Consider the following 72,089-nt stretch of genomic DNA (forward strand, 5'->3'; position numbering starts at 1 on the left):
TTTCAGTATTCCCGGGAATTTTAGTTGATCTTTTATTTCCCCTTTACATCCTAACCTGTGAGGTAAGTCATGTACCATGCTAGAGAGTGACCATGCAGATGTCAGTGTAATAAAACACTTAAGTATCGTCACTTACAATCTTCTAATTTGCTCTCTGAACTTCATGTTTCCAGAAGTGTTTGTAGAAAATAATGTAAGCACTGTACAGCTTTTTTTATGTTTTCCTTTGAATTTTTAACATTTTCTTTAATTCACATCACCTGGACCTTTCAAAAGAGTTGGAAATTCTCAGATAATATAACTTGGATTCACTGAGAGATAATAGCCTTCTATTATGTTTTTGTAAAGAACAGACCTGGGAGAATATACCTCCAATACTTCATCAACAGTACAAAATACCAGACATTTTTGCAGAACTTCTGTTTCTAGTACAAAAATGGCAAAAAAATAATTTGGTTGTAAAGTTGAGTGGGGATTATCTTGAAACTCAAAGTTCAGCACTCTCTATTCCAGCCTTGATTGATTTCTGGGCATCGTAATATCTTGTTAAGTATACATGTAAACAAATAGGAGCCTTTTCAGTTCGGATCCCCTGGAGCTGGAATACATACTAAACAAATATGGACTATTTTTCTAGTGAATTTATGGCCTGTAAAATTTTTGTGTTAGAGCTGGGTTTGGAGAAGGTGTTTGACTTAGATATAGCTTGAGTATCTGCAGGTCATAAAAATAGCCACCCTAGTGACCAGGACTGATTGGTTGGATCCAGGGTACTTAAGCTCTGGAATCTTCCAGCCTGGTCACTGAGCCATGGGCATGCTAACACTGGACCTGCTGCACTGTCCTTATGGAATCTAGTAGGACTGTGAGGACAAACAGAAGGTCCCAAGGGAAGTAAGAACTGGATTCCCTGCCTTCCCACACTCTTTGACCCCTGGGTGAACTTCAAATACATCCTGAAAAGTATTGGACACAGGTGTCCTGTCTTAAATAGGTGCCTTAAACACAAGGTTTACAGACTGATCTCCGAGATCTCCCAGGGAATGGAGCCTAGATTTTGGGAAGGTTATTTAACTCGGAAATGTCCAGTGTAGTTACTTTGTTTGCAACTTGTCATGGTTACGTGTTCTTTAAGACACTGAAGTACATTGTACCCTTACATGTAAATGCCTATATATCTCGTTTAATGATGTTTTAAAGTAAACAAATCAAGGTGGGAATCTGAAAGAGACTCAGGAGATCATGGACCTGTTTACAGCACAAAGTACAGCACCCTTTTCCCTTTCAACTCAGGAGTACAGGAAGGGCTTTCCCACTCAGCAGGAGACTTCAGCATTAAGACTTCTCATGGAAATCCATCCATCAAAAACAGTGAGTAAAGCAGGAAGGAGGTTTTCCCCACGGGGCAGGAGTTTTATGGGGGAGTAGATGTACTTTCAGTGAAGCAAGTTGCTGCCTTTTAGAATGATGGTTCAGGTCCTTGGTGGTTGATTTCTTTTCTGATAAAATGTTCTAGAGAAAACTAGCCATACTAAGATAAACAGATAAAAAGATAGACAACTAAGGATGAACAGAGAATGCCAAAACATACAAATACAAAGAGGACAAAAAGAAAAATTACCTGCTACAGAACCCAGGTACACATGTCTCATCTGAACCACCATAGTCCTTGGATTTCTACTGCCCTTCTAAGTCAGGCATCTCTGATCTGTCAAACCCCAAGGGCTGCTATTGTACAGGGGATTAGCCAGACCTCACACCCTACCTAACAACTTCCCTAGGCTGTTTCACTCCCGGAGTGGGACAACATGATTGGCTGTCTCAGTTGCTGCTTTACATTGTGTCCAATTCCATTACTGATGTCTTCAGCTCAGGGAACCTTTCCTCTAAAGTCTGTTAGCATTAGGGCTTTATTTCCTTGTTCTGGGAGTTGCTAATTATCTTCTCCTCTCAGCACACAGACACCACCCCACACCCTTGCAAGAGCTCAGATTATCAAAGACCCTGACCACCTGAAATTCTTGTCAGTGAAACTCTGTACCCAACACGTAAAGAATCCTTCCCTTTTGAAACAGGGTCTCACTATGTAGTCCATGCTGTCCTGGAATTTACTATGTAGGACAGACAGACCTTGAACCCAGAAATCTGCCTGACTCTAAGGTGCTGGGATTAAAGGTGTATACAAGCATTCCGGGCTCTGGGAATCCACATTTTTAATTATAAGCCTCAGATAAACCCTAGAGACCTTTTGCTGTACTTTGGACCCCATTCATGAACCCCATTTGTTGGGTCTGGCAGTCAAACTCACACAGTAACATCAGAAAAGGGCTAGGCTTAAAGTGAAGTAATTTGTTCTTGCCTGGACCTGATATTCTGTCATCTCTGGGTGGCCAATTCAGAAGATGTAAAATCAGATTGTCCCTTTCTTGTCACTATAACCTGAAGATCACTTACAACCACCAACTCATGTACCCACACTTCCACTCTGTCCTCTTCTGGAAAACCATACTTAAGAAATCCTAGTGAGTGGACCACTCTTTTGTCCCTACCAAGCCTGTTAGTGTCCATATCCCACGCTCAATGAAACCCTGCCCACAGCAAAAATCTTCTGATTAGTGACCACTTTCTACTCCAGATTCGAATCCTGACTTTGCCCCTGAAATACAATTACACAGGTGGTGGGGAGGAAAGATTTTAATTATGTACAGTTTCCATCAGAATGTAATGATTCTACATGGATTTAAGAAAATATCCATAACACATCAACTGAACAGTCAAGAGGACAAAATAAAGAGACTTCAAAGCTCCAGGGCATATAGGGCACAGTCTTTAAGCCCTCAGAGGCAGCATGAAGCTCTTGGTCCATGTTTTTCTGGAGCCTCCCAAATATATTGAAGGATCTCAAGGCGTATGCTGTCCACAATGCTTGGGTGTCTTTCCTTTCCTGATTCCTCTCTCATGCCAGTCTCAGTTTTGAGTCGTTTCTGGGAGCCCCCTTGGCTCCAGGATTCATGTGGGGCAAGCATCTCTCCACTGCTGTGGGTGTAGTCACCTTTCAGCTGGTCCAAAGTCCATTGAACCTTTCTCCTGGAAGTGGCTCCTACATCTTGATGACCCCAAAGTCGCTCTGCAGTTTCATCCATTGGCTCCTCAGCATGTGGCTCTCTGCAGCGTTTCTGTCCCCTCTCACCCCCAAATGCAGCTTCATCCATCAGTGAGGCTGTGCTGGGTTTCCCAGGTCCACAGCACCAGGGGTGCTGGCAGGAGTGATGGCTCAGGGCCTCAAAATTATCCATTACCCAGTCCCAGGCCAGTTCTAGGTTCAAGTCTGGCACCTTGTGGGGCTCTGGGTGGTGCTTCCTTCCATGCAGCCTATGCATTGAAAGCCATGGCTTCAGTTCCCAACCAAGTAGCAGAGTTAAGCACCTGATGCTCTCCAGACCAGAAGCTGCTTTTATAGAGTGTTCTGCTGGAGTTTAGGGCAGGTTCCAAAGTCCAAAGAATAACACTTCTTATAGCAAATGTGTTTGGAGCCTAATCCTGTCAAAGTGAAAGTGGAATACTGTGTAAAGGATTGGTAAATCCCTGATTTCTTGGAATAGAGAAATGAGCAGCAAACACAGAGAACAATAGTTAGGTTGGTTGTCCTGCTCAGAGGGACAGTGGTGATGCAGACATTTAATACCACTATTCAGGAGGCAGAGGCAGGCCGATCTCTGTGAGTTTGAGGACAGCCTGGCAAACAGAGCAAGTTCTGGTACAACCAGGGCAACACAGAGATATCACATCTAAAACAAAGAAAAACAAACACCAACCAACAAAATAAAACAAAAACAGTCGTATGCCCACTTAGAACTTTAGTAGTTGGAACCTAGTTCTAGATACCCTGAACCAAATGAACATTCAAATTTGGTACAATATTTATATTTAAAAACTAAATGAATTAGCCATAACCCATGTAGTCTCTGTATGACCTAGACCCCAACTTTTTTCCTGAGACAGTGTTTCTGTTTGTAGCCCTGGCTTTGGAGGGAAGAAAGGAAAGAGTAAAATGATGTAAGTATATTAATCTGAAAAAATTAAAAATATAATTAATATATATTCATCTGTTATTTTATATCATGCAATATTTCTCCTTATGTATTTGATATATTTACATCAGAAGTGGTGCTGGATTTAACTTATATATTAATTATATCAACAGATGCAGCTGCTAAATCTGTGGAGATCAATTTATCAAACACTTTCAATTGATATTTCTTTTAGGATAGCTGCTTTCTGTATTTTGCCTGAATTCAATGACAGAATGCCATGGTAGTGACTGTGGATGTAGCTCAATGGCAAACACAGAGAAATAAACCTTCTTCTCAGCACCTCAGGGATCCTTCTCCAAAATTGAGAGTATAGTTGATCCCAAAGTGAGTCTCAACAGATACAAGAGAATTGAAATAACTCCTTGTATCCTGTCAGACCACCATGGATTTAAATCTGGGCTTCCACAAGAAGAGAAACAGAAATCCTACACATTCTTGGAATCAGAACAACTCTCTACTCAGTGGTCTCTGGGGGAAAATAGTTGTAGTAGACAGATGGAGAAGAGAACTAGGGTGGAGGGAGGATGGGTAGCAGAATGGGGGATCCAGGATCAGATGGAGGGCAGGACATGAGAGATGGCTTGGTGGCCATGCAAATGAATGGAAATCTCCAGCTTCTAGGGGTGAGGAGGCAGGGGGGTATCTGGCCTGAGACAAGGGAGGTTCCCCAAGAATCAATGGGATGACCTTAGCTGTGACTCACTCCATTGTGAATATGAAACCAGACAGGAACCCCAGCAGAGCAATAGACACATAACACACCCACAAAACTTTCAACCCATAATTTATCCTGCTACACCTGACGAAGGTATGGAGGAGGGAACAGACACTGAGAGAATGGCCAACCCATAACCAGCCCAACTATAGACCAATCCCATGGGCAAGCACCAATCCCGAATACTATTATTGATACTATGTTATACTTGCAGAACATGTTGTCCTCTGAGAGGTTCCACCCAGGCGCTTACTCAGGCAGCCAGGGCCAAATAGTGAATGGACTTGGGAATTTTTATGGAAGAATCTAAAGAAGGATTGTAGGTTCCTCAGGAGATAGGAACTCCACAGGAAGACCAACCTAACCTGAACTCAGAGTCTGAACCAGTAATCAAGAACACACACAAGCTTGACCTAGGCCTCCCTGCTCATAGGTAGCAGATGTGCAGCTTAGCCTTCATGTGGGTCCTCAACTTGATCTGAGTGTGAGGGATGGGGCTATCACAAAAGTTGTTGCCTGTAAGTAGGATATGTTCTACTGGCTGCCTTGTTTGGCCTCAGAGGGAGAGGAAGGATCTATACTGTCAGAAATCTGAAGTGCCATGGTGTTAGTTGGGGGATAGCCAGGGTTTCTGCACCTGCCCAGAGGAGAAGGGGAGGGGAGAAGGATGTGGGAGGAGGTGACTAGGAGTCAGTGGATGTGAGCAGAGTGAATAAGTAAAAAAGAATAATAAAATTAAATTTAAACTGAGTTGCCATGGTCATCGTGTCTCTTCCTTCACAGCAGTAAAACCCTAAGATAGTACTCTTTAGCATGTCAATATGAAATGCCTTCTATATGTAAAACTTACATGTATACCCCTGATAGTCTTAACCTATGCTCCCTCTGCGATTAACTGCCAACTTAAGAGAAATAGTGTGAAGGCTGAAGAGAGAAGAATGGAATTGAGATGACTGTATTTGTTTCTGTCCCATGGTGGAGACACCTAAGTCCTCACATGTCATTTCTGATGGAGTTTGCCTACATCTCTCTCCATGAGCAGAATGTGGACTGCAGGGCAGGCGTACCATTACCAGCTTCTTGACAAATGTTTGGTACATTAATGGAATGCAGCCTTTGTGAAAGAACAGAGCAGTTGTCACAATGACAAAGTCATCATTTGTCATCATCCAAAGTCCAGTTAAGTGGGGCTTGGAGAGGTCACAGTTTATGAGTCACTGTGTTCTCTTCCACTGTCTCTCCAGCCATGGCCTTTGTGCCTATGTAAACTCCTCTCCTCCCTTTCCTGACTCAGCTCTCAGGCTACAGCCAACCCTCCTGTGGTGATCCTGAGTTTATGCCTCCAGCCTTAAGGTCCTAATTTCTATTTTAGTCCTTTTTCTACTTTGCTCACTGTAGCTCTCACATCCTGTTTCTGGTCAAACATACTGGCTTTTGTAATAGAAAGAGCTGGGGTTTTCCTGCTAACTGCAACAGGAGTATTTTGTGAGAAGAGGTCCTGCCACGCGTGCCCTTATGGGTGGCTATCACCACGTTTGTTGTAACCTTGTTTGTTACACTAACAGCAGTTTAAGTCATTACTTAAATATCACAGTGTCTCCGTCACAGGAAACTCCATGTGCTTTAGAGGGAAGAGAGTTCTTAAGAGCTGGCAGAGCCCTGGTGAGGTTGTATAATTCCTGTGTTCAGGCAATAAGAAATGATTGCAATATCACTTCTGTATCTCCTCATAACAAGGACAGGTCCTGCCCACTTGGAAGCTACAGGCCCCTTAGCCAAAGATGCCATAAAACTCCAGAGACTGTGAGAAGAAGGCAAGAGATTAGAGAAGGCAAGATAGTCGGCATCACAGGGCTCTCTATTCTGGTGGATTTTTCCAAATGGAAACAACTTGGGCATGCTAACATTTCCTTTCTCCCTCACTGTTCTATCACAAGCCAAATAGTTTAATCTTCTTCTCATAGTTTTATACAATAAAATTTCAATCTAAGCTCATGTTTTGTACTCCAAGAAGAATCCTTTTTTTTCTCTTTTTGCTATTTTGTCATCTCTTGCCTTGACATTACAAGAGTGATTTTGATTAATTTTCATGTCTTGGGCACTGAATCATAAAGGTTATTATACTATACACTGACCTTGTTTTAGGATATTTTTAAAAACTGTGTGTGCATGTCCGTGTGTGTGTGTGTGTGTGTGTGTGTGTGTGTGTGTGTGTGTGTGTTTTGGTCATAGGACAATGATGCAATCTGCAGCAGTTGGCTTTCTCCTTCCATCATGTAGGTCCCAGGGATCAAACTCAGATAATCTGGACTGGTGGTGAACGCCTTCACTCACTAAGTTGTCTTGCAAATGTCCTCCTCTGTTGTACTCCAAAGAGTAACTTGTTCCTTTGACACACCTCTGACCACTCTCAATTCCAGACTAAACTGAAATGTGTTCACTTCTTCAGGGGAGCAATTCAGTAGGCGTGTCTGGCCCATTCCTTCTGAGGTGCTAAGTTTCCCTACTAATGATAATCTTAGGCAAAGCCAGAGTGAAAATAGATGGCAAAGAAGAGAGGTGTGGTGAAAAATTGTTTTTTGAGCAAACCCTGTAGTTAAGCAGTAAGACTACTGAGAGACATTTTCAAACCAGCTGACCTACATGTAAGAGGCTCAACCCACTTGAGCTATCAAAGATACCCTCCAACCTGTCAAGATGCTCTGGAGGCTGTGCAGAGAGCACCATGTTTCCAGCTTCTGTAAGCCATCACTTATGCTAGGGTAGATTTGGGTCATTTCTGTCCCTGTCAGTAAGTCCTTTCACCCATATTCCTGTCAGCAACCTCTGCTCACCAATTTCCTGTAACTCCAGTAAAACAAGTTGGACTTTGATGTTATTCTTACTTTGACCTATTATGGGTTCCCCACTGGGGTGAGTAGGTGCTTTCCCCAAGGGATGAAGGCACACAACAGTAGGAGAGGAGAGAAGGAATTAGAAGTCACTGAGGAGATCCCCAGATGGATCTCCATCCAGTCTTGATGGCTCATTCTTTTCCCTTCTCTGGTGGGTCTCAGGTTCATCCAGAAAACGATGGAGTTGAATGGAATGTGGTTTTCAAGGGAGCAGGAGATGAAGAAAACAAAGGAAATTCTCATGGTACAGTCTGGAGTCAGCTGCAAGGGAGGTTAATTTCCACAGAGCAGTTTCTATGGAAGCAAAATTGTTGTGGTACAACATTTTGCAACTGAGACATCCCATGTACATACATTTGCCAAGCAAAGCATACTGAAGGCTTGTTCTTACTGAAGTTCTCCACTGCCCTACGGGGTCCAGAGTTTTAGCTGTGAAAAGAATTTCTTTTCTGTCTTCTGGATGGAAGCCTTTAGATCCCTCTATATAGAAGACCTGATAATAGATTGTGGTGGGTGATGGCTAAGCCAAGACCAGGAAGGATGGGTAAGGGCAGGGCCAGTTGTCCATGCATTAAATAAGTCAGCTCTTTAAATACAGGGTGTGTGGTCTTTTTAAAATGCATCATTGTTTATGGAAAGCAAACCTGTGAATAAAAGTCCATCTTATAAATTAAATATTATTTCCTGGAAATTCCACTTTTAAGATAAACCATCCTTTTAATCAAACATATATTTTCACAGAAGTTGGTCCATTCTGTGAATTTAGTGTCCATTGAGTGAAGAGAGGCAGTTTCTAAGCACCTTGTATACTAGACACTGAACTTCTGGCAAATTCTAGAATCAGTTATGTTTGACAAACATAAAGGTCCCAGGGAAATACTCTTGAACGCATTGGTACAGGAGACAAGTTCTTAAACAGCACAGCAATGACTCAGACTCCAAGATCAACAACTGATAAATGGGATTTCATGAAACTAAGAAGCTTTTGTAAGGCAAAGAATATGCTGTCAATTGGTCAACTCAGCAGCCCACAGATTGGGAAAGGATCTTCGCCAACCCTCCATCTGATAGAGGGCTAATGTCAAAAATTTACAAAGAAGTCAAGAAGTTAGACACCAACAAGCCAACCCCAACTCCCTCCAGTGGGATCCAGAACTAAACAGAGAATTCTCAACAGAGGAATCTCCAATGGCCAGAAGCTCTTAAAGAAATGCTCAAATCCCTCAGTCATCAGGGAGATACAAATCAAAATACTCTGAGATGCCATCATATAATCATCAAAATGGCTAAGGTAATAAACTCAGGTGACAGCACATGCTGGCTGGGATGTGGAGCAAGGGGAACACTTTTCCATTGCTGGTGGGAGTCCAAATCTCTACAAGCAATTTGGAAATCAATTTGGCATTTCTCTCAGAAAACTAGGCATCGTTCTACCTCAAGACCCAGCTATATTACTCCTGGAAAAATACCCAAAAGATGCCCCAACATCTCACAAAGTTCATAGCAACTTTCTTTGTAATAGCAAGAAACTGGAAGCAACTTAGATGTCGATCGCCTGAAGAATAGATAAAGAGATGTGGTACATCTACACAGTGGAATACTATTGAGGTATTAAAAACCAAGACATCATGAATTTTGCAGGCAAATGAATGGAAGGAAGTTGAAGATATCATCCTGAGTGAGGTAACCCAGTCCCCAAGGACATGCATGGTACTCACTCACTTATAAGTGGATGTTAGCCATAAAATACAGGTACCATGTTACATTGCACAGACCTAAAGAGCTAAACAAGAAGGAAGGCCGAAGCAAAGAAGCTTGAATCTCACTTAGGAGAGGGAATAAAAAAGAATGACGGAGGAAGAGAACTGGGAGGGAGGGAGAGGAGGAGGAGAATGGGGGATTCATGATCGGGTATGGGGAAGAACAGGAGAAATACCTAGACGGCCATGAAAATGGAGATTTGCAGCTGGTAGGGGTGAGGTGATGGGGGGTATATGCATGATGATGTATGGTCTGGGATAAGGGAGGTGTCCAAATGTCAATGAGTCACCTTAGCTGTGACTTACTACATTGGAGATATGGAACCTGAAGAGGCCACTTCCTGTATCCAGACAGGAACCCCAGTGAAGCAATAGAGACACCAACCCACCCATGTTTCCTTAGAGTTTTTGGTCCCCACTTCCCCCACACCATCTTTTTTTGTGGCCTAGGCAAACCTGCAGTTGTCAATAGCCACCGTGGTTCAGCCCTCTGTTCCTGGATAGAGAATACAAAAAGCAGAGCTGTCTGTCTGCCAGGCTGTGCCTCAGGACACACGCTGCTGAGCAAGCTCTGCTTTCCTAACCTGTGTAGTCGGGAAAACTGAAACAGAAAAACCTCTTCAGGGGCCACAAACAAGGCTCTCCCTGGTGTCCGTACAGTTTATACCGAAGAACGGAGTTTGTGGTCTGTGAGAGTGAAAGGGGCTTTGAATGCCTCAGGTAAATTAGTGACAAAGACCCCAACTTCTGGGATGGTAACCTAAAAACAGAAAACAAGAAACAAGGAACAGAAAAAACAAAGATATAAAACAGAAAACAAAAACCAAAAAGAACCCCCAAAATCAACAACAAATGGCCTCTATCTTGATTCCTGGCCTCAGGAGAGTTCCCCTCAGTGTGCTTCTTTGGGGGAAGCTCTCCCCAGGCTGGTGGTGGGCTAGCTCTGGGAAATTGATTTTGGCAGAGCACAGAGTGAGCTCAGTGCCTGCCTTCTTTCCTGGAAGCCAGAACCTAAAGGCTGTGTTCGCAGGGGAGAACCCCGTGGTAGCCCTGGCAGACTTGTGCTACAGCAATCCTCCCTCCCAAAACAGGGTCCCCACGCCAGGTGCCTCAATGCCTCAAGCAGTACTCCAAGGACTCTTAGTGGAAGTGCCCTGGTTAGTGTGGGTGGCTCTCTCCTGCAAGCCGTGGAGAAGATGCACGCTTTTGTCAGGCCTCCGGTTTCAGTGCTTTCCTGCCAACTGACTGCTGCTCTTCAGGGCTTGGCACCAGAGAGCCTTAGAGAATAGCAGGCACTTTTGTGCTACTGCTCAATGCAAGCCTGTTTCCTTGCCGAACACCTTCCTTTCCAATAAAAAAATCATTGACAACTGCCTCTGGCGTCCTGGCCAAGGTTTTGTTTATCTTATGTTTTAAAATGTTCTATACAGAGCAGTACTGGGTGTGCAGGTGTGGACCTGTAACCCTAGCACTCTGCCTGCAGGGGAAGGAGGAGGGTGGCTGCAAAGTTCAGGCCAGTCACTTCAGCACAGCCACTGTCAGGCATACTCAGCCACCCAGGCAGACTTGGTGGTAATTTTCTTAAACATTGCAATTGGAATTGCATTCACGTGGAATCACAATGTATAGAGCACAGCAAAACGTTCCTAAAAGAAACAGTGCAAGATGTGCCTTTCTGGGAGAACTAGTAGAAACATACTTACTAAAAGAAACGGCTCTCAGTGTGCTGAAAACCAGGTGCTCGGATACATGAATCAAACCTGAGCTTCCGTAACAAATCCCATGCCAGAAGCAACAACTGATTTTTTTTTTTTTAAACTGAGGTGCCAAAAAATATTCTTTTGGGAAAGGTCAGTACCTTTGACACACAGTCCTTGAAAAGCTGAGTGGCAACAAGTATAACACACCTAGATTTCTCTCTGTCACCCTATAAAGGACAGCAATTGAGAAGTACCCAAGACCTTCCTGTGATTCCCGAAGGAACTCATAAGGCTGGCAGAAAAAAGGGGCCAAAACACTTCAGGATACCCACACTTGTAAAATAGGACTCTGGTCTCTAAGGAAACAGTGCCACCAACTGGCAAGTGGAACAGTATGTAACTGAAAACTTTAGACCCAGCAAAGGGAATGTTCAAATGTTGCAGTGGGAGAAACTTGCTGATAGCGTCTCATCTGGAAGAGGATTCCGTTCTAGAAGACACTAAGAAGCCAGGGCTTTAAAGAAGAAAGCACCAAACCACTACACCAACAACATGCCTGACAAGTGCACAGCCTGTCCTCAGAGGCTGAAGGACAAATGCCAATCCACACCGGGGAGGGGCTTGTTCATCCTGACTGGCCTGCTGAGGAGGTACTAACCCTACTCTGAGATTCCTTCTCATTCCCGTCAGAATGTCAGTCTTCAAGAAAGCGAAGGACAGCCAGTGCTGGAGAAGCTGTGAGGCCATGACCATTGGGATACATGGAAAGTCTTGGAGGCAGGAAAAAGGAGCAAAAACAATGTAACTACATTTCAATTAAAACATGTCAAGATTTAAAAACTCAATCTAATAGATTGAAAGAAAATTGGTGTGTGTGTGTGTGTGTGTGTGTGTGTGTGTGTGTGTGTGCGCGCGCGCGCGCCCCCGTGCGTCTTGAGTTTCTGTCTTTCAGTTTTCTTCTTTCCTTTCCCCCCTCCTTCCACCTCTGCCCCTTCCCACCCTCTGACCAATCTGGCCTTGAATCACAATGATCAGCCTGCCTCTGCATCCTAAGTGCTGGCATAAAAGGCTTGCTTCCTCGCACCTGGCGCAGTGTGAATCTTTAAGTAAAGCCAGTTCTTTAAATAAATGCTCAGCGGTCTCCTTAGATGGGAGCATTGTTACAAAGTCAACCCTTTTGAGTGAAAGTCCATCTCTTAAATAAGATGCGATCAATTCCCCCAAATCTTCATCTTTTAATTATACATATCCTTTTAATAAACCATCGAATTTTATCCAACGTTTGCCTTTTCAAGGTAGTGTCCATGTTTTGAAGAGCTTTAAGAACCTCATACTAGGCTTTTAATCCTTGACAAAATCATTTGTCTGGCAAGCATAAATGTCTCCTGGAATCTGATCATCTTTTCACTGCTTCCCGTTTAGCTTTCTGTCCTTTCACTGGAATTGCTACCCTAGTCAAAAGGCAATGTTTCTATTTGCTGTAAAGTTGCAGGAATTAAACCGTGCCAGCGACTTTTTCTTGTCCTAGCGGGCGTCCTTCCCCTTACAGAAGGGTCTGCCTGGGCCCTGCGCAGCAAGGAGGCAGCCAGTTCTGGTTTTTGGATGTCTCTGGGTGTTTATTCCCTGGCCATGGTCAAGAGTTTGCAGAGGAATTTGGTTGCTAAATCCGGATTAGCCTTGGGCCAGCATGAGGCCCGCTTTGCCAGACAGCGGGCTCAGTCCTTTTGGCCATCCACCAGAGCCTCCCTCCCTTAGTGTGCACCCTTCAAGGTGCTTTTGGGTCTGCCCAGCACAGCCTTGCCTTCCTCTCCGTGGCCGGCAGGCTCACTGTTTCCTGTTTCGTGGCCAAGTTTGGTTTTGGTAGTTTCTAGTTTTCAGCAACGAAATAAATTATACCGTTTTCTCTGCGCTCTTTGCGAGTTTTTGTGTTTTTTCCTGTTGGCTGACTGGCTTCCTGTTTCCTCTTTCGCGGCCAACTTTGTTTTCGGGTTTTTAGCAACGATATAAATTATACCGTTTTCTCTGTGCACTTTGCGAGTTTTTGTGTTTTCTTCCTCTTGGCTGACTGGCTTCCTATTTCCTCATTCGCGACGAAGTTTGTTTTTAGGTTTTTAGCAACGATATAAATTATACCTTTTTCTTTGTGCTCTTTGCGAGTTTGGGGGTTTTCTTTTTCTGGCTGACAGGTTCCCTGTTTCCTCTTTCCCAGCCAAGTTTCTTTTCTGGTTTTTCCATAACGTTATAAATTATACCGTTTTCTCTGTGCTCTTTGCGAATTTTTGTTTTCTTCTTCTTAGCTGATGGGCTCTCCGTTTCCTTTTTCGGGGCCAAATTTGTTTTCGGTAATGATATAAAAGTTATATCTTTTTTTCTGCAAGTTTCTGTTTTATTTTGGGGGGGGGTGAGGGGGTAAGACTTGGTAAATTCCCAGAAGAGTTCTGCTCTCCAACCTCTGTATAGACTATAAAAAAGGCAGAACAGACTGGTAGTGCAGACTGAGTGAGCCTCATTACACCCCAGCTGTTAAACAAGCACAACTGTCCTAAACCTTGTAACACAGAAAAACCGAAGCAGAGAAACCGCAGCAGACTGCGATATAAAACGCCGTGGCTCTTTATTAGTCCTTTTGTGCGTGCGTGCCTGCGTGCCTGCGTGCCTGCGTGTGTGCGTGTGAATGCTGTTTGTGCCATGGAGTCGAATTTCTGGTTTGTGTTCATGGAAAACACTTGGAATACCTCAGGAGGAAGAGGCAGAACCCCAGCCTGATGGCATCTTCGCCTGGGAAAAACCCTCAGTCTTGCTTCCTGTCAATAAGAGAGTTACCATCTAATGAAGGCAGAGCTGTGCAGGAGGAATTGCTTCCATGGCAGGCGGCGGGCTTGCCAAGCCCGCGGTGGGAAATGGATTTTAAGGTAACACAGTGCAAAAGCACAGTTAAGGCGACTGCACTCTGTCCAGGAAGGCAGAAACCAGAGGCGTTGGTGGGAGAGCAGGAAGCACAGTGCAGGCCAACGCTCCAGGAGCCCTTCTGCAAGAAGGTGCCTGAACCCGGTGCTGCACCACTGGGGAGCCAGAGCTCTGACCTGGGTGCCAAGGACAGTGTGGCTGGCCTGAGGGCCCTCAGTTGGTGGAAAAGACTCTGCTTGCTTTTCTCAGGCTTCCTGTGCAGGTTTTTTCACACGTGGCTGCTGCCCTTTGAGTCTGAAGCACCAGGGAGCCTTACATAAGAGCAAGTGCCTTTAGCTCTTGCTTCCTAAGCACCTGCTTCCTTACCAAATGCATTCTCCTAGTATAAAAATCAAAAGACAACGACAACCGCCTCTTTCGTCAATCTTTCCTTTAGTTTGTGTTTTGAAAATGTTATGTAAAGAACAGAACAGGGTATGGTGGCACAGATCTGAAATCCCAGGATTCTACCTGCAGAGGCTAGGGGGAGGGTGGTTATAAATTCTGGGCCAGCCTCAGCTGTGCTAGCAACTCTGCGGGACAATTTACTTTTCTTAACTTTTCTTTCTTTTCTCTTCTCTTTTGAGATTTTCTTAAATTATTGGACATTTTTTAATTTACATTTCAAATGTTATTCCCTTTCCCAGTTTCTCGGTCATGAGCCCCCATCCCATCCCCCTCCCCTTCTTCTATAAGGCTCTTCTGCCCCCCGCCAGCGGGGACCCAGTTATTCAGGGTCCCGAAGAGGCCTTCTACCTGTGTATCAATGGAGGTGAAGAGAAGAAGGAGACCAAGCAAAAGTTCTGTTGTCAAGGTCTCATTTATTGGGGTGAACATTACAGCTTTTAAGGCTTTCAGGTAGGGGGAGTGTCCTTTGTGAAACACAAAGGATGGAGGGAGGAGGGCATAGCAGCGAGAGCAGAAGGTGAAGAGGTCATGGATGGAGACGCCGGAGACGTCTGGTGTTTGTTCAGGCTGAAACATCCTGTGAAAGTTATCTTTCTGTGCCATAAATTCATGGGAGAGGCTTTTGTCCAACACTCTCAAGACTTATGGCAGTCATTTCAAGGTTGAACATCTGTGGCCATGCAGCCAAGAGTCACGTAGCCACTTTGAGCCATACAGTCACAGAGCAGCCAGGCTCAAATCCAATACGGCTCCCTACATATCCCCCGTTTTTCTTTTATAAAAGACCATTAGGTGGAAGTAGTGGTCTGAGAGAGATCAGACATGCTTCACAGAGTGCCCAGGTCGGCCATGGCAAGCCACTCTTGCAGTTAGGACTGCACCCCAATGGCTAGGAATGAACTTATGCTATAACACACCGTTCTGGGCTATACGTGTGTGTTTTGGGGGGGAGAAACTGGGCAGAGGAGCATTTGACCGGCCCGTATGTTTAAACGGGGTGCAGCCACCTCTGTCTTAGGATCGACCTCTCGAACCCTAGCCTTATCCGTCATAGGATTACCTTGTCACCCTCAAGGCTCCGTGTCTTAGATTGGTCAAGGGTCAGAGGAAGTTGCCCGTCACTGAGGATGGCTACATTGGGTCATCTTTTTTATAAATCCTCTTACTCAAGCCCAGAGGCGAAAGAGTAGGGGCCAGATGGCATTAATTTAAGAGATTGTGGAAATTGAGCCTCTCCCGATATGTAGTGGGCACCTCATCTTGTTCGTTGTCTCTCTGGTTCTCCTCAGCTGTTCCCGTCTCCAAGCGATGATAATGTACTGAAACAGAATTTCTAGGCAAAGCAGAATCTATTTGTGATTTAATAAAGCGTGTAAGTTGCTGAAAGGCCCAAGGACCGAAGGAAATCAACAAAAATAGGCCCACAAGGGGTCCCAAAATTGAAGGCAGCAGGGTAGAGGGCCATGGGGATGTGGAGAACCAGTTTTTATACCAGGACTCCTGTTGCTCTCTCTCCCTTTTTTGTTTTTCCAGGCTATCTCTCACTTTTCTTAGACTGTTTCTACAAGTCCAGTCTTATCTACATAAACACAGCATTCTCTTTTAAGGCTGCACAAAGTCCTCCTTGTTGTAGGAAGAGCAAATCAAGCTCTCTTCTATTTTGCAGTACTACTTCTGAAAGGGAGGCAACAGAATCTTTTAAATTGGCTAAGCCCTCTCTCAGCTCAGCTAGGTCCTGGTCAATTGCAGCGCTGAGTAAATGATAGCGTTGTTGATTTTGTTGGGAAGTCACAAGAGAAGCGATGCCTTTTCCTGTCCCTGCTGTCCCTAACCCCAAGAGGACTGCGAGAGTGATGGCCGATATAGGCTCTCTCTTCTCTCGATGGGCTGCACCAGGGTTTCTATCCCAAAAATCCAAGATATCTTGTGGCTCATGAATGCTGAGTCTGGGGAGTAATTGTACTAATACGTAATAATCGCGCTGCTGTAAGAAATCAGATATTATTACATAGGTATTCAGCCCTGATGAACATGCCAGATAGGTATGGTTTGGGGCGAGCAGGTACTCATGATGTTTGTTAACAACCAAGGTATGGTTGCATATTTCTAACAGCTGGTGAGGAGGGAGCATATGTTCTCCCAAAATACAACTTCCCACCCCGGATACCTCAGTGAGGGTAAATCCTAAAGAGCCTCCATATAGGACATTGGATTCATTGGAATAAATAAATTCTCCAAAAAGTGCAATGCCTTCATAAAATGGAGGGGAGGCAGAAAAGCACATCCAACATTCCACATATTTGGAGGAATTGTTCATCTGCTCTTGGAGAAGTAAAGCTGAGGCAGATGCATTAAGGATGGAAAGTATGACTCTGGAGGATGGCATAGGGCCTGGAGGAATGGTTGGCTGAGAGACAGTACCCACGAGGGAATCTTGTGGGGCCTGTGTGGCCACCGGGTTTTTGGGCTCTGAGCCTTTTTTAGGCAGAGAGGGAACAAAATTATGAAGAACAGGGTTTGGTCCAATAGAAGCCCTGTATGTGCTAGGGACAGCTTTGAGTAACTTTATGGTAAAATAGAGTCCCTGGTCATAGCCACTCAGATAGAGGCAAAGGCCCCAGGAGAGGCCTCGTGGCTCCTTTGTCCAATCTTTTGCATTTCCTTGGGGAGTGAAATTAATCATCAAGGGGTTGCACCAACTGGTGCAGTGGTGAGGTTTATTTTGTGTATCCACATCCACGGTGATATAATCCCATGTGGATGAGGGATTCCAGTCAGTAAGTATCTCCTGTGGTTTCACACCCCCAGGAGGCACAATTGAATTGATCCCTGTATCCACACTTATAGTTTAGGGAGCGATCTCTGTGGGATTCAGGGCAGATGTAAAAGTCAGTTTCCCTAATGTTGGTGCGTCAATGGACAGTGTCACAACTGACATATCTTTCGTTAAAACTAGACCCATGAGGGACTTTATCTAGGGGTAAGTATTTGTCTGCAAGACCCCAGTAAGAATTTCCTCCTGCAGGTAGTTTACATAAATCTGGACTTAATTGTGGCCAGGTGGGGTTAGGGCCAGTGTGGGAGGTGGTAAAGGCTGTATCTCGGGCCTCATTTATAATTACCCAGGTGTAATTCCACCTGATAGGGGCTTGACGTTCCGGATGTCAGCACAGTTAGAAAGAGAAGTTTCAGTAGAATCCAGTAGAGCTTCATTGCCCTGAAAAAGAAAACATGCATTTTTCTCAGGCGCCACCCTGGAATTTGTTATAAGGCTTTATCAATCTTGGAATTTGTTTGGAATTTATTGTAAAGCTTTATTAATCTTTCAGGGAGCCAGACTCCCTCTTTAGAATTATAAATACAGGCAGACCCTTTTCCCCAAACTATCATGGGGTCAGGACCTTGCCATTGTCCAGTTAGGGGGTCCTTCCAAAGAACGTGAGCGTGATCCATCTTGGTTGAGGGGTGCCATAAGCGATCGGCGGCTGAACCCCCTTGATTATCCAAGGTTAAGAAATTTAAAACAAAAAGGGCATGGGACAATAAGAATTTAGCGCTGCCTTTAAGAGAATAAAGAGTTTCTTGGGCAGTAAGCTTTTTTTTTTTTTTGGTTCTTTTTTTCAGAGCTGGGGACCGAACCCAGGGCCTTGCGCTTCCTAGGTAAGCGCTCTACCACTGAGCTAAATCCCCAGCCCCGGGCAGTAAGCTTTAACAGTGTATTTTTAAGGGTTTGATGGGCTTATTCCACAATTCCTTGTCCCTGAGGGTTATAAGGTATGCCTGTAATATGTTTTATTTGAAATTGGGAGCAAAATTGTTTAAATTTGTGACTAACATAGCCGGGCCCATTATCTGTTTTTAGCATTTTGGGCTGTCCCATAACTGAAAATGTGTAGAGCATATGCGCAATAACATCTTTTGTGGCCTCGCCTGTGTGTGCAGAGGCACAAATAAATCCACTAAAGGTATCAATGGTATCGTGTACAAATTATAATTTAGCAAAGGAGGGAAGATGGGTGACATCTATTTGCCAGAGCTCTCCAGGAACCAGCTCACAGGGGTTGACCCCTAGGTGGGGGTCAGGCAGTGGGATCACGCAGCCTTTGCAATTACAGACTATTTGGCCAGCCTGTTCACGGGTGATCTTATATTTAATCCTAAGGGTTTGTGCATTAAGGTGCTGTAAGTCATGTGCTTTTTGGGCACGTTTAAGGGGCATAGAGAAGGCCCCTTGGGCCAAGGCCACGAGCCGGGTGAGGCGATCAATGGCATCATTACCATTGGCCAAGAGGCCTGGCAATCCAGTATGTGCTCAGATGTATCCCACAAAGATGGGGCAAGAATGCCTCTGAATATACTTTTGTAAGGTGGCAAACAGGGGGGCAGCATTGGTGGTAGGCTGAATATAGGGCACTGTTTCTAACAGGGGGATAGAAAAGGCAAGATATGAGCTATCTGTATATAGGTTAAAGGGTGCATCTGGCAGTGCACAAAATACTGCAAGGATAGCTTGAAGCTCTACCAGCTGAGCAGAATCTAAAGGAATAGAGAACTGTTGTATTTGATCATCTATGGAAAATGCGGCTTGTCCATTAGAGGAGCCGTCTGTAAAGACAAGGTGGACTCCAGACATAGGGTGATCATGTGTGACCTTTGGAAAGACCACTGGGACTGTAATTTTTTGTTATCAACTTATCTGAGGAGTAATGATTATCTATCTTACCCTGAAAGGCAATGCAGCTAATTGTCCATTCCTCTACAAGTTGACTGAGCCAAGAGACCTGGGAGGGGCTATAGGGTAAGATTAAAGCATCAGGGTCCCTTCCAAAGAGCTTATGGGACTGTTCTCTTCCAAGACATATGCCACCAGCAAGGGATAGGTGGGAAGGACCCTAGTTGAGGAGGCCGGTAAATGTATCCAGTAAAGAGGATATTGCTAAAAAAAAAAAAAAAAAAAAAACCAAAAAACAAAAAAAACAAAAAAAAAAAAAACTGCTGTTGGGGAAGAGGGGATAGGAAGGACATCATTGGAAAATGTCAAGAATACCAGTGAAAAATCACAAGCTTCCTGTTTCTCAAGATTGTTTAACTTTATGGTCCTCTAGTTCCGGGGAGGAAGTTGTCAAACCCGCCGATGTAATTACCCATTCTATGGTCCTAGGAGAAGCTTCCTGGAACTTACAATTCCAGGGCCTAACCATTTTTTTTTTTTTAACTCTGAACCTTTGTCTGGGGGTTGGGGGGCAACCTTAAAACTTCTACCTATCATTCCCCACTTCTGCTCGTGGCTAGTTCTATTCATAGAACTAAATTAAAACATGATATTGCTGACATAACATCAAAATCTGAATAGCACTTACTCTTTCTCTAATGAAGGTAACTAGCATATTTAACACACATGGACTTATAATCACAAACAGAAGCAAAATTAAGAAGGGTCCCATAAGGGAAGATTTCAGAGTAGTCATCCAAGGAGATCTACTAAACTAGCTCTCGAACCATCCCTGATGTGCTTCTCTGTCTCTCTGTCTTTTGTCTAACCTTTTTCTAAGTTTATGCACGGAGTCTTTAATTACTCCTGAATGGTCTACATAGAAGCAACATTTTTCTTTTAGTGTAGCACACAGACCTCCTTCTTTAAAGAATATCAGGTCTAATTAATCTTCTTTCATTCTGAAGGATTATCTCTGAGAGGGGGGTTAGGAATTCTTAGAGGTCAGCTAAAAAAAGTCTTTTTTACTCTTTCTATATCTGAGTCAATGGCAATTCTGAATTCTCCATAAGCCTTGTGTTGCAGGGCAACAGCAGATGTCTTTGTAGCTGCCCTTGCAGCACCTAGACTCTGCCTTAAGATAGCCCTAAGTAATTCTCAACTCTCTTTTGTGTCTTACTAAGTCTTTAGCATCAGGATTCCAATCTGGACACTATCTGAACCTACACACAAAGGTCATGACTGCCTTTTAGAACTTTAAACTTATACAGGTATGATCCCTGAGGCACAGTCCAAAGAAGTGTTAGGAGTACTAACATATGCACTGTTACATCATTTGCAGTGGAAATCAAGCCTATCCCCACACTTATCCCAATGGAAGCAAGAGCAAACCTGAAATTCTTGTTTCTAAAGCACATTCCTCAAGTAAGCATTATAGATTTTCTGTAACAGTCACTAACAAGCATCCCAAGTGGGATGGTGAGAAAACAAGAAGAGAGTCCAGAAAATAGAGGTCCTCCAAAGAGAGCAAATAGCATTCAGTCACACAGGAAGACAATCAAAAGATTAACAGACAAAAAGACAAAAGTGCGCACAAAAACAAAGAACAAGCGGCCACCGCAAGATTGCCACAAAAACTGAACTGATTCAGATGGGAGCTTCCATGAGCTCACCAAAGAGAGATGAAGGGGAGCAGATTACACATCACTCCTCCTTCCCAACCAGAATCTTCCCATTGTCAAAGTCACAAGTAACACAAAACAAAGACCTAAGACACACAGACAAAGACCACTCTGGAAATACAGACAGCCGGAAAGGCAGGTCTTTTCTCCAATCCATGAGAATCACTGAATCCTCACTGGCACCCAGACGGGAATCTCCCAGGTGTCCCTGGGGTCCCTTCTCACCTCCTGGGACGTCTGCCAGAGCAGGGCAATCAGTGAGCCCCTGGCACATCTACCGCTCACATTCCCGTCTCTCCTGAGACATGATCCTCCCTCTCAGCCTGAGATGGGAGCAGCTGCAAAACCAGAACTCCAGAACCTGAGAGCAAATACAGACCCAGAGTAGCAAATACAGACCCAGAGTTTAGCCGGCACAAAACACAAAGACACAAAGACACATACGATACCTCCTGAATCGGAACCACCTAGGATCCTTTTTCTTAGGATAAGACATTTAAACACTTTCCAACCTTATTCCAACTATAGGAATTAATTTCTGGTCCTTCAATAATAAACCAAGGACAAGTTTCTGACACAAAGACAAAAAAATTCATTTAAAATTAACCAGGGACACTTTTCACCAATAAAACAAAAGAACTTGGTTAAATTCGTTTTCTTAACTCTTAATCCTCTCTCCCTGAGTGAGCACTTGATTTCTCCTATGAAACAAGCTTCCTTATACAATGCCTTCCCCATGACAATCGGACGACAATTATTCGACCAGTCCTTACCTCCCTCTCCAGCGACGCACGAGCAATACGGCCTGAAGAGTCCTCAATTCCCACTGCAGCTCTCTTGTCTCCATCGTCCTGTAGTTGGCCGTGCTTCGGGGTCCCTGTTCAGGCGCCACTTGCCCCCGCCAGCGGGGACCCAGTTATTCAGGGTCCCGAAGAGGCCTTCTACCTGTGTATCAATGGGGGTGAAGAGAAGAAGGAGACCAAGCAAAATTTCAGTTGTCAAGGTCTCGTTTATTGAGAGAAATGTACAGCATTTAAAGCTCTGAGGCAGGAATAGAAGCAGGAACTGAAGCTTAGGGTGGGGGAGTATTGGGAAGTGCCCAAGGATATAGGGTGAATCACTAAACTGCAAGATATCCTCCTTAAACAAAGAGGCAACAGTCTTCCGGGGACATGGTCTTTGAAAAGGTCGAACCCTTCTCAGGAATCTGCTCAGGGACATCCGGTGTTTTGCTCAGGCTGAAACATCCTGTGATTGCTCCCAGGGTCTTCCTGGGAGAGGCTTTTGTCCAACAATTTCATAATCTTACAGCAACCACCTAGGGGTAAGCTTCTGTGGCCATGCAGCCCAAAGTCACGTAGCCACCTTGAGCTATACAGTCACAAAGCGGTAGTATAATGTCCAATTTTCTGAGGAACCTCCAGACTGATTTCTAGAGTGGTTGTACCAACTTGCAATCCCCCCAACAATGGAGGACTGTTCCTCTTTCTCCACATCCTTGCCATCACCTGCTGTCCCCTGAGTTTTTGATCTTAGTCATTGTGACTGGTGTGAGGTGGAATCTTAGGGTTCTTTTGATTGGCATTTCCCTGATGACGAACGATGTTGAACATTTCTTTAGGCACTTCTCAGCCATTATAGTTTCCTCAGCTGAGAGACAATTTTCTTAAATATTGCAATTTATGTGGAATTGCAAAGAAGCCAAACCATCCCAAGAAAAAACAATGAAGGGGCGCTGAGTCTTTAAATACAAAATTATATAACTTCTCAACTATGTAAAAATATAAGGATGCGATATGAATTGTATAAGAAGTTTCACGGATCTAAAGAAACAGAGCCAGCTATTCTATGAGCCAACTCGTCAGAAAGTTACAAATGCAGGCAAATTCAAGGTCAAGGTCAGCCTGGGACAGAGCTAATTTGGGTCCAGTAGTGTTCAGAATGCTAATCTCAGGATAAGATCCCACCCAAATTGACAAAGGCAGGCAGATCTCTGAATTCTTTCACAATGTTAAAAAAGAAAAAAAAAGTTATTTGTTGTTCTTTTTGTAAGAATCAAGTGACTGGGGTTACAGCATGCTGATTCACAGGATAATCAAAAAGGAACCTGGGATAAATAACTGAATTGATAAATATATAAGTATATGGATATATAAATTGATATATAGATTTTTTTCTGGCTTTCTGATTTTGATTGGAAAACCCAAGAATTGCTTTTAGTGTTAGGGTCCATGATTCACCAAAGAACGATACCCCAGACTGAAACAGTATGCAGAATCAGAAGAGCGTTTTATTGTGCAGAGGTCCAGCACCGTGGGATCTACTATTTACCAAGATGGAGACACCCAAGTGAATTCACAGGTCCAATTTAAAACAAATTAAGGGAACTCCTGGGAGGGGTAGGTGACCTTTATCTTGACTGGTTGGCTTCATTTCTAGGGTATGGGGGTCTTTGGGATTGTCTAGGGCTCTTGGGAACATTCCAGAACCATTGCTGGGGTAGGGGCTGGAAATTGTTACTGGGGAAGCCTGGCAACTGTTGCTGAGAAGCCTGGAAACTGTTGTTGACTCACTGTTTTTGCTTCAGACCAGGAGGCGGGGCAAACTCTGATTATCTGACCTTTGGCCTACAGTTTTCACAGTAACTGACTTGCCTAGACTTGCCCAGTTCTGAGAAACAGAATTGTCGACCTAGTTTGCTGAACTGCCAGCATGAAGCTGAAAGACCTCCGGGGTGGGGAAGACCCCCCCCCACTCAAATCTTGAGACGACACACCCCACCTCCTCACCCCCCACCCCCACTTAGATCTCACAAGGAACCGGTCTTGATGTAATGAACAAGAGGTGTATTTGAGGAACCAGAGCTCTGGGGACGACACGTATCTCACACAGGAGACAGAGGAGTCGACCCTGAGCCCAATTAGGGGAAGGGATTTATAGTGAAAATTACATAGGCAGTTGGCAACTGTCACACAAAGCAATTTCATTGGTTTGTTTACATCGGCACACATGATTTAACTTGGGCTCAGTTCAACTCTAGGCCACCCTGCTTCTGGGGCAAGCTGACCCTAGTTCTTGTTTTTCTCAGGACTGTTGAGTCAGGCCTTATCAAGGCCAGATGGTTTGTGATGGCTATGGCCAGGCTACCTCCCAAAAACATTTTATGTTTTTCTTTGTTGCAAGGTGCACTTGTCCTTGTGACCTCACAGCAGGGTCACTAGGGACTAGTTTAAAATCTTTATTTTTTCAAAGCCTGTCATGGAGTCAGCCTGACTCAGTCCTCTTATTCCCTCCTTGAATAATGGACCATCTCCAATCCCTGAGATGTTTCTATGGGTTGATGCTATTATTTGAGAATCATCTATTGAATGGTGGAAATCTGTTCCTTAGCAAACCCAACTAGAGCATTGATTATGCAGGGACTGCAAGTCAAGACCAGCAACAGTAGGATAGGATCATGGCAGAGAGAAGAGTGGTCAGCAAAGGAAACCAGTTGATGTGAGACTCATACCAACCCTGAGACTGTTCTCTTTCTAGTCTTCTGTCTTGCAGTATCTTCCTAACTCAGGCCATGGATTTTTTTTTGACCACCCCTGAGTGATCAACACAGAAACAAGGTTCCTCATCTAAGGGTGTGAAAGAATTAAAAAATGCAGCCAAGAAGTCAGAAGTTTAGAAATGCTCTCTCACCCCCTAAGAAGCTCTAGGTCTCGGGCTGAGAGGGAGGATCATGTCTCAGGAGAGACACAAATGTGAGCGGTAGATGTGCCAGGGGCTCACCGATTGCCCTGCCCTGGGAGACATCCCAGGAGGTGAGAAGGGACCCCAGGGATGCCTGGGAGATTCCCGTCTGGGTGCCAGTGATTCTCATGGATTGGAGAAAAGACCCGCCTTTCCGGCTGTCTGTATTTCCAGAGTGGTCTTTGTCTGTGTGTCTTAGGTCTTTGTTTTGTGTTACTTGTGACTTTGACAATGGGAAGATTCTGGTTGGGAAGGAGGAGTGATGTGTAATCTGCTCCCCTTCATCTCTCTTTGGTGAGCTCATGGAAGCTCCCATCTGAATCAGTTCAGTTTTTGTGGCAATCTTGCGGTGGCCGCTTGTTCTTTGTTTTTGTGCGCACTTTTGTCTTTTTGTCTGTTAATCTTTTGATTGTCTTCCTGTGTGACTGAATGCTATTTGCTCTCTTTGGAGGACCTCTATTTTCTGGACTCTCTTCTTGTTTTCTCACCATCCCACTTGGGATGCTTGTTAGTGACTGTTACAGAAAATCTATAATGCTTACTTGAGGAATGTGCTTTAGAAACAAGAATTTCAGGTTTGCTCTTGCTTCCATTGGGATAAGTGTGGGGATAGGCTTGATTTCCACTGCAAATGATGTAACAGTGCATATGTTAGTACTCCTAACACTTCTTTGGACTGTGCCTCAGGGATCATACCTGTATAAGTTTAAAGTTCTAAAAGGCAGTCATGACCTTTGTGTGTAGGTTCAGATAGTGTCCAGATTGGAATCCTGATGCTAAAGACTTAGTAAGACACAAAAGAGAGTTGAGAATTACTTAGGGCTATCTTAAGGCAGAGTCTAGGTGCTGCAAGGGCAGCTACAAAGACATCTGCTGTTGCCCTGCAACACAAGGCTTATGGAGAATTCAGAATTGCCATTGACTCAGATATAGAAAGAGTAAAAAAGACTTTTTAGCTGACCTCTAAGAATTCCTAACCCCCCTCTCAGAGATAATCCTTCAGAATGAAAGAAGATTAATTAGACCTGATATTCTTTAAAGAAGGAGGTCTGTGTGCTACACTAAAAGAAGAATGCTGCTTCTATGTAGACCATTCAGGAGTAATTAAAGACTCCATGAGTAAACTTAGAAAAAGGTTAGATAAAAGACAGAGAGACAGAGACCATCAGGGATGGTTCGAGAGCTAGTTTAGTAGATCTCCTTGGATGACTACTCTGATATCTTCCCTTATGGGACCCTTCTTAATTTTGCTTCTGTTTGTGATTATAAGTCCATGTGTGTTAAATAAGCTAGTTTTAATTTAGTTTTATGATTAAAACTAGCCACTAGAAGAAGTGGGGAATGGAAGGTAAAAGTATTAAACTTGCCCTAGACACAAAGTTTAGAGAAAAAAAAAAAAACCATAAAGTTAGATTAAAACCTTAGAGAACAATCTTGAGAAGCAGGAAACTTCTCCCAGGAACTAGCAGACCATAAAGGTAAACAATTTTGAGAAACAGGAAGCTCCTCCTTGTGATTTTTCACTGGTATTCTTGACATTTTCCAATGATGTCCTTCCTACCCCATTTTTCCCAACAGCAGTTTTTTGGCAGCAATATCCTCTTTACTGGTTACATTTACCCACCTCCTCAGCTAGGGTCCTTCCCGCCCATCCCTTGCTGATGGCATATGTCTTGGAAGAGAACAGTCCCATAAGCTCTTTGGAAGGGACCCTGATGCTTTAATCTTACCCTATAGCCCCTCCCAGGTCTCTTGGCTCAGTCAACTTGTAGAGGAATGGACAATTAGCTGCATTGCCTTTCAGGGTAAGATAGATAATCATTACCCCTTAGATAAGTTGATACAGTTTTTTCACAAAATTACAGTCCCAGTGGTCTTTCCAAAGGTCACACATGATCACCCTATGTCTGGAGTCCACCTTGTCTTTGCAGACGGCTCCTCTAATGGACAAGCCGCATTTTCCATTGATGGTCAAATATAACAGTCCTTTATTCCTTTAGATTCTGCTCAGCTGGTAGAGCTTCAAGCCATCTTTGCAGTATTTCGTGTGCTGCCTGATGCACCTTTTAACCTATATACAGATAGCTCATATCTTGCCTTTTCTATCCCCCTGTTAGAAACAGTGCCCTATATTCGGCCTACCACCAATGCTGCCCCCCTGTTTGCTACCTTACAAAAGTATATTCAGAGGCATTCTTGCCCCATCTTTGTGGGATACATCTGAGCACATACTGGATTGCCAGGCCTCTTGGCCGATGGTAATGATGCCATTGATCGCCTCACCCGGCTCGTGGCCTTGGCCCAAGAGGCCTTCTCTATGCCCCTTAAACTTGCCCAAAAAGCACATGACTTATAACACCTTAATGCACAAACCCTTAGGATTAAATATAAGATCACCCGTGAACAGGCTGGCCAAATAGTCTGTAATTGCAAAGGCTGTGTGATCCCACTGCCTGACCCCCACCTAGGGGTCAACCCCTGTGAGCTGGTTCCTGGAGAGCTCTGGCAAATAGATGTCACCCATCTTCCCTCCTTTGCTAAATTAAAATTTGTACATGATACCATTGATACCTTTAGTGGATTTATTTGTGCCTCTGCACACACAGGCGATGTTATAACACACAAAAGATGTTATTGCTCGTATGCTCTACACATTTTCGGTTATGGGACAGCCCAAAATGCTAAAAACAGATAATGGGCCCGGCTATGTTAGTCACAAATTTAAACAATTTTGCTCCCAATTTCAAATAAAACATATTACAGGCATACCTTATAACCCTCAGGGACAGGGTATAGTTGAAAGAGCTCACCAAACCCTTAAAAATATGATCCATAAATTACAGTCAAATGGGAGAATATTTTCCCCCTTCCTGGTAATCACAAAAATTTAATAAATCATGCACTCTTTGTCCTTAACTACCTTGTCATGGACAAGGATGGAAAAACTGCAGCAGACTGCCTGTGGCACCCCCATAATTCTTATGATTATGCACCAGTCCTATGGAAGGACCCATTAACATCCCAATGATATGGCCCTGATCCGGTCCTCATTTGGGGACATGGATCAGCCTGCATTTATGATTCAAAGACTGGGGGCGCCCGTTGGCTACCCGAGCGCCTTGTTAAGGCCTTTAACCCACCCAGGGGACAACCCTGAGGAAAAGTCTAACTATGCTTAATTACAGATCATGCTGACCATGTTCCCCTTCATCTGGATCCCTGGAAGCATCATCACGTCTGCTCTTGCTACACTGCCTTACCAGATCTTCAACTATACCTGGGTGATTCTTAATGGTGCTGGAGATGTGATGTCTGCCAACTCTACCACCGCTGTACAAGTTCCCTGGCCCAATCTTGAGTTCCTGCAGTTCTGGGAAAGAGGCACCTCCACGAGTACAAAGAGAGAACCCAACACTGCCGTGACTCTTGCAGTACTCCTAGGCCTGTCAGCTGTGGGGACAGGAACTGGGGTTGCCTCCCTGATCACCTCCCAACAGAGTTATCATCAGCTCAGTGCCGCCATAGCAGGGACATCAGTGAGCTTCAACAAGGAATAACCTATCTTAAAGATTCAGTCACTTCCTTGGCTGAGGTTGTTCTACAAAATAGAAGGGGATTAGATCTTCTCTTTCTCCAACAGGGAGGGCTCTGTGCAGCCCTCAAGGAGGACTGTTGCTTTTATGCTGATAAGACAGGATTAGTAGAAAACAGCCTAAAAAAGTAAGAGAAAGTCTACAAAAGAGACAAAGAGAAAGAGAAAAGAGTGAAGCCTGGTATAAAAACTGGTTTTCTGCCTCTCCCCTGCTCACCACTCTTCTACCCAGTATCCTGGGTCCCTTTATAGGACTCCTGCTACTTGTCTCCTTTGGTCCATGAGTGCTTAGAAAGTTAACTGATTTTATCAAGGCCCAGGTGGATTTAGCTACCAAGCAGGTCTCAGTCCATTACCACCGCCTCCATTGTGAGGAGGCTGAGACAACCGGGGAGTGAGATACTCCCCTTGGGTGGCCCACAGCTGGCCTCGACTTCTCCACCCTAAATACAGCCTATAACTCAGGTTGGAAAATCAGTCGCTGGTGGAAGCGTCAATGACAGGAATATTATGGTGCCACATACCAGGCGCACACCTCACCACTGTGAAGTGACCCTATGACAGGATTAGCACGGGTCCATGATCTGGGTTGCCCACTCTTACAAACATACACGTATAGCCCAGAACGGTGTGTTAAAACATAAGATCGTCCTTAGCCATTGGGGTGCAGTCCTAACTGGAAGAGTGGCTCACCATGGCCGAGCTGGGCACTCTGTGAAGCATGTCTGACCAATCTCAGACCACTACTTCCACCCTGGCGGAAGTAATGAAACCTAAGTGAGAGTGCCAGACCTGGGGGCAACCTGTGTAGACTAAGACACGGGGCTTCACCGACCAGGTGCTGGTTGTGGATGCACACCATATAGACAGACCTTCCTCCCACTGATAGTTAAGGAAAGGTGGAGATGTCGGGGACCGGATGTCCAAACTAAGCAAAGCTAAAGCCCTGCCCTGAGCAGATTCCTGAGAAGGGTTTGACCTTTTCAAAGAAAGAACATGTCCCCAGAAGACTGTTGCCTCAGTGTCTAAGAACATCTTGCAGTTTAATGATTCACTTTATGTCCTTGGGCACTTCCCAGTACTCCCCCTGCCCTAAGCTTCAATTCCTGCTTCAGAGCTTTAAATGCTGTACATTCCTCTCAATAAACAGACCTTGACAAGGACACTGCTTGGTCTCGCTCCTCTTTCTCACCCGTTCTCCCGCAGGTATGGGTCCCCCTCGACCCCCACAAATAACTGGGTCCCCGCTGGTGGGGGCAGGGGTCACATCATCCTGAGACTTGAGTGAGGGTCTCCCCACTCCAGGGGTCTTTCAGCTGCACAGAGTCTTTCCTGCTGAAGGAACAGCAAGTCTAGGCCTCTTCTGTCCTGTAAGACTACTTCTGCCAGGGAGGATAGCGAATCCTGTAAGGCCATGATGGACTTTTCCATCTCTTGTGTATCTGCATCCATAGTCATAGTCACTCATTTACATACTGGAACACTGTTACTTGGGGGTGGGCTCATCAGTACTCACCCAAGACGATAATGCAGTGCCTCGTCTAAGATGGCGGGTGAGTTCTTGAATTCTTGCGGCAGACATATACAAGTCCGTTGTCTGTTGAAGCTTCTCCCCAAATGTTGCCATTCGAAGGCAATTTGAGGCTGTCTTTTGGGTGCCAGAGGCAGGTGGAAGAAGGGATCTTTCAGGTAGAGCACAGGGTACACAGTGTGCTTGAGGGGGAGGCTGCTCAGCAGGATGTATGCATTTGGAACTGTGGGATAGATGTCTGCCACTCAGTATTTACCTCCCTTAAATCCTGCACATGCCAACAGTCATTGGAATAGGCCTTCTTGACCAGAAAGGTGTGTGTGTGTGTGTGTGTGTGTGTGTGTGTGTGTGTGTGTGTGTGTTGGGAGGTGTACCATGCTCATTTGCAAGGAATCACAATCTGTGCTTCCCAGAGCCAGTTCACATGAGGCTGATCCCTGTACTGGCTTCTCTCGGCATTGGATATAGCCTGATTCTGACTGATGTGACCCCAGCCTTGATTTGGACTAGAAACAAGGCTTGGTGAAAGGTGAGTCCCATTGGATACTTTTCTGTCCAGACTTTGGGCACTTCTGCCAGAAACCCCTGGAGTAACAGACTTGGAGATGGGACTGGTTGAGGAAGCAATTTGTATTCTTCTTCTAGGGCCAAGGTCAAAACATGGAAGGGACAGTATTATGTAGCACTTCTACTTCCTTGGTGCCAAAATAGATTTGGGCTCCCTTTTTGGTGAAGTAGTCTCTTCCCAGTAGGGGGTGTAGGCACCCAGGGATGACCATAAATGGAGGGGTTACCCATCCCACTCCCATGCCCACCTTTCTTCATGTAGTCCATGGATAGGGCTTGGTGCTATTTGCCTCTTACACCCATGTTTTTGGATTTGACAATGTTGTACCCAGTGTCCTCCAGAAAGTCTATGAGCTTCCCCTCCACCTTTAGGGTTACCCAGGTGGGCTGAGCCTGACACCCTCAGCCATGTATCTCTAATTTCAGAAACTTTGGCTCTCTCTTTGATTCTCTTAGGACACTCATGCTTCCAATGGCCTTTATCCTCGCAAAAAGCACATTGGTCCGTCTCAAATGGAGGACGGGTTTTTCTTTCAGTGGGAGCTGACTTGTCTTTGCCCCTTCCACAAGCTAGTTTTTTCAGCTCTCTCTCTCATCAGGATGGCCTTCCCACCTTCAGTTTTCACTGCAGAACCTGGTTTCTACACGGGTTTGAAGTTGTTTAATGTTTTAACTCAAAAAACACAGTAGCCACGTTCTACGCACATTTGACGCCTTGCATGCAGTAACTTGTGTAATATTATAGCCGGTTTGAATGTGGTTAACCTGTTTTTAGTACTTACATACTAGCTTACATATGACTTACTCTCTAGCTGGTTAGTTTCTTGTTTATAGATTTTAAAATTTATTCATTTATTATGTATTCACTTTATATCCTGCTCATTGACCCCTCCCGACTACCCCCTTCAACAATCCTACCCCCTTTCAGCTCCCCTTCTCACTTGAGCAGGTAGGGGCCTCCATGGGTATTCCCCAACCCTGGCACTTCAAAACTCTGCATGGTTAGGTGTTTCCTCTTCCACTGAGGCCAGACAAAGCAGCCCAGCTACAAGAACATATCCCACGTGTAGGCAACAGCTTTTGGGACAGCCTCTGCTCCAGTTGTTTGGGACCCACATAAAGACCAGGCTGCACACTGGGGATATGGAACCTGAAGAGGCCACCTCCTGTAGTCAGGCAGGAACCCCAGTGGAGCATTAGGGTCACCAACCCTTCCATGAAACTTTCAATCCAAACACTGTATGTTGCAAGGCACTGTAGGTGTCTTCTGCTGCACTTAGAGCTTTTAGTGTGAAATGCTCGAGTAACCCAGAGTGAGCCTCAAAATGCTTCTTGGGGTTTTAATGACACAACTCGAACCACATTGCAGCCAGTTTTTATTGGAGTTGTTTGGGTTTTGACCCTGTTACTCCCATACTACTGTAGGTGGTTTCTTTTCCATGTGTTCTTTGTTATTGTTGTTTGGTTTGGTTTTGTGCATTTCTTTTTAAAGTGTTACTCTGACAGTGAAGCCTGTCTCTACACCTTCTCATGGGTTTTAACCCTCTACCTCGGCAGCTGAAGGAGGTGGCCATTTTCTATGCACGACTACAGTTTTTAGTGCTGTAACTTGCGTAAGTCTCTAGCTGGTTTCTGTTTGTGGTATTTAACACTGTCACTCACATATCACTAAGTGGTTTCCATTTATGCCTATACTTTTCAAAGCAAGAGCTCCCATAACTCAGAGCAGATTTCCATTTGTTTTAATGTCTTTTCAACATAACTATTTTTATGATTCTTTAGGAGTTTCAATACACACCCCAATCACGCTCACTTCTCAGTCCCTCCATGTCTCCCCTTCTCCCCTGCCCTTGTGACCACCACAACTAAACAAACAAATCAAAAACTCAAAAAAAGGGGTTGGGGATTTAGCTCAGTGGTAGAGCGCTTGCCTAGGAAGCGCAAGGCCCTGGGTTCTGTCCCCAGCTCCGGGGGGAAAAAAAAAACTCAAAAAAAAAAAATCTGAAAGAAAAGAAAAAAAAAGAAACAGCCAAATAAAGTTCAACTTGTGTTATCTATATATTCCCTGGAGTTCGGTCAGACTCTCATTGAACTGCCCCTTAAATAGAACTGCACCCACTTTGCAAGCCATGAATGTGGAGAGCTACACTATAGCATCTGTATCACACGTTTTTAAGAGTTCTCTTGGATATCTTCCTGTTTAGGCTGTTACATTCTTTGACTAGAGGGCTAGGCTGGGGGTAGGGGTCGTAGCAGAAAACATCTATGTAACTGTGCATCTGAAGTCATCGACATCATTGCCAAAGTAGCGCCTTTACTCTTTTCTGTCAGAGGGAAGAAGGATGATAGGCTTTCACTTGGTTTTTGGGGAAAGCACAGCCTAGGGACATGGCCCCTGTTGCTCACCTTAATGTGGTCCCAACAGTAGTATGGCAAGGTGGCCTGCAGGCATTAACATGGCCTCAAGCTGAAGCACCGACCACAGCCATTAACAGCCATCACAGACATCATCAGCACGAACGCGAAGGAGCTGTTCCCGATGGCAGCACAGTTTCAAGCTGGACAAAAAGTAGAACATTTTCATAAAACATCAGTTCTTCATAAAGAGACATTCCTTTAGGTGCAAGTGAAATTTTCAAATAAAAAAGATATCATTTTCATATTAGTCAATACTTTTTACAAAGAGTCAATTCTTTCAATGAAAGTCCAACCTGTAAATACAGAGTTGAGCTTTTATAAAATAAGTTTTAGAAAGGTCCAAACTTTCTACATTGCTTACACCATACTTTTCTTTCCAGTTTGAGTTTGTCCATGTATTTTATAACAAACATACATTAAAGTGAAATTTATCAATGAGGTGACAGAAAACACATGCATTTAAAGCTTTACCACATTGATTATATTTATTGGGTGTTAGCAATGAGGCACATCTATGGACAGCTTGAAGTGACTCATGACAATCAGGCATCTTTACAGCCAGCTCTCAAAGGACCCAGCGAGGAGACAGGAGACTTGTCATCTCCCGCATCCCCAGGAGGTGGCAGTATTTGCTCCTGTGTCTGCCCCTGTGTATCTGTGCTATGGCCCCTGTCCTTTGTGCATGTGACACAGGTCCAATAAACGCCTGGTTTTACCTGCCCCCCCTCTTTTCTCTCCTTCCTCTCCCAGAAGCAGCCTGTCCACCTCCCCCGAACCCCAGCCCAATAAACCTTCCACATGAGACCTACTGCAAGGCGTGATTTGTTTAGGACTCACCATACACTTCTTTTTTTTTTTTTTTTTTTTTTTTTTTTGGTTCTTTTTTTCCGGAGCTAGGGACCGAACCCAGGGCCTTGCGCTTCCTAGGTAAGCGCTCACCATACACTTCTAACATAGGGTTTCCCTCCAGTATGACTTCGTTCCTGCATTCATCCTCATCTTCTAGAACTTTGACAGTGTTCTTCAAAATGCAGTCTTCCCCTTTGTAGCCCTCAACAGTGAGGTTTCTGTAGGTCTCCAGCATCACATTTTTGAACACACTTTTCTGGGAAGGATCCAGGAAGCCCAGTCTTGCCCATTGAAGTTCACGTGCACATCATCATAGGTCACGGCATTCCTGGCTTGCTCCACTCAGAGCTCCCTGCAGAGGCTCGCACAGCACAGCACACAAAACCACTCACCTAAAAGAGTTTTAAAATGATATGGAGTGATGAAAAGATTAAGATGTGGTGCAATGACTTAAAAAAAGGTACAAGTGATTTGAAGAAATATAAAATTATGAAATGGACACAGCACTTGAAATGGAGTGGAATGACATGTAAAGTCTTGAAATCAAATACATGTAATGAGATTTTCCAAATGGAGTTTAATAGCAAGAGGTTGTTCATGTGATTTAATGAAGAGCAAATGAAATAACTCAGGATAGTGCAACAGTGTGAAACCAGTATATACAATAGTATATACAATATACAATCATAGTATGTACAATAATAAAAATGAAAATGCAATAGGACAAAGTGAAGGATACCCACACTCTAATGGAGAACATGATAATGAAATGATACAGTGATATGACATAAAAAAGCTGGACAATGTGAAGGTCAAGTGAAATGCTTAAATAATAGGATTTAAAATAAACCTATTCTGTAGATAATGAAAGGAAATTAAATACTGCAATGACCATTGAATTAATGTAATTTCATATATATTTTATGTTTATATTCGTGTGCTCATTATTATATTTGGGTAATTTATACATATTTATTAGTATTTTCTTTGACACGTGAATTAATGGATTAATTAAAATTAATGAAATTAAGTTTAAAATGCAGAGAACAAGTAAAATGATGAATGAAATAATGAAAAGGAGCTCAATAAAATGCTGGTCCAATGATCTAGTGCACTGAAGTTAAAAAAAAATCAAATAGCAGTTTTCTGAAGGAACAGAAGGAAAAGAGACATTGAAGTGAAACTTAGAGAGTTACGCTAATGAAAGTAACAGATTAAGTTATAATAATGAAATGAAATAAAATGCTGATGTGAAATACAATAGGAAGTAGAAATAAAATTGAATAAGTGCACTTGAATGTTCTGTGATGAGAAAAGGCTAAAAATTATTAATTTTTGCTCAAATAGAAAAAAGCTAATCACGGGACAATGTTATGAAACGACGTTAAAAAATGAAAGCAAAAAAATTTAAGAAATACATATAGAAAAACAGCATGAAGGAAATTAAAACAATCAATGAGTAAAATCAAAATATATAAAAGATTAAATGAACAAAAGTGAAAGAATAAATAATAATTAAGAACGAAAATGAAAAATAAACAAACAATTTTTAAAAAGTAACTATTGTGAATGAAAATAAAAGGAAATGTAAAAGATGGTATTGAATTAAATGGAAATATGAAGTAAAATTGGATAGACAGAATTAATTTTCAAGTGATGAAATCCTTACATGAAATCCATTAAAGGAATGAGATGAAGATAAACAAGTTGGTGAAATGAGAATCGACCAGGACGTGGAATTAAAATAGGGGAAGGAATCCCAATGAAATATAACGTCCTGTAATCTAACACGATGTACTGTGATTAAGTGAAATGAAAGACAAACTAAAAGGAGGGGACAATATGAAGTCCGATTTAGGAAAATGAACTGAGAGGACAGGACATGATAAATGCTTGAAGAGATGAAAGGATGGGATGAGGGGCTTCAGAGGAAATGAAATATCGTAATGAAAACACGAAGTAGCAACATAAAGTGCAACGGTGTGGACAAAGTATTAGGAAATCTCTGTGATGAAGCCTTGGAGGGACGGAAGCAAACATAACTCAGTGCAGTGGAATCTACTGGACCCAAATGAGAGAAAAAGAAGAGATACAACAAGGAAGAAAGAGGGCGACACAAAATGACGATATTAAATCAAATTAAAGATAAATGAAATGATTTTATGACATGAAAGGAAATGAAGCTGTGGCCTGAACACCAGCGAATGACTTTAATGAAAGAAAGTAGATGAAATGGATCTGATATAAAACAGTTCTATGAAATACAGTAATTAAAAGGAATGAAGATATTTAATGAAATTTAATTCATAAAGTTAAAAGTAGCACAAAATAATGAAACTCAATGAATTGAAACAAAGAACTGAGGCTGAAAGGAGACAATGAAAATCGGTCAAAAAAGGAGATGGCCAACGTTATAGTCACAAAACATACTCGGGGACGCAGGGTAAACAGAACTTATAATTAAAGCCCAGAATGTTCTTCTGAAAATCGATCCTAAGATCAAGAATGGTTGCAATAGGTAAGGACGCAATGAAACGTTTATACGTGTCTGCAAAAGCTTCTCAGAGTTAAAACTTACCGACCTGCTGCTGCTGGATGATTTGCCAGAGGAATAAAGATCAGTTTCTAGTGCTGGCCAGGCTCCCCAGTGGGAAACTGGGTCTTTACCGAATGTGGTGCTGTCACTGACTAAACTCCAACTTGGCAGAAACTTGCGTTTTAAAGCTCAGCGTCTTATTAAAATAGTGGAGCTGGTTTCACTTTCTCAGAACGGTTTAATTTATACCGATTTCCAGAACGGTTTAATTTTACCGATTTCCAGAACGGTTAAATTAATACCGATTTCCAGTACGGTTTAATTTATACCGATTTCCAGAACGGCTTAATTTTACCGATTTCCAGAACGATTTAATTTATACCGGTTTCCAGAACGGTTTAAGTTTACGGATTTCCAGAACGGTTTAATTTATACCGATTACCGAAACGGTTTAATTTTACCGATTTCCAGAACGGTTTAATTTTACCGATTTCCAGAACGGTTTAATTTATACCGATTACCAGAAAGGCTTCATTTTACCGATTTCCAGCACGGTTTAATTTATACCGATTACCAGAAAGGCTTAATTTTACCGATTTCCAGCACGGTTTAATTTATACCGATTACCGAAACGGTTTAATTTTACAGATTTCCAGAACGGTTTAATTTATACTGTTTTACAGACGGTTAAATTTTACCAATTTCCACAACGGTTTATACCGGTTTCCAGAACGGTTTAATTTATACCGTTTTCCAGACGGTTTAATTTTACCGATTTCAAGAACGGTTAAATTTTACCGATTTCCACAACGGTTTAATTTATACCGATTTCCGAAACGGTTTAATTTTACCGATTTCCAGAACGGATTATTTTACACCGATTTCCAGAACGGCTTAATTTACCGATTTCCAGTACGGTTTAATTTATACCGTTTTACAAAACGGTTAAATTTTACCGATTTCCATAACGGTTTAATTTATACCGGTTTCCAGAACGGTTTAATTTTACCGATTTCCATAACGGTTAAATTTTACCGATTTCCACAACGGTTTAATTTATACCGGTTTCCAGAATGGTTTAATTTATACCGGTTTCCAAAAAACGGTTCCATTTAAACCTGTTTCCTGAACGGTTGCATTTAAACCGGTTTCCACCGCACTTTCATTTAAACCGTTTTGAAATGAAAGTTTTCTTCAGAAAATTAACTATCTGCCTCCCCCACTTCCTCCTTGGTCTTTGCCAGCCCAAGCGCAGCCAGTGTGGTCAAAGCTCCTCCCCTGGCTAGGTGGCTATGAAAAGGAGAGCACAGTTGGTGAGGCAGGCTCTGCCTCCTCACTGTCTTCAAATTGGAAAGCCAGCTCTGTTGACCTGAACTACATAAGACTGAAGAAGAGATACCACAACCTCTCAATACCAAATTACAGCAGCAGACTGGCCGCGGGTCGGCTCTGCTTGATTGTACCCAAACTGCTGAGAAATTTACCTTTGTAAGAATAAAAAACCAACACCGAGAAACTTTACAATAAGATATTACCCGTCTCAATTTACCCAAACTGCTGGGCAATTTACCTTTGTAAGAATAAAAAACCGATACCGAGAAATTTACAATAAGATATTACCTGTCTCAATTTACCAAGTTTTACTGCTGAGCAATTTACTTTTTAAGAATGAAAAGCTGCTATCCAGAAACCTTGAGAGAAACTGAGACAGCACCCCGCCCCAACGACTCCATAAATGCTCCTGTTGACACTCGCCCTTGTGCCACGGAGCCAAATATCTGGTGCGTGAGCGGGCAGGAGGCTTGGGAGGCCTGGGAGAGAAGAGCATCTGCAGGGCCCCAGCCTTATGGGGTTATTACCTGGGACACACTGCAGCCCTGGTCAATGCCCTGCCTACTGCCCCTGAGACAGTTCTCAGGTGATCAGGGCAATGCCAGGGAGGAAGCACTTCCCGGGGTGGCTCGGGGCTCTGTGGGCTCGCCCTGGCAAAGGGATTCTAGCAGAGGGCAGGGTGAGCCTGGCATCTGGGCCCCTACCTTCTGTCCTGGAAGCCAGAAGCCAGAGGCTCGGGTGGGAGAGGAGGCAGCCCCGCCGACGCCTGCCCAGCCTGTGCTGCAGCAGCCCCCCTGCATCCTGGGTCCCAAACAGGGCTCCACACAACAGGAAGCCCAGACCTCTGACCCTGGGCAAGCAGGCCAGTGTGGTCAGCCTGTCTCCCCCCGGTGGTGGACAAGATGCCCGGTTCCCTCTGCCCTCCCGGAATGGATCCATTGCCCTGTCATCTCCTTCCCACCTGGCTGCTGCCCTGCTTTCTCAGGCACTAGGGAGCCTTAAAGAGCAGCAGGCTCCCTTGGGCTCCTGCTCCCCGCAGGCATGCCTGCTACCTCATCCCCTTCAACTTTCAAATAAAAACGCACTGAGAACTGCATTCTTCTGTAGCCAACGTGTCTTTTATTTTGTGCTTAGAAACAGCATTTACCACAGGGAAACAGGTGGGCCGCGATGGTGCTTTCCTGCCATCCCAGCACTCTCCCTGCAGAGGCAGGGGGGGAGTGATTTGCAAGTAGAGACCAGCCACTCCACCTCAGCCACTGTCAGGCAGGAGAGAGCCACCCTGCCTGCACTGTCTGTGAATATGATCTTTCATTGAAATGCATGTGTGTTTGGGTTACTCTTCTGCTATGGGAGGAAAGAGCAGGACCAAGCAAGTGTGCTATTCATGGTTCATGTTGTTGTGGTGATAAGCCATGGCCAGAGACAGCTCTGGGAGGAAAGGGGTGATTTGACTGTCAGTTCCCCCACTACTCTCCTCCCTGAGGAAGGCGTGGCAGCTACCCCACCAGGGCAGCAACCTGGAGGCAGGAGCTGACGCAAAGGCCCTGGAGGGCTACTTCTTACAGACCTGCTGCTCCTTCTAGCCTGTTAGGCCTGCTTTCTGGTGCAGCTCAGGATCACCAACCCAGGCCTGGCTCTACCCACAATAGGTTTGTCCCCCAGCCCCTACAGTCACTACTTAAGAATAGGCCAACAGGCTTGCTGCCTGCAGCCTGGTCCTGTGAGGCATGATCTCAGAGGCCGGTCCCCCTTTCTCACATCATTCTAGTTCAGTTTCACCTCCTTTCATTCCAATATTTATCTTCATTTCATCGTTTAACTCTTTTATTTTATGTTTCCATTCTTTTATTTCACCTGGGCATTTTATTGTTTCCGTTCACAGACATTTATATTATTCTGTTATTCATTTATTTGTCATCTATATAGAATTTAATTTACTGTATCATAAATATTTATTTTTCCATCATATTTTTAATTGTTCCTATCTTTCTGTGCAGTAATTTGGTTCTATTTTGAAATGTATGTGTGATTTTTTTCCAAGAGTTTACTTGATTTTTTTTCATGTCATATCACTTCTTTTTGGTTTTATTTCTTTTCTATTCATGCCATAGAAGCAGACACAATGATCTGTAATAAATGCGATGAAAGAAATAGTGAATCTGAATAAAGTGAGTGTATGAAAAGGAGTAATATGCTGAAATGTGTCCGATAAAATGGGCATAGACATTTGAAAGGAAGGGTGATGCCACGATTCAATAAAAGATATAAATTGAAGTTATACTTGTTAATGACAGCACAGAAAGTAAAGTGGTAGCATAACAAAATCACAGGAAAAACAATGAGATACATAAGAGAAAGAATGAAAGGCAGTGTGAGGGAACTGTGTCACACACTGAAAAAACAAAATGAATCAAAACAATGTAAAGCAGCTGAATAAATTGACTCTGTAGAGGCATAATGACAGGTATGAAATTATGAGAAGAAGGAAGGAAATTCTCAAGCAGAAAAGCATGTCTGCTGGGTCAATCAATATCACAAAATGGGTTGAAATGGAATCAGAGGAAACCAGCAGAAGGCAATAAAATGGTGAAGGCAATGACTGCAAATGATGAAAATAAAGTAAACTTAATTAGTTGTACACATACAATTTAACTATCATTAAATGTAATAAACTGAAATAATGACTAGATGATAAGAGGAAATAATGATACAAAATCCCATGGGGTTGGGCATGGTGGCTCACACTGTTAGTCCCAGCACTGGGGGAAGCAGAGGCAGGCAGATCTGACCTGACAGAGAATCCCTGTCTCCAAAACAAACAAAACAAAACAAAACAAAACAAAACAAAAACAAACCCCAAAATACAAAAACAATAAACCTGAACAATGATTCAATTATTAAGACATGTTTTGACATGGAAGTGAACGAATGAAATGGCTTGAAATGGAGTGCAATGACTTGCAAAGTCTTGAAATCAAATACACATAATGAGATTTTCCAAATGAAGTTCAATTACAAAAGGTTGTTCATGTGATTTAATGAGGGGCAAATGAAGTGTCTCAGGATAAAGCAACAGTGTGAAACCAGTACATACCATAGATTGCCTCATAATAAACATGAAAATGCAATGGGACAAAGTTAATGATGACCCACACTCTAATGGAGAACACTGATAGGTAACGTGATAATGAAATGATACAGTGATATGATGTAAACAAGCTGGGCAATGTGAAGATCAAGTTAGACACTTAACAGGATTTAAAATAAACCTATTCTGTAGATAATGAAAGGAAATTTAAGTACTGTAATGACCATTGAATTAATGTAATTTCATATATATTTTATGTTTATATTCGTGTGCTCATTATTACATTTGTGTAATTTATACATATTTATTAGTATTATCTTTGACACATGAATTAATGGATTAATTAAAATTAATGAAATTAAGTTTAAAATGCAGAGAACAAGTAAAATGATGAATGAAATAATGAAAAGGAGCTCAATAAAATGCTGGTCAAATGATCTAGTGCACTGAAGTTAAAAAAAATCAAATAGCGGTTTTCTAAAGGAAAAGAAGGAAAAGAGACATAAGTGAAACTTAGAGAGTTACGCTAATGAAAGTAACAGATTAAATTATAATAATGAGATGAAATAAAATGCCAATGTGAAATACAATAGGAGGTAGAAATAAAATTGAATGAGTGCACTTGAATGTTCTGTGATGAGAAAAGGCTAAAAATTATAATTTTTGCTAAATAGAAAAAAGCTAATCACCGGACAATGTTATGAAACGACGTTAAAAAATGAAAGCAAAAAATTTAAGAAATACATATAGAAAAACAGCATGAAGGAAATTAAAACAATCAATGAGTAAAATCAAAATATATAAAAGATTAAATAAACAAAAGTGAAAGAATAAATAATAATTAAGAACGAAAATGAAAAATAAACAAAAAATTTTTAAAAAGTAACTATTGTGAATGAAAATAAAAGGAAATATGAAGTAAAATTGGATAGACAGAATTAATTTTCAAGTGATGAAATCCTTACATGAAATGAATTAAAGGAATGAGATGAAGATAAACAAGTTGGTGAAATGAGAATCGACCAGGACATGGAATTAAAATAGGGGAAGGAATCCCAATGAAATATAACGTCCTGTAATCTAACACGATGTACTGTGATTAAGTGAAATGAAAGACAAACTAAAAGGAGGGGACAATATGAAGTCCGATTTAGGAAAATGAACTGAGAGGACAGGACATGATAAATGCTTGAAGAGATGAAAGGATGGGATGAGGGGCTACAGAGGAAATGAAATATCGTAATGAAAACACGAAGTAGCAACATAAAGTGCAACGGTGTGGACAAAGTATTAGGAAATCTCTGTGATGAAGCCTTGGAGGGACGGAAGCAAACATAACTCAGTGCAATGGAATCTACTGGACCCAAATGAGAGAAAAAGAAGAGATACAACAAGGAAGAAAGAGGGAAACACAAAATGACGATATTAAATCAAATTAAAGATAAATGAAATGATTTTATGACATGAAAGGAAATGAAGCTGTGGCCTGAACGCCAGCGAATGACTTTAATGAAAGAAAGTAGATGACATGTATGTATCTGATATAAAACAGTTCTATGAAATACAATGATTAAAAAATGAAAATATTTAATGAAATTTAATTAATAAAGTTAACAGTAGCATAAAATAATGAAACTCAATGAATTGAAACAAAGAACTGAGGCTGAAAGGAGACAATGAAAATCGGTCAAAAAAGGAGATGGCCAACGTTATAGTCACAAAACATACTCGGGGACGCAGGGTAAACAGAACTTGTAATTAAAGCCCAGAATGTTCTTCTGAAAATCGATCCTAAGATCAAGAATGGTTGCAATAGGTAAGGACGCAATGAAACGTTTATACGTGTCTGCAAAAGCTTCTCAGAGTTAAAACTTACCGACCTGCTGCTGCTGGATGATTTGCCAGAGGAATAAAGATCAGTTTCTAGTGCTGGCCAGGCTCCCCAGTGGGAAACTGGGTCTTTACGGAATGTGGTGCTGTCACTGACTAAACTCCAACTTGGCAGAAACTTGCGTTTTAAAGCTCAGCGTCTTATTAAAATAGTGAAGCTGGTTTCACTTTCTCAGAACGGTTTAATTTATACCGATTTCCAGAACGGTTAAATTAATACCGATTTCCAGTACGGTTTAATTCATACCGATTTCCAGAACGGCTTAATTTTACCGATTTCCAGTACGGTTTAATTTATACCGTTTTACAGAACGGTTTAATTTTACAGATTTCCAGAACGGTTTAATTTATACCGATTTCCAGAACGGTTTAATTTATACCGATTTCCAGAACGGTTTAATTTTACCGATTTCCAGAACGGCTTAATTTTACCGATTTCCAGTACGGTTTAATTTATACCGTTTTACAGAACGGTTTAATTTTACAGATTTCCAGAACGGTTTAATTTATACCGATTTCCAGAACGGTTTAATTTATACCGATTTCCAGAACGGTTTAATTTTACCGATTTCCAGAACGGTTTAATTTATACCGATTTCCAGAACTGCTTAGTTTTACCGATTTCCAGAACGGTTTAATTTATACCGGTTTCCAGAACGGTTCAAATTATACCGATTTCCAGAACGGTTCAATTTTACCGATTTCCAGAACGGTTTAATTTATACCGATTTCCAGTACGGTTTAATTTATACCGATTTCCAGAACGGTTCAATTTATACCGATTTCCAGAACGGTTCAATTTATACCGATTTCCAGAACGGTTCAATTTTACCGATTTCCGAAACGGTTTAATTTTACCGATTTACAGTACTGTTTAATTTATACCGATTTCCAGAACGGTTTAATTTTACCAATTTCCGGAACGATTTAATTTATACCGATTTACAGAACGGTTTAATTTATACCGATTTACAGAAAGGTTTGATTTTACCGGTTTTCAAAACGGTTTAACTTATACCGATTTCCAGAACGGTTCAATTTTACCGATTTCCAGAACGGATTAATTTATACCGATTTCCAGAACGGCTTAATTTTACCGATTTGCAGAACGGTTTAATTTTACCGATTTCCAGAACGGTTTAATTTATACCGATTTGCAGAACGGTTTAATTTTACCGATTTCCAGAACGGTTTAATTCATACCGATTTCCAGAACGGTTCAATTTTACCGATTTCCAGAACGATTTAATATATACCGATTTCCAGAACGGTTCAATTTTCCCGATTTCCAGAACGGTTTAATTTTCCCGATTTCCAGAACGGTTCAATTATACCGATTTCCAGAACGGTTTAATTTTACCGATTTCCAGAACGGTTTAATTTTACCGATTTCCACAACGATTTAATTTATACCGGTTTCCAGAACGGTTCCATTTAAACCTGTTTCCTGAACGGTTGCATTTAAACCGGTTTCCACCGCGCTTTCATTTAAACCGGATGCACCACGGATTCATTTAAAGCGTTTTTAAAATGAAAGTTGTTCTTCAGAAAATTAACTATCTGCCTCCTCCACTTCCTCCTTGGTCTTTGCCAGCCCAAGGGCAGCCAGTGTGGTCAAAGCTCCTCCCCTGGAAGGGTGGATATAAAAAAGGAGAGCACAGTTGGTGAGGCAGGCTCTGCCTCACTGTATTCAAATTGGAAAGCAAGCTCTGTTGACCTGAACTACATAAGACTGAAGAAGAGATACCGACAACCTCTCAATACCAAATTACAGCAGCAGACTGGCCGCGGGTCGACTCTGCTTGATTGTACCCAAACTGCTGAGAAATTTACCTTTGTAAGAATAAAAAACCAACACCGAGAAACTTTACAATAAGATATTACCCGTCTCAATTTACCCAAACTGCTGCGCAATTTACATTTGTAAGAATAAAAAACCGATACCGAGAAACTTAACAATAAGATATTACCTGTCTCAATTTACCAAGTTTTACTGCTGAGCAATTTACTTTTTAAGAATGAAAAGCTGCTATCCAGAAACCTTGAGAGAAATAGAGGCAGCACGCCCCAACTACTCCATAAATGCTCCTGTTGGGAGTCGCCCTTGTGCCACGGAGCCAAATACCTGGTGCACAAGGGTGCAGGAGGCTTGGGAGGCCTGGGAGAGAAGAGCATCTGCAGGGCCCCAGCCTTGTGTGGCTGTGACCAGGGGCAAATTGCAGCCCTGGTCAATGCCCTGCTTACTGCCCCTGGGACAGTCCTCCTCAGCTGAACAATGCATTCCCAGGGAGGAAACACTTCCCGAGATGACTCACGGGTCTGTGGGCTGGCCCTGGCTAAGGGATTCTAGCAGAGAGCAGCGGGAGCCTGGCAGCTGGGCACCTACCTTCTGTCCCGGAAGCCAGAAGCCAGAGGCTCTGGTGGGAGAGGAGGTAGCCCCGCCAACACCTGCCCAGCCTGTGCTGCAGCAGCCCCCCTGCATCCTGGGTCCCAAACAGGGCTCCACACAACAGGAAGCCCAGACCTCTGACCCTGGGCAAGCAGGCCAGTGTGGTCAGCCTGTCTCCCCCCGGTGGTGGACAAGATGCCCGGTTCCCTCTGCCCTCCCGGAATGGATCCATTGCCCTGTCATCTCCTTCCCACCTGGCTGCTGCCCTGCTTTCTCTGGCACCAGGGAGCCTTAAAGGACAGCAGGCTCCCTTGGGCTCCTGCTCCCCGCAGGCATGCCTGCTAACTCATCCCCTTCAACTTTCAAATAAAAACGCACTGAGAACTGCATTCTTCTGTAGCCAACGTGTCTTTTATTTTGTGCTTAGAAACAGCATTTACCACAGGGAAACAGGTGGGCTGTGATGGTGCTCACCTGTCATCCCAGCACTCTCCCTGCAGAGGCAGGGGGGGGGGGGAGTGATTTGCAAGTAGAGACCAGCCACTCCACCTCAGCCACTGTCAGGCAGGAGAGAGCCACCCTGCCTGCACTGTCTGTGCATATGATCTTTCAGTCAAGTGCACCTGTGTTTCGGTTACTTTTCTAGTATGGGAAATAACAGCAGGACCAAGCAAGTGTGCTAATCATGGTTCCTGTTGTAGGGAATGGCCTAAGCAGGCCATGGCCATAAGCAACTCTGGGAGGAAAGGGGTGATTTGACTGTCAGTTCCCCACCACTGTCCTCACTGAAGGAAGGCATGGCAGCTACCCCACCAGGGCAGCAACCTGGAGGCAGGAGCTGATGCAAAGGCCCTGGAGGGCTACTTCTTACAGACCTGCTGCTCCTTCTAGCCTGTTAGGCCTGCTTTCTGGTGCAGCTCAGGATCACCAACCCAGGCCTGGCTCTACCCACAATAGGTTTGTCCCCCAGCCCCTACAGTCACTACTTAAGAATAAGCCAACAGGCTTGCTGCCTGCAGCCTGGTCCTGTGAGGCATGATCTCAGAGGCCGGTCCCCCTTTCTCACATCATTCTAGTTCAGTTTCACCTCCTTTCATTCCAATATCTGTCTTCATTTCATCCTTTAACTCTTTTATTTTATGTTTCCATTCTTTTATTTCACCTGGGCATTTCATTGTTTCAGTTCACCTTTCATTTATATAGTATTCTGTTATTCATTTAGTTGTCATGTACATATATAATTTAAGTTACTGTATCATAAATATTTATTTTTACATTTTGCTTTTAATTATTCCTATCTTTCCTTGCAGTAATTTTGTTCTATTTTAAAATGTATGTGTGATTTTTTTCAAGAATTTACTTGATTTTTTTTCATGTCATATCACTTCTTTTTGGTTGTTATTTCTTTTCTAATCATGCCATAGAAGAAGACACAATGATATTTAATAAATACGATGAAAGAAATAATGAATCTAAATAAAGTGAGTGTATGAAAAGGAGTAATATGCTGAAATGTGCCCGATACGAAGGGAATAGTCATTTCAAAAAAGGGTATTGCCATGATTTAATAAAGGATATAAATTGAAGTTATACTTGTTAATGAAATCACAGAAAGTAAAGTGGAAGCATAACAAAATAAAAGGAAGAAGAATGAGATGCCTAAGAGAAAGAATGAAAGGCAGTGTGAGGGAACGGTGTAAAACACTGAAAAAACAAAATGAATCAAAACAATGTAAAGCAGCTGAACAAATTGATTCTGTAGCCACATAATGGTAGGAAATATATTATGAGAAGAAGGAAAAAAATTCTGAAACAGAAAAGCATCTATGGTGGATCAATCGATATCACAAATAGGTCGAAATGGAATCAGAGGAAACCAACAGAAGGCAATAAAATGGTGTAAGGCAATGACTGCAAATGATGAAAATAGAGTAAACTTAATTAGTTGTACACATACAATTTAATTATCACTAAATGTAATAAACTGAAATACTGCCTAGATGATAAGAGGAAATAATGACACAAAATCCCATGGGGTTGGGCATGGTGGCTCACACTGTTAGCCCCAGCACTGGGGGAAGCAGGGGCAGGCAGATCTGATCTGAGTCAACCTGGTCCACAAAGGACACTGCAGGACAGTCAAGGATTCCTGTCTCCAAAATATACAAGACAAAACAAAACAAAACAAAAGAAAACTGAAACAAACGCCAAAACACAGAAACAAAAATCCTGAATGATTCTTCAACGTTTAGGACATGTTTTGACAGGGAAGTGAACTAATGAAATGGCTTGAAATGGAGTGGAATGACTTGCAAAGTCTTGAAATCAAATACACATAATGAGATTTTCAAAATGAAGTTCAATAGCAAAAGGTTGGTCATGTGATTTAATGAGGGGCAAATGAAGTGACTCAGGATAATGCAACAGTGTGAAACCAGTACATACCATAGATTGCCTCATAATAAACATGAACATGCAATGGGACAAAGTGAATGATGACCCACACTCTTGGAGAACACTGAGAGGTAACGTGATAATGAAATGATACAGTGATATGACATAAAAAGGCTGGGCAATGTGAAGATCAAGTTAGACACTTAAATAATAAGATTTAAAATAAACCTATTCTGTAGATAATGAAAGGAAATTTAGGTACTGCAATGGCATTTAATTAATGTAATATATATATGTATAGATTGTTTATATTTATGTGCTTACTATTACATCTGTGTATTTTATACATGTTTATTAGTATTTTCTTTTAAACACTAATTAATGGACTGAATAAAAATAATGAAATTAAGTTTAAAATGCAGGGAACAAGTAAAATGATGAAAGGAAATAATGAAAAGGAGCTCAAAAACAAATGCTGATCCAATGATCTAGAGCACTGAAGTAAAAAAAATCAAGTAGTAATTTTGTACCGGAACAGAAGGAAAAGAGACACCGAAGTGAAACTTAGACTAGATCATAATAAGGAAGTGAAATAGAATGCAGATATGAAATACAATAGGAAGTAGGAATAAAATTGAATATGTGCAATTCAATGCTCTGAGATGAGAAAAGGTTACAAATTATTAATTTTTGCTCAAATAGAATAAAAACTAAATCACAGGACAATGTTATGAAACGAGTTAAAAAATGAAAGCAAAAAATTTAAGAAATACATCTATAAAAACAGCATGAATGAAATTAGAACAATAAATGAGTAACATCAAAATACATAAAAACACCAACTAAACAAAAGTGAAAGAAGAAAAAATAATTAAGAAGACAAATGGGAAATGAAAAAAACACTATTAAAAAGTAACTATTGTGAATGAAAATAAAATGAAATGAAAAAGATGGTATTAAATTAAATGGAAATACGAAGTAAAATTTGATAGACACAATTAAGTTTCAAGTGATGAAATACTTCGATGAAATGAATTAAAGGAATGAGATGAAGTTAAAACAAGTTGGTGAAATGAGAATCGGTCAGGTCAAGGAATTAAAATAGGGGAAGGAATCCCAATGAAATATAACGTCCTGTAATCTAACACGATGTACTGTGATTAAGTGAAATGAAAGACAAACTAAAAGGAGGGGACAATATGAAGTCCGATTTAGGAAAATGAACTGAGAGGACAGGACATGATAAATGCTTGAAGAGATGAAAGGATGGGATGAGGGGCTTCAGAGGAAATGAAATATCGTAATGAAAACACGAAGTAGCAACATAAAGTGCAACGGTGTGGACAAAGTATTAGGAAATCTCTGTGATGAAGCCTTGGAGGGACGGAAGCAAACATAACTCAGTGCAATGGAATCTACTGGACCCAAATGAGAGAAAAAGAAGAGATACAACAAGGAAGAAAGAGGGCGACACAAAATGACGATATTAAATCAAATTAAAGATAAATGAAATGATTTTATGACATGAAAGGAAATGAAGCTGCGGCCTGAACGCCAGCGAATGACTTTAATGAAAGAAAGTAGATGACATGTATGTATCTGATATAAAACAGTTCTATGAAATACAATGATTAAAAAAATGAAAATATTTAATGAAATTTAATTAATAAAGTTAACAGTAGCATAAAATAATGAGACTCAATGGATTGGAACAAAGAACTGATGCTGAAAGGAGATAATGAAAATCGGTCAAAAGAGGAGATGGCGAACCTTATAGTCACAAACCATATTTTGGGACGCAGGGTAAACAGTACTTGTAATGAAAGCCCATAATGTTCTTCTAAAAGTCGATCCTAAGGTCAAAAGTTGTTGCAATAGGTAAGGACACAATGAAGAGTTTAAAGGTGTCCACAAAAGCTTATGGAAGCTAAAACTCACTTAACCTGCTGCTGGATCACTTACAGGAGAGTGAAGACCAGTCTCTGGGGCTGGCCAGGCTCCCCAGTGGGAAACTGGGGCTCTGTGGAATTTGATGCTGTCACTGTTTGAACTCCACCTTTGCAGCAGCTTCCCCTTTAAAGCTCAGCATCTTCTTAAAATAGTGGAGTAACTGCCCTGCTGGGGTCTGAGCAGCCAGCCGCTCAGGTGAACTGGGAATGGCCAGGTGAGCAGCTAGGCTGCCTCCTGAAGTGAGCTTTGTAGATTTCTGCCCCCCTCTCTGCTCTGAGGCAGACCCTGCTCTCAGTGTGGACCCAGGTCGCCTCTCTGGATCCTTTCAGCAGGTTTGGCTTTCTGTTCATTTTTCTGGCGGATGTGTGGTTCACCCTATTCTATCCTGTAGCAGAGTCTGGTTTCTGTTTTTTCAGAACGATTTAATTTAAACGGGGTTCCAGAAAGGTTTAACTTATGCCCGTTTCCAGAGCGATTTAACTTAAACCCGTTTCCAGAGCGACTTAACTTAAACCCGTTTCTAGAGCGAGTTAACTTAAACCCGTTTCCACAACGCTTTAACTTAAACCTGCTTCCACAAAGCTTTAATTTGAACCTGTTTCCAGAACGCTTTAATTTAAAACGATTTCCAGAAGGGTTTAACTTATACCGGTTTCCAGAACGCTTTAAATTAACCCGGTTTCCAGAACGGTTTAACTTAAACCGATTTCCAGAACGGTTAAATTTAAACCTGTTGCCTGAAGGGTTTCATTTAAACCGGTTTCCGGAAGGTTCCATTTAAACCGGTTTCCACAGCGCTTTCATTTAAATCGGTTTGCACAACGGATGCATTTAAAGCGTTTTTAAAATGAAAGTTGTTCTTCTGAAAATTAACTATCTGCCTCCTCCACTTCCTCCTTGGTCTTTGGGAGCCCGGGGGCAGCCAGTGTGGTCAAAGCTCCGCCCCTGGCTAGGTGGCTATAAAAAGGGAGAGCCCAGTTGGTGAGGCAGGCTCTGCCTCCTCACTGTATTCAAATTGGAAAGCAAGCTCTGTTGACCTGAACTACATAAGACTGAAGAAGTGATACCGACGACCTCTCAATACCAAATTACAGCAGCAGACTGGCCGCTGGGTCGGCTCTGCTTGATTGTACCCAAACTGCTGGGCAATTTGCATTTTGAAAGATTAAAAAACGATATCTACCAACTCTACAATAAGATATTACCTGTCTCAAATAACCCAAACTGCTGGGCAATTTGCATTTTGAAAGATTAAAAAAAACGATATCTACGAACTCTACAATAAGATATTACCTGTCTCAAATAACCCAAACTGCTGGGCAATTCGCATTTTGAAAGAATAAAAAACGATATCTACGAACTCTACAATAAGATATTACCTGTATCAATTTACCCAAACTGCTGGGCAATTTGCATTTTGAAAGAATATAAACGGAGGCGGGGGACGGAGGAAAGAATAAAAAAAAAAAACCGATATCTACGAACTCTACAATAAGATATTACCTGTATCAATTTACCCAAACTGCTGGGCAATTTACCTTTTTAAGAATGAAAAACTGCCATCCAGATACCTTGAGAGAAATGGAGACAGCATGCCGCCCTAATTACCGCATAAATGCTCCTATTGGCACTCGGCCTTGTGCCACGGAGCCAAATATCTGGTGCACGAGGGTGCAGGAGGCTTGGGAGGCCTGGGAGAGAAGAGCATCTGCAGAGCCCCAGCCTTATGGGGTTATTACCTGGGACACACTGCAGCCCAGGTCAATGCCCTGCCTACTGCCCCTGAGACAGTTCTCAGGTGATCAGGGCAATGCCAGGGAGGAAGCACTTCCCGGGGTGGCTCGGGGCTCTGTGGGCTCGCCCTGGCAAAGGGATTCTAGCAGAGGGCAGGGTGAGCCTGGCATCTGGGCCCCTACCTTCTGTCCTGGAAGCCAGAAGCCAGAGGCTCGGGTGGGAGAGGAGGCAGCCCCTCCGACACCTGCCCAGCCTGTGCTGCAGCAGCCCCCCTGCATCCTGGGTCCCAAACAGGGCTCCCCACAACAGGAAGCCCAGACCTCTGACCCTGGGCAAGCAGGCCAGTGTGGTCAGCCTGTCTCCCCCCGGTGGTGGACAAGATGCCCGGTTCCCTCTGCCCTCCCGGAATGGATCCATTGCCCTGTCATCTCCTTCCCACCTGGCTGCTGCCCTGCTTTCTCTGGCACCTGGGAGCCTTAAAGGACAGCAGGCTCCCTTGGGCTCCTGCTCCCCGCAGGCATGCCTGCTAACTCATCCCCTTCAACTTTCAAATAAAAACGCACTGAGAACTGCATTCTTCTGTAGCCAACGTGTCTTTTATTTTGTGCTTAGAAACAGCATTTACCACAGGGAAACAGGTGGGCTGTGATGGTGCTCACCTGTCATCCCAGCACTCTCCCTGCACAGGCGGGGGTGGGGGGGGTGGGGGGGGAGTGATTTGCAAGTAGAGACCAGCCACTCCACCTCAGCCACTGTCAGGCAGGAGAGAGCCACCCTGCCTGCACTGTCTGTGCATATGATCTTTCAGTCAAGTGCACATGTGTTTCGGTTATTTTCTAGTATGGGAAGAAACAGCAGGACCAAGCAAGTGTGCTATTCATGGTTCCTGTTGTAGGGAATGGCCTAAGCAGGCCATGGCCATAAGCAACTCTGGGAGGAAAGGGGTGATTTGACTGTCAGTTCCCCACCACTGTCCTCACTGAAGGAAGGCATGGCAGCTACCCCACCAGGGCAGCAACCTGGAGGCAGGAGCTGATGCAAAGGCCCTGGAGGGCTACTTCTTACAGACCTGCTGCTCCTTCTAGCCTGTTAGGCCTGCTTTCTGGTGCAGCTCAGGATCACCAACCCAGGCCTGGCTCTACCCACAATAGGTTTGTCCCCCAGCCCCTAGAATCACTACTTAAGAATAGGCCAACAGGCTTGCTGCCTGCAGCCTGGTCCTGTGAGGCATGATCTCAGAGGCCGGTCCCCCTTTCTCACATCATTCTAGTTCAGTTTCACCTCCTTTCATTCCAATATCTGTCTTCATTTCATCCTTTAACTCTTTTATTTTATGTTTCCATTCTTTTATTTCACCTGGGCATTTCATTGTTTCAGTTCACCTGACATTTATATAGTATTCTGTTATTCATTTAGTTGTCATGTACATATATAATTTAAGTTACTGTATCATAAATATTTATTTTTACATTTTGCTTTTAATTATTCCTATCTTTCCTTGCAGTAATTTGGTTCTATTTTAAAATGTATGTGTGATTTTTTCAAGAATTTACTTGATTTTTTTTTCATGTCATATCACTTCTTTTTGGTTGTTATTTCTTTTCTAATCATGCCATAGAAGAAGACACAATGATATTTAATAAATACGATGAAAGAAATAATGAATCTAAATAAAGTGAGTGTATGAAAAGGAGTAATATGCTGAAATGTGCCCGATACGAAGGGATTAGTCATTTCCAAAAAGGGTATTGCCATGATTTAATAAAGGATATAAATTGAAGTTATACTTGTTAATGAAATCACAGAAAGTAAAGTGGTAGCATAACAATATAAAAGGAAGAAGAATGAGATGCCTAAGAGAAAGAATGAAAGGCAGTGTGAGGGAACGGTGTAAAACACTGAAAAAACAAAATGAATCAAAACAATGTAAAGCAGCTGAACAAATTGATTCTGTAGCCACATAATGGCAGGAAATATATTATGAGAAGAAGGAAGGAAATTCTGAAACAGAAAAGCATCTATGGTGGATCAATCGATATCACAAAATGGGTCGAAATGGAATCAGAGGAAACCAACAGAAGGCAATAAAATGGTGTAAGGCAATGACTGCAAATGATGAAAATAGAGTAAACTTAATTAGTTGTACACATACAATTTAATTATCACTAAATGTAATAAACTGAAATACTGCCTAGATGATAAGAGGAAATAATGACACAAAATCCCATGGGGTTGGGCATGGTGGCTCACACTGTTAGTCCCAACACTGGGGAAAGCAGAGGCAGGCAGATCTGACTTGAGTCAACCTGGTCCACAAAGGACACTGCAGGACAGTCAAGGATTCCTGTCTCCAAAATAAATATACAAGACAAAACAAAACAAAACAAAACAAAAGAAAACTGAAACAAACCCCAAAACACAGAAACAAAAATCCTGAATGATTCTTCAACGTTTAGGACATGTTTTGACATGGAAGTGAACTAATAAAATGGCTTGAAATGGAATGGAATGACTTGCAAAGTCTTGAAATCAAATACACGTAATGAGATTTTCAAAATGAAGTTCAATAGCAAAAGGTTGGTCATGTGATTTAATGAGGGGCAAATGAAGTGACTCAGGATAATGCAACAGTGTGAAACCAGTACATACCATAGATTGCCTCATAATAAACATGAACATGCAATGGGACAAAGTGAATGATGACCCACACTCTTGGAGAACACTGAGAGGTAACGTGATAATGAAATGATACAGTGATATGACATAAAAAGGCTGGGCAATGTGAAGATCAAGTTAGACACTTAAATAATAGGATTTAAAATAAACCTATTCTGTAGATAATGAAAGGAAATTTAGGTACTGCAATGGCATTTAATTAATGTAATATATATATGTATAGATTGTTTATATTTATGTACTTACTATTACATCTGTGTATTTTATACATGTTTATTAGTATTTTCTTTTACACACTAATTAATGGACTGAATAAAAATAATGAAATTAAGTTTAAAATGCAGGGAACAAGTAAAATGATGAAAGGAAATAATGAAAAGGAGCTCAAAAACAAATGCTGATCCAATGATCTAGAGCACTGAAGTAAAAAAAAATCAAGTAGTAATTTTGTACCGGAACAGAAGGAAAAGAGACACCGAAGTGAAACTTAGAGAGTTACACCAATGACAGTAACAGACTAGATCATAATAAGGAAGTGAAATAGAATGCAGATATGAAATACAATAGGAAGTAGGAATAAAATTGAATATGTGCAATTCAATGCTCTGAGATGAGAAAAGGTTACAAATTATTAATTTTTGCTCAAATAGAATAAAAACTAAATCACAGGACAATGTTATGAAACGAGTTAAAAAATGAAAGCAAAAAATTTAAGAAATACATCTATAAAAACAGCATGAATGAAATTAGAACAATAAATGAGTAACATCAAAATACATAAAAACACCAACTAAACAAAAGTGAAAGAAGAAAAAATAATTAAGAAGACAAATGGGAAATGAAAAAAACACTATTAAAAAGTAACTATTGTGAATGAAAATAAAATGAAATGAAAAAGATGGTATTAAATTAAATGGAAATACGAAGTAAAATTTGATAGACACAATTAAGTTTCAAGTGATGAAATACTTCGATGAAATGAATTAAAGGAATGAGATGAAGTTAAAACAAGTTGGTGAAATGAGAATCGGTCAGGTCAAGGAATTAAAATAGGGGAAGGAATCCCAATGAAATATAACGTCCTGTAATCTAACACGATGTACTGTGATTAAGTGAAATGAAAGACAAACTAAAAGGAGGGGACAATATGAAGTCCGATTTAGGAAAATGAACTGAGAGGACAGGACATGATAAATGCTTGAAGAGATGAAAGGATGGGATGAGGGGCTTCAGAGGAAATGAAATATCGTAATGAAAACACGAAGTAGCAACATAAAGTGCAACGGTGTGGACAAAGTATTAGGAAATCTCTGTGATGAAGCCTTGGAGGGACGGAAGCAAACATAACTCAGTGCAATGGAATCTACTGGACCCAAATGAGAGAAAAAGAAGAGCTACAACAAGGAAGAAAGAGGGCGACACAAAATGACGATATTAAATCAAATTAAAGATAAATGAAATGATTTTATGACATGAAAGGAAATGAAGCTGCGGCCTGAACGCCAGCGAATGACTTTAATGAAAGAAAGTAGATGACATGTATGTATCTGATATAAAACAGTTCTATGAAATACAATGATTAAAAAAATGAAAATATTTAATGAAATTTAATTAATAAAGTTAACAGTAGCATAAAATAATGAGACTCAATGGATTGGAACAAAGAACTGATGCTGAAAGGAGATAATGAAAATCGGTCAAAAGAGGAGATGGCGAACCTTATAGTCACAAACCATATTTTGGGACGCAGGGTAAACAGTACTTGTAATGAAAGCCCATAATGTTCTTCTAAAAGTCGATCCTAAGGTCAAAAGTTGTTGCAATAGGTAAGGACACAATGAAGAGTTTAAAGGTGTCCACAAAAGCTTATGGAAGCTAAAACTCACTTAACCTGCTGCTGGATCACTTACAGGAGAGTGAAGACCAGTCTCTGGGGCTGGCCAGGCTCCCCAGTGGGAAACTGGGGCTCTGTGGAATTTGATGCTGTCACTGTTTGAACTCCACCTTTGCAGCAGCTTCCCCTTTAAAGCTCAGCATCTTCTTAAAATAGTGGAGTAACTGCCCTGCTGGGGTCTGAGCAGCCAGCCGCTCAGGTGAACTGGGAATGGCCAGGTGAGCAGCTAGGCTGCCTCCTGAAGTGAGCTTTGTAGATTTCTGCCCCCCTCTCTGCTCTGAGGCAGACCCTGCTCTCAGTGTGGACCCAGGTCGCCTCTCTGGATCCTTTCAGCAGGTTTGGCTTTCTGTTCATTTTTCTGGCGGATGTGTGGTTCACCCTATTCTATCCTGTAGCAGAGTCTGGTTTCTGTTTTTTCAGAACGATTTAATTTAAACGGGGTTCCAGAAAGGTTTAACTTATGCCCGTTTCCAGAGCGATTTAACTTAAACCCGTTTCCAGAGCGACTTAACTTAAACCCGTTTCTAGAGCGAGTTAACTTAAACCCGTTTCCACAACGCTTTAACTTAAACCTGCTTCCACAAAGCTTTAATTTGAACCTGTTTCCAGAACGCTTTAATTTAAAACGATTTCCAGAAGGGTTTAACTTATACCGGTTTCCAGAACGCTTTAAATTAACCCGGTTTCCAGAACGGTTTAACTTAAACCGATTTCCAGAACGGTTAAATTTAAACCTGTTGCCTGAAGGGTTTCATTTAAACCGGTTTCCGGAAGGTTCCATTTAAACCGGTTTCCACAGCGCTTTCATTTAAATCGGTTTGCACAACGGATGCATTTAAAGCGTTTTTAAAATGAAAGTTGTTCTTCTGAAAATTAACTATCTGCCTCCTCCACTTCCTCCTTGGTCTTTGGGAGCCCGGGGGCAGCCAGTGTGGTCAAAGCTCCGCCCCTGGCTAGGTGGCTATAAAAAGGGAGAGCCCAGTTGGTGAGGCAGGCTCTGCCTCCTCACTGTATTCAAATTGGAAAGCAAGCTCTGTTGACCTGAACTACATAAGACTGAAGAAGTGATACCGACGACCTCTCAATACCAAATTACAGCAGCAGACTGGCCGCTGGGTCGGCTCTGCTTGATTGTACCCAAACTGCTGGGCAATTTGCATTTTGAAAGATTAAAAAACGATATCTACCAACTCTACAATAAGATATTACCTGTCTCAAATAACCCAAACTGCTGGGCAATTTGCATTTTGAAAGATTAAAAAAAACGATATCTACGAACTCTACAATAAGATATTACCTGTCTCAAATAACCCAAACTGCTGGGCAATTCGCATTTTGAAAGAATAAAAAACGATATCTACGAACTCTACAATAAGATATTACCTGTATCAATTTACCCAAACTGCTGGGCAATTTGCATTTTGAAAGAATATAAACGGAGGCGGGGGACGGAGGAAAGAATAAAAAAAAAAAACCGATATCTACGAACTCTACAATAAGATATTACCTGTATCAATTTACCCAAACTGCTGGGCAATTTACCTTTTTAAGAATGAAAAACTGCCATCCAGATACCTTGAGAGAAATGGAGACAGCATGCCGCCCTAATTACCGCATAAATGCTCCTATTGGCACTCGGCCTTGTGCCACGGAGCCAAATATCTGGTGCACGAGGGTGCAGGAGGCTTGGGAGGCCTGGGAGAGAAGAGCATCTGCAGAGCCCCAGCCTTATGGGGTTATTACCTGGGACACACTGCAGCCCAGGTCAATGCCCTGCCTACTGCCCCTGAGACAGTTCTCAGGTGATCAGGGCAATGCCAGGGAGGAAGCACTTCCCGGGGTGGCTCGGGGCTCTGTGGGCTCGCCCTGGCAAAGGGATTCTAGCAGAGGGCAGGGTGAGCCTGGCATCTGGGCCCCTACCTTCTGTCCTGGAAGCCAGAAGCCAGAGGCTCGGGTGGGAGAGGAGGCAGCCCCTCCGACACCTGCCCAGCCTGTGCTGCAGCAGCCCCCCTGCATCCTGGGTCCCAAACAGGGCTCCCCACAACAGGAAGCCCAGACCTCTGACCCTGGGCAAGCAGGCCAGTGTGGTCAGCCTGTCTCCCCCCGGTGGTGGACAAGATGCCCGGTTCCCTCTGCCCTCCCGGAATGGATCCATTGCCCTGTCATCTCCTTCCCACCTGGCTGCTGCCCTGCTTTCTCTGGCACCAGGGAGCCTTAAAGGACAGCAGGCTCCCTTGGGCTCCTGCTCCCCGCAGGCATGCCTGCTAACTCATCCCCTTCAACTTTCAAATAAAAACGCACTGAGAACTGCATTCTTCTGTAGCCAACGTGTCTTTTATTTTGTGCTTAGAAACAGCATTTACCACAGGGAAACAGGTGGGCTGTGATGGTGCTCACCTGTCATCCCAGCACTCTCCCTGCACAGGCGGGGGTGGGGGGGGTGGGGGGGGAGTGATTTGCAAGTAGAGACCAGCCACTCCACCTCAGCCACTGTCAGGCAGGAGAGAGCCACCCTGCCTGCACTGTCTGTGCATATGATCTTTCAGTCAAGTGCACATGTGTTTCGGTTATTTTCTAGTATGGGAAGAAACAGCAGGACCAAGCAAGTGTGCTATTCATGGTTCCTGTTGTAGGGAATGGCCTAAGCAGGCCATGGCCATAAGCAACTCTGGGAGGAAAGGGGTGATTTGACTGTCAGTTCCCCACCACTGTCCTCACTGAAGGAAGGCATGGCAGCTACCCCACCAGGGCAGCAACCTGGAGGCAGGAGCTGATGCAAAGGCCCTGGAGGGCTACTTCTTACAGACCTGCTGCTCCTTCTAGCCTGTTAGGCCTGCTTTCTGGTGCAGCTCAGGATCACCAACCCAGGCCTGGCTCTACCCACAATAGGTTTGTCCCCCAGCCCCTAGAATCACTACTTAAGAATAGGCCAACAGGCTTGCTGCCTGCAGCCTGGTCCTGTGAGGCATGATCTCAGAGGCCGGTCCCCCTTTCTCACATCATTCTAGTTCAGTTTCACCTCCTTTCATTCCAATATCTGTCTTCATTTCATCCTTTAACTCTTTTATTTTATGTTTCCATTCTTTTATTTCACCTGGGCATTTCATTGTTTCAGTTCACCTGACATTTATATAGTATTCTGTTATTCATTTAGTTGTCATGTACATATATAATTTAAGTTACTGTATCATAAATATTTATTTTTACATTTTGCTTTTAATTATTCCTATCTTTCCTTGCAGTAATTTGGTTCTATTTTAAAATGTATGTGTGATTTTTTCAAGAATTTACTTGATTTTTTTTTCATGTCATATCACTTCTTTTTGGTTGTTATTTCTTTTCTAATCATGCCATAGAAGAAGACACAATGATATTTAATAAATACGATGAAAGAAATAATGAATCTAAATAAAGTGAGTGTATGAAAAGGAGTAATATGCTGAAATGTGCCCGATACGAAGGGATTAGTCATTTCCAAAAAGGGTATTGCCATGATTTAATAAAGGATATAAATTGAAGTTATACTTGTTAATGAAATCACAGAAAGTAAAGTGGTAGCATAACAATATAAAAGGAAGAAGAATGAGATGCCTAAGAGAAAGAATGAAAGGCAGTGTGAGGGAACGGTGTAAAACACTGAAAAAACAAAATGAATCAAAACAATGTAAAGCAGCTGAACAAATTGATTCTGTAGCCACATAATGGCAGGAAATATATTATGAGAAGAAGGAAGGAAATTCTGAAACAGAAAAGCATCTATGGTGGATCAATCGATATCACAAAATGGGTCGAAATGGAATCAGAGGAAACCAACAGAAGGCAATAAAATGGTGTAAGGCAATGACTGCAAATGATGAAAATAGAGTAAACTTAATTAGTTGTACACATACAATTTAATTATCACTAAATGTAATAAACTGAAATACTGCCTAGATGATAAGAGGAAATAATGACACAAAATCCCATGGGGTTGGGCATGGTGGCTCACACTGTTAGTCCCAACACTGGGGAAAGCAGAGGCAGGCAGATCTGACTTGAGTCAACCTGGTCCACAAAGGACACTGCAGGACAGTCAAGGATTCCTGTCTCCAAAATAAATATACAAGACAAAACAAAACAAAACAAAACAAAAGAAAACTGAAACAAACCCCAAAACACAGAAACAAAAATCCTGAATGATTCTTCAACGTTTAGGACATGTTTTGACATGGAAGTGAACTAATAAAATGGCTTGAAATGGAATGGAATGACTTGCAAAGTCTTGAAATCAAATACACGTAATGAGATTTTCAAAATGAAGTTCAATAGCAAAAGGTTGGTCATGTGATTTAATGAGGGGCAAATGAAGTGACTCAGGATAATGCAACAGTGTGAAACCAGTACATACCATAGATTGCCTCATAATAAACATGAACATGCAATGGGACAAAGTGAATGATGACCCACACTCTTGGAGAACACTGAGAGGTAACGTGATAATGAAATGATACAGTGATATGACATAAAAAGGCTGGGCAATGTGAAGATCAAGTTAGACACTTAAATAATAGGATTTAAAATAAACCTATTCTGTAGATAATGAAAGGAAATTTAGGTACTGCAATGGCATTTAATTAATGTAATATATATATGTATAGATTGTTTATATTTATGTACTTACTATTACATCTGTGTATTTTATACATGTTTATTAGTATTTTCTTTTACACACTAATTAATGGACTGAATAAAAATAATGAAATTAAGTTTAAAATGCAGGGAACAAGTAAAATGATGAAAGGAAATAATGAAAAGGAGCTCAAAAACAAATGCTGATCCAATGATCTAGAGCACTGAAGTAAAAAAAAATCAAGTAGTAATTTTGTACCGGAACAGAAGGAAAAGAGACACCGAAGTGAAACTTAGAGAGTTACACCAATGACAGTAACAGACTAGATCATAATAAGGAAGTGAAATAGAATGCAGATATGAAATACAATAGGAAGTAGGAATAAAATTGAATATGTGCAATTCAATGCTCTGAGATGAGAAAAGGTTACAAATTATTAATTTTTGCTCAAATAGAATAAAAACTAAATCACAGGACAATGTTATGAAACGAGTTAAAAAATGAAAGCAAAAAATTTAAGAAATACATCTATAAAAACAGCATGAATGAAATTAGAACAATAAATGAGTAACATCAAAATACATAAAAACACCAACTAAACAAAAGTGAAAGAAGAAAAAATAATTAAGAAGACAAATGGGAAATGAAAAAAACACTATTAAAAAGTAACTATTGTGAATGAAAATAAAATGAAATGAAAAAGATGGTATTAAATTAAATGGAAATACGAAGTAAAATTTGATAGACACAATTAAGTTTCAAGTGATGAAATACTTCGATGAAATGAATTAAAGGAATGAGATGAAGTTAAAACAAGTTGGTGAAATGAGAATCGGTCAGGTCAAGGAATTAAAATAGGGGAAGGAATCCCAATGAAATATAACGTCCTGTAATCTAACACGATGTACTGTGATTAAGTGAAATGAAAGACAAACTAAAAGGAGGGGACAATATGAAGTCCGATTTAGGAAAATGAACTGAGAGGACAGGACATGATAAATGCTTGAAGAGATGAAAGGATGGGATGAGGGGCTTCAGAGGAAATGAAATATCGTAATGAAAACACGAAGTAGCAACATAAAGTGCAACGGTGTGGACAAAGTATTAGGAAATCTCTGTGATGAAGCCTTGGAGGGACGGAAGCAAACATAACTCAGTGCAATGGAATCTACTGGACCCAAATGAGAGAAAAAGAAGAGATACAACAAGGAAGAAAGAGGGCGACACAAAATGACGATATTAAATCAAATTAAAGATAAATGAAATGATTTTATGACATGAAAGGAAATGAAGCTGCGGCCTGAACGCCAGCGAATGACTTTAATGAAAGAAAGTAGATGACATGTATGTATCTGATATAAAACAGTTCTATGAAATACAATGATTAAAAAAATGAAAATATTTAATGAAATTTAATTAATAAAGTTAACAGTAGCATAAAATAATGAGACTCAATGGATTGGAACAAAGAACTGATGCTGAAAGGAGATAATGAAAATCGGTCAAAAGAGGAGATGGCGAACCTTATAGTCACAAACCATATTTTGGGACGCAGGGTAAACAGTACTTGTAATGAAAGCCCATAATGTTCTTCTAAAAGTCGATCCTAAGGTCAAAAGTTGTTGCAATAGGTAAGGACACAATGAAGAGTTTAAAGGTGTCCACAAAAGCTTATGGAAGCTAAAACTCACTTAACCTGCTGCTGGATCACTTACAGGAGAGTGAAGACCAGTCTCTGGGGCTGGCCAGGCTCCCCAGTGGGAAACTGGGGCTCTGTGGAATTTGATGCTGTCACTGTTTGAACTCCACCTTTGCAGCAGCTTCCCCTTTAAAGCTCAGCATCTTCTTAAAATAGTGGAGTAACTGCCCTGCTGGGGTCTGAGCAGCCAGCCGCTCAGGTGAACTGGGAATGGCCAGGTGAGCAGCTAGGCTGCCTCCTGAAGTGAGCTTTGTAGATTTCTGCCCCCCTCTCTGCTCTGAGGCAGACCCTGCTCTCAGTGTGGACCCAGGTCGCCTCTCTGGATCCTTTCAGCAGGTTTGGCTTTCTGTTCATTTTTCTGGCGGATGTGTGGTTCACCCTATTCTATCCTGTAGCAGAGTCTGGTTTCTGTTTTTTCAGAACGATTTAATTTAAACGGGGTTCCAGAAAGGTTTAACTTATGCCCGTTTCCAGAGCGATTTAACTTAAACCCGTTTCCAGAGCGACTTAACTTAAACCCGTTTCTAGAGCGAGTTAACTTAAACCCGTTTCCACAACGCTTTAACTTAAACCTGCTTCCACAAAGCTTTAATTTGAACCTGTTTCCAGAACGCTTTAATTTAAAACGATTTCCAGAAGGGTTTAACTTATACCGGTTTCCAGAACGCTTTAAATTAACCCGGTTTCCAGAACGGTTTAACTTAAACCGATTTCCAGAACGGTTAAATTTAAACCTGTTGCCTGAAGGGTTTCATTTAAACCGGTTTCCGGAAGGTTCCATTTAAACCGGTTTCCACAGCGCTTTCATTTAAATCGGTTTGCACAACGGATGCATTTAAAGCGTTTTTAAAATGAAAGTTGTTCTTCTGAAAATTAACTATCTGCCTCCTCCACTTCCTCCTTGGTCTTTGGGAGCCCGGGGGCAGCCAGTGTGGTCAAAGCTCCGCCCCTGGCTAGGTGGCTATAAAAAGGGAGAGCCCAGTTGGTGAGGCAGGCTCTGCCTCCTCACTGTATTCAAATTGGAAAGCAAGCTCTGTTGACCTGAACTACATAAGACTGAAGAAGTGATACCGACGACCTCTCAATACCAAATTACAGCAGCAGACTGGCCGCTGGGTCGGCTCTGCTTGATTGTACCCAAACTGCTGGGCAATTTGCATTTTGAAAGATTAAAAAACGATATCTACCAACTCTACAATAAGATATTACCTGTCTCAAATAACCCAAACTGCTGGGCAATTCGCATTTTGAAAGAATAAAAAACGATATCTACGAACTCTACAATAAGATATTACCTGTATCAATTTACCCAAACTGCTGGGCAATTTGCATTTTGAAAGAATATAAACGGAGGCGGGGGACGGAGGAAAGAATAAAAAAAAAAAACCGATATCTACGAACTCTACAATAAGATATTACCTGTATCAATTTACCCAAACTGCTGGGCAATTTACCTTTTTAAGAATGAAAAACTGCCATCCAGATACCTTGAGAGAAATGGAGACAGCATGCCGCCCTAATTACCGCATAAATGCTCCTATTGGCACTCGGCCTTGTGCCACGGAGCCAAATATCTGGTGCACGAGGGTGCAGGAGGCTTGGGAGGCCTGGGAGAGAAGAGCATCTGCAGAGCCCCAGCCTTATGGGGTTATTACCTGGGACACACTGCAGCCCAGGTCAATGCCCTGCCTACTGCCCCTGAGACAGTTCTCAGGTGATCAGGGCAATGCCAGGGAGGAAGCACTTCCCGGGGTGGCTCGGGGCTCTGTGGGCTCGCCCTGGCAAAGGGATTCTAGCAGAGGGCAGGGTGAGCCTGGCATCTGGGCCCCTACCTTCTGTCCTGGAAGCCAGAAGCCAGAGGCTCGGGTGGGAGAGGAGGCAGCCCCTCCGACACCTGCCCAGCCTGTGCTGCAGCAGCCCCCCTGCATCCTGGGTCCCAAACAGGGCTCCCCACAACAGGAAGCCCAGACCTCTGACCCTGGGCAAGCAGGCCAGTGTGGTCAGCCTGTCTCCCCCGGTGGTGGACAAGATGCCCGGTTCCCTCTGCCCTCCCGGAATGGATCCATTGCCCTGTCATCTCCTTCCCACCTGGCTGCTGCCCTGCTTTCTCTGGCACCAGGGAGCCTTAAAGGACAGCAGGCTCCCTTGGGCTCCTGCTCCCCGCAGGCATGCCTGCTACCTCATCCCCTTCAACTTTCAAATAAAAGCGCACTGAGAACTGCATTCTTCTGTAGCCAACGTGTCTTTTATTTTGTGCTTAGAAACAGCATTTACCACAGGGAAACAGGTGGGCTGTGATGGTGCTCACCTGTCATCCCAGCACTCTCCCTGCACAGGCGGGGGTGGGGGGGGTGGGGGGGGAGTGATTTGCAAGTAGAGACCAGCCACTCCACCTCAGCCACTGTCAGGCAGGAGAGAGCCACCCTGCCTGCACTGTCTGTGCATATGATCTTTCAGTCAAGTGCACATGTGTTTCGGTTATTTTCTAGTATGGGAAGAAACAGCAGGACCAAGCAAGTGTGCTATTCATGGTTCCTGTTGTAGGGAATGGCCTAAGCAGGCCATGGCCATAAGCAACTCTGGGAGGAAAGGGGTGATTTGACTGTCAGTTCCCCACCACTGTCCTCACTGAAGGAAGGCATGGCAGCTACCCCACCAGGGCAGCAACCTGGAGGCAGGAGCTGATGCAAAGGCCCTGGAGGGCTACTTCTTACAGACCTGCTGCTCCTTCTAGCCTGTTAGGCCTGCTTTCTGGTGCAGCTCAGGATCACCAACCCAGGCCTGGCTCTACCCACAATAGGTTTGTCCCCCAGCCCCTAGAATCACTACTTAAGAATAGGCCAACAGGCTTGCTGCCTGCAGCCTGGTCCTGTGAGGCATGATCTCAGAGGCCGGTCCCCCTTTCTCACATCATTCTAGTTCAGTTTCACCTCCTTTCATTCCAATATCTGTCTTCATTTCATCCTTTAACTCTTTTATTTTATGTTTCCATTCTTTTATTTCACCTGGGCATTTCATTGTTTCAGTTCACCTGACATTTATATAGTATTCTGTTATTCATTTAGTTGTCATGTACATATATAATTTAAGTTACTGTATCATAAATATTTATTTTTACATTTTGCTTTTAATTATTCCTATCTTTCCTTGCAGTAATTTGGTTCTATTTTAAAATGTATGTGTGATTTTTTCAAGAATTTACTTGATTTTTTTTTCATGTCATATCACTTCTTTTTGGTTGTTATTTCTTTTCTAATCATGCCATAGAAGAAGACACAATGATATTTAATAAATACGATGAAAGAAATAATGAATCTAAATAAAGTGAGTGTATGAAAAGGAGTAATATGCTGAAATGTGCCCGATACGAAGGGATTAGTCATTTCCAAAAAGGGTATTGCCATGATTTAATAAAGGATATAAATTGAAGTTATACTTGTTAATGAAATCACAGAAAGTAAAGTGGTAGCATAACAATATAAAAGGAAGAAGAATGAGATGCCTAAGAGAAAGAATGAAAGGCAGTGTGAGGGAACGGTGTAAAACACTGAAAAAACAAAATGAATCAAAACAATGTAAAGCAGCTGAACAAATTGATTCTGTAGCCACATAATGGCAGGAAATATATTATGAGAAGAAGGAAGGAAATTCTGAAACAGAAAAGCATCTATGGTGGATCAATCGATATCACAAAATGGGTCGAAATGGAATCAGAGGAAACCAACAGAAGGCAATAAAATGGTGTAAGGCAATGACTGCAAATGATGAAAATAGAGTAAACTTAATTAGTTGTACACATACAATTTAATTATCACTAAATGTAATAAACTGAAATACTGCCTAGATGATAAGAGGAAATAATGACACAAAATCCCATGGGGTTGGGCATGGTGGCTCACACTGTTAGTCCCAACACTGGGGAAAGCAGAGGCAGGCAGATCTGACTTGAGTCAACCTGGTCCACAAAGGACACTGCAGGACAGTCAAGGATTCCTGTCTCCAAAATAAATATACAAGACAAAACAAAACAAAACAAAACAAAAGAAAACTGAAACAAACCCCAAAACACAGAAACAAAAATCCTGAATGATTCTTCAACGTTTAGGACATGTTTTGACATGGAAGTGAACTAATAAAATGGCTTGAAATGGAATGGAATGACTTGCAAAGTCTTGAAATCAAATACACGTAATGAGATTTTCAAAATGAAGTTCAATAGCAAAAGGTTGGTCATGTGATTTAATGAGGGGCAAATGAAGTGACTCAGGATAATGCAACAGTGTGAAACCAGTACATACCATAGATTGCCTCATAATAAACATGAACATGCAATGGGACAAAGTGAATGATGACCCACACTCTTGGAGAACACTGAGAGGTAACGTGATAATGAAATGATACAGTGATATGACATAAAAAGGCTGGGCAATGTGAAGATCAAGTTAGACACTTAAATAATAGGATTTAAAATAAACCTATTCTGTAGATAATGAAAGGAAATTTAGGTACTGCAATGGCATTTAATTAATGTAATATATATATGTATAGATTGTTTATATTTATGTACTTACTATTACATCTGTGTATTTTATACATGTTTATTAGTATTTTCTTTTACACACTAATTAATGGACTGAATAAAAATAATGAAATTAAGTTTAAAATGCAGGGAACAAGTAAAATGATGAAAGGAAATAATGAAAAGGAGCTCAAAAACAAATGCTGATCCAATGATCTAGAGCACTGAAGTAAAAAAAAATCAAGTAGTAATTTTGTACCGGAACAGAAGGAAAAGAGACACCGAAGTGAAACTTAGAGAGTTACACCAATGACAGTAACAGACTAGATCATAATAAGGAAGTGAAATAGAATGCAGATATGAAATACAATAGGAAGTAGGAATAAAATTGAATATGTGCAATTCAATGCTCTGAGATGAGAAAAGGTTACAAATTATTAATTTTTGCTCAAATAGAATAAAAACTAAATCACAGGACAATGTTATGAAACGAGTTAAAAAATGAAAGCAAAAAATTTAAGAAATACATCTATAAAAACAGCATGAATGAAATTAGAACAATAAATGAGTAACATCAAAATACATAAAAACACCAACTAAACAAAAGTGAAAGAAGAAAAAATAATTAAGAAGACAAATGGGAAATGAAAAAAACACTATTAAAAAGTAACTATTGTGAATGAAAATAAAATGAAATGAAAAAGATGGTATTAAATTAAATGGAAATACGAAGTAAAATTTGATAGACACAATTAAGTTTCAAGTGATGAAATACTTCGATGAAATGAATTAAAGGAATGAGATGAAGTTAAAACAAGTTGGTGAAATGAGAATCGGTCAGGTCAAGGAATTAAAATAGGGGAAGGAATCCCAATGAAATATAACGTCCTGTAATCTAACACGATGTACTGTGATTAAGTGAAATGAAAGACAAACTAAAAGGAGGGGACAATATGAAGTCCGATTTAGGAAAATGAACTGAGAGGACAGGACATGATAAATGCTTGAAGAGATGAAAGGATGGGATGAGGGGCTTCAGAGGAAATGAAATATCGTAATGAAAACACGAAGTAGCAACATAAAGTGCAACGGTGTGGACAAAGTATTAGGAAATCTCTGTGATGAAGCCTTGGAGGGACGGAAGCAAACATAACTCAGTGCAATGGAATCTACTGGACCCAAATGAGAGAAAAAGAAGAGATACAACAAGGAAGAAAGAGGGCGACACAAAATGACGATATTAAATCAAATTAAAGATAAATGAAATGATTTTATGACATGAAAGGAAAGGAAGCTGCGGCCTGAACGCCAGCGAATGACTTTAATGAAAGAAAGTAGATGACATGTATGTATCTGATATAAAACAGTTCTATGAAATACAATGATTAAAAAAATGAAAATATTTAATGAAATTTAATTAATAAAGTTAACAGTAGCATAAAATAATGAGACTCAATGGATTGGAACAAAGAACTGATGCTGAAAGGAGATAATGAAAATCGGTCAAAAGAGGAGATGGCGAACCTTATAGTCACAAACCATATTTTGGGACGCAGGGTAAACAGTACTTGTAATGAAAGCCCATAATGTTCTTCTAAAAGTCGATCCTAAGGTCAAAAGTTGTTGCAATAGGTAAGGACACAATGAAGAGTTTAAAGGTGTCCACAAAAGCTTATGGAAGCTAAAACTCACTTAACCTGCTGCTGGATCACTTACAGGAGAGTGAAGACCAGTTTCTGGGGCTGGCCAGGCTCCCCAGTGGGAAACTGGGGCTCTGTGGAATTTGATGCTGTCACTGTTTGAACTCCACCTTTGCAGCAGCTTCCCCTTTAAAGCTCAGCATCTTCTTAAAATAGTGGAGTAACTGCCCTGCTGGGGTCTGAGCAGCCAGCCGCTCAGGTGAACTGGGAATGGCCAGGTGAGCAGCTAGGCTGCCTCCTGAAGTGAGCTTTGTAGATTTCTGCCCCCCTCTCTGCTCTGAGGCAGACCCTGCTCTCAGTGTGGACCCAGGTCGCCTCTCTGGATCCTTTCAGCAGGTTTGGCTTTCTGTTCATTTTTCTGGCGGATGTGTGGTTCACCCTATTCTATCCTGTAGCAGAGTCTGGTTTCTGTTTTTTCAGAACGATTTAATTTAAACGGGGTTCCAGAAAGGTTTAACTTATGCCCGTTTCCAGAGCGATTTAACTTAAACCCGTTTCCAGAGCGACTTAACTTAAACCCGTTTCTAGAGCGAGTTAACTTAAACCCGTTTCCACAACGCTTTAACTTAAACCTGCTTCCACAAAGCTTTAATTTGAACCTGTTTCCAGAACGCTTTAATTTAAAACGATTTCCAGAAGGGTTTAACTTATACCGGTTTCCAGAACGCTTTAAATTAACCCGGTTTCCAGAACGGTTTAACTTAAACCGATTTCCAGAACGGTTAAATTTAAACCTGTTGCCTGAAGGGTTTCATTTAAACCGGTTTCCGGAAGGTTCCATTTAAACCGGTTTCCACAGCGCTTTCATTTAAATCGGTTTGCACAACGGATGCATTTAAAGCGTTTTTAAAATGAAAGTTGTTCTTCTGAAAATTAACTATCTGCCTCCTCCACTTCCTCCTTGGTCTTTGGGAGCCCGGGGGCAGCCAGTGTGGTCAAAGCTCCGCCCCTGGCTAGGTGGCTATAAAAAGGGAGAGCCCAGTTGGTGAGGCAGGCTCTGCCTCCTCACTGTATTCAAATTGGAAAGCAAGCTCTGTTGACCTGAACTACATAAGACTGAAGAAGTGATACCGACGACCTCTCAATACCAAATTACAGCAGCAGACTGGCCGCTGGGTCGGCTCTGCTTGATTGTACCCAAACTGCTGGGCAATTTGCATTTTGAAAGATTAAAAAACGATATCTACCAACTCTACAATAAGATATTACCTGTCTCAAATAACCCAAACTGCTGGGCAATTCGCATTTTGAAAGAATAAAAAACGATATCTACGAACTCTACAATAAGATATTACCTGTATCAATTTACCCAAACTGCTGGGCAATTTGCATTTTGAAAGAATATAAACGGAGGCGGGGGACGGAGGAAAGAATAAAAAAAAAAAACCGATATCTACGAACTCTACAATAAGATATTACCTGTATCAATTTACCCAAACTGCTGGGCAATTTACCTTTTTAAGAATGAAAAACTGCCATCCAGATACCTTGAGAGAAATGGAGACAGCATGCCGCCCTAATTACCGCATAAATGCTCCTATTGGCACTCGGCCTTGTGCCACGGAGCCAAATATCTGGTGCACGAGGGTGCAGGAGGCTTGGGAGGCCTGGGAGAGAAGAGCATCTGCAGAGCCCCAGCCTTATGGGGTTATTACCTGGGACACACTGCAGCCCAGGTCAATGCCCTGCCTACTGCCCCTGAGACAGTTCTCAGGTGATCAGGGCAATGCCAGGGAGGAAGCACTTCCCGGGGTGGCTCGGGGCTCTGTGGGCTCGCCCTGGCAAAGGGATTCTAGCAGAGGGCAGGGTGAGCCTGGCATCTGGGCCCCTACCTTCTGTCCTGGAAGCCAGAAGCCAGAGGCTCGGGTGGGAGAGGAGGCAGCCCCTCCGACACCTGCCCAGCCTGTGCTGCAGCAGCCCCCCTGCATCCTGGGTCCCAAACAGGGCTCCCCACAACAGGAAGCCCAGACCTCTGACCCTGGGCAAGCAGGCCAGTGTGGTCAGCCTGTCTCCCCCCGGTGGTGGACAAGATGCCCGGTTCCCTCTGCCCTCCCGGAATGGATCCATTGCCCTGTCATCTCCTTCCCACCTGGCTGCTGCCCTGCTTTCTCTGGCACCAGGGAGCCTTAAAGGACAGCAGGCTCCCTTGGGCTCCTGCTCCCCGCAGGCATGCCTGCTAACTCATCCCCTTCAACTTTCAAATAAAAACGCACTGAGAACTGCATTCTTCTGTAGCCAACGTGTCTTTTATTTTGTGCTTAGAAACAGCATTTACCACAGGGAAACAGGTGGGCTGTGATGGTGCTCACCTGTCATCCCAGCACTCTCCCTGCACAGGCGGGGGTGGGGGGGGTGGGGGGGGAGTGATTTGCAAGTAGAGACCAGCCACTCCACCTCAGCCACTGTCAGGCAGGAGAGAGCCACCCTGCCTGCACTGTCTGTGCATATGATCTTTCAGTCAAGTGCACATGTGTTTCGGTTATTTTCTAGTATGGGAAGAAACAGCAGGACCAAGCAAGTGTGCTATTCATGGTTCCTGTTGTAGGGAATGGCCTAAGCAGGCCATGGCCATAAGCAACTCTGGGAGGAAAGGGGTGATTTGACTGTCAGTTCCCCACCACTGTCCTCACTGAAGGAAGGCATGGCAGCTACCCCACCAGGGCAGCAACCTGGAGGCAGGAGCTGATGCAAAGGCCCTGGAGGGCTACTTCTTACAGACCTGCTGCTCCTTCTAGCCTGTTAGGCCTGCTTTCTGGTGCAGCTCAGGATCACCAACCCAGGCCTGGCTCTACCCACAATAGGTTTGTCCCCCAGCCCCTAGAATCACTACTTAAGAATAGGCCAACAGGCTTGCTGCCTGCAGCCTGGTCCTGTGAGGCATGATCTCAGAGGCCGGTCCCCCTTTCTCACATCATTCTAGTTCAGTTTCACCTCCTTTCATTCCAATATCTGTCTTCATTTCATCCTTTAACTCTTTTATTTTATGTTTCCATTCTTTTATTTCACCTGGGCATTTCATTGTTTCAGTTCACCTGACATTTATATAGTATTCTGTTATTCATTTAGTTGTCATGTACATATATAATTTAAGTTACTGTATCATAAATATTTATTTTTACATTTTGCTTTTAATTATTCCTATCTTTCCTTGCAGTAATTTGGTTCTATTTTAAAATGTATGTGTGATTTTTTCAAGAATTTACTTGATTTTTTTTTCATGTCATATCACTTCTTTTTGGTTGTTATTTCTTTTCTAATCATGCCATAGAAGAAGACACAATGATATTTAATAAATACGATGAAAGAAATAATGAATCTAAATAAAGTGAGTGTATGAAAAGGAGTAATATGCTGAAATGTGCCCGATACGAAGGGATTAGTCATTTCCAAAAAGGGTATTGCCATGATTTAATAAAGGATATAAATTGAAGTTATACTTGTTAATGAAATCACAGAAAGTAAAGTGGTAGCATAACAATATAAAAGGAAGAAGAATGAGATGCCTAAGAGAAAGAATGAAAGGCAGTGTGAGGGAACGGTGTAAAACACTGAAAAAACAAAATGAATCAAAACAATGTAAAGCAGCTGAACAAATTGATTCTGTAGCCACATAATGGCAGGAAATATATTATGAGAAGAAGGAAGGAAATTCTGAAACAGAAAAGCATCTATGGTGGATCAATCGATATCACAAAATGGGTCGAAATGGAATCAGAGGAAACCAACAGAAGGCAATAAAATGGTGTAAGGCAATGACTGCAAATGATGAAAATAGAGTAAACTTAATTAGTTGTACACATACAATTTAATTATCACTAAATGTAATAAACTGAAATACTGCCTAGATGATAAGAGGAAATAATGACACAAAATCCCATGGGGTTGGGCATGGTGGCTCACACTGTTAGTCCCAACACTGGGGAAAGCAGAGGCAGGCAGATCTGACTTGAGTCAACCTGGTCCACAAAGGACACTGCAGGACAGTCAAGGATTCCTGTCTCCAAAATAAATATACAAGACAAAACAAAACAAAACAAAACAAAAGAAAACTGAAACAAACCCCAAAAC

General features: G+C 42.2%; 2 long non-coding RNA genes across 3 annotated transcripts; both read right to left on the reverse strand.

Annotated features, from left to right (window-relative positions):
• Nucleotides 1-2,679: 2,679 nt before the first annotated feature.
• On the reverse strand, nucleotides 2,680-6,115 carry LOC102548142 (uncharacterized). 2 transcript variants are annotated; one of them, XR_351432.5, is made up of 2 exons: nucleotides 5,807-6,115; nucleotides 2,680-3,540 (listed from the first exon to the last, which is right to left on the reverse strand). It is a non-coding gene; the product is annotated as an uncharacterized LOC102548142 (long non-coding RNA). The 2 variants fall into 2 exon arrangements; XR_001836596.3 differs by having other exon boundaries at nucleotides 5,660-6,115.
• A 17,610-nt stretch (nucleotides 6,116-23,725) lies between these two features.
• On the reverse strand, nucleotides 23,726-36,449 carry LOC134485850 (uncharacterized). The gene is made up of 3 exons (XR_010064124.1): nucleotides 36,187-36,449; nucleotides 33,597-34,000; nucleotides 23,726-32,899 (listed from the first exon to the last, which is right to left on the reverse strand). It is a non-coding gene; the product is annotated as an uncharacterized LOC134485850 (long non-coding RNA).
• Between the last annotated feature and the right edge of the window lie 35,640 nt (nucleotides 36,450-72,089).

Source organism: Rattus norvegicus, chromosome 2, assembly GCF_036323735.1.
Source record: "Rattus norvegicus strain BN/NHsdMcwi chromosome 2, GRCr8, whole genome shotgun sequence".
Taxonomy (NCBI): Eukaryota; Metazoa; Chordata; class Mammalia; order Rodentia; family Muridae; genus Rattus; species Rattus norvegicus.